The 72,089-nt window shown below is 42.9% G+C and overlaps 3 protein-coding genes and 1 pseudogene across 4 annotated transcripts; 3 read left to right on the top strand and 1 right to left on the bottom strand.

Moving 5' to 3' along the window:
* Nucleotides 1–13,046: 13,046 nt before the first annotated feature.
* Nucleotides 13,047–13,934, bottom strand: LOC307068833 (small ribosomal subunit protein uS2-like; annotated as a pseudogene). The gene has a single exon. The product of its transcript is annotated as a small ribosomal subunit protein uS2-like (transcript).
* A 1,022-nt stretch (nucleotides 13,935–14,956) lies between these two features.
* On the top strand, nucleotides 14,957–65,353 carry LOC307069754 (nuclear RNA export factor 3-like; the record flags this gene model as incomplete). Its single annotated transcript, XM_079728080.1, is given in 19 exon segments — nucleotides 14,957–15,175; nucleotides 17,185–17,238; nucleotides 19,212–19,269; nucleotides 32,510–32,684; nucleotides 32,903–33,056; nucleotides 33,679–33,762; nucleotides 33,870–33,974; nucleotides 34,099–34,179; nucleotides 34,721–34,828; nucleotides 34,993–35,102; nucleotides 35,979–36,015; nucleotides 36,381–36,449; nucleotides 36,535–36,590; nucleotides 36,734–36,841; nucleotides 64,258–64,324; nucleotides 64,439–64,514; nucleotides 64,517–64,539; nucleotides 64,635–64,677; nucleotides 65,277–65,353. Coding segments are annotated over 19 exon segments (1,704 nt in total).
* Nucleotides 58,801–64,155, top strand: LOC307069061 (nuclear RNA export factor 2-like; the record flags this gene model as incomplete). The annotated part of the gene is made up of 12 exons (XM_079727198.1): nucleotides 58,801–58,810; nucleotides 58,864–59,039; nucleotides 60,196–60,300; nucleotides 60,417–60,497; nucleotides 60,624–60,693; nucleotides 60,840–60,928; nucleotides 61,045–61,152; nucleotides 61,294–61,445; nucleotides 63,253–63,289; nucleotides 63,630–63,779; nucleotides 63,845–63,900; nucleotides 64,044–64,155. The coding sequence occupies 12 exons, from the start codon at nucleotides 58,801–58,803 to the stop codon at nucleotides 64,153–64,155; spliced, it is 1,146 nt and encodes a 381-aa protein (XP_079583324.1).
* A 255-nt stretch (nucleotides 65,354–65,608) lies between the features above and the next one.
* LOC307069753 (nuclear RNA export factor 2-like) lies at nucleotides 65,609–68,874 on the top strand (the record flags this gene model as incomplete). Its single annotated transcript, XM_079728079.1, has 4 exons — nucleotides 65,609–65,670; nucleotides 65,891–66,058; nucleotides 68,470–68,530; nucleotides 68,666–68,874. The coding sequence occupies 4 exons, from the start codon at nucleotides 65,609–65,611 to the stop codon at nucleotides 68,708–68,710; spliced, it is 336 nt and encodes a 111-aa protein (XP_079584205.1). The 3' UTR covers nucleotides 68,711–68,874.
* Between the last annotated feature and the right edge of the window lie 3,215 nt (nucleotides 68,875–72,089).

The following is a 72,089-nucleotide window of genomic DNA, read 5'->3' as shown; positions in this document are numbered from 1 at the left end:
TAGTTTACATTAACTTCATCTTTTGTTATGGAAAAACTTCAAACATGCAAAAATAGAATAGTATGATGAAAGGCAATGTACTCATCACCCAGTGTACACAACAACTGGAAGTGTACTGGCACAACTCATGGCCGATCTTCTATCATCTATATCCTTACCCACTTCTCACCCTTAGAGATTATTTTTGAAGCAAATCCCAGACATAATATCACTTTGTGCATAAGCATTTCAAAGTGCACATCTACAAGGACTCTTTTTTACTGACAATCATAATACCATTATCACACCTAACAATTAATCATCCATTAGTATCATTTTATGTCCAATCCGTGTTCAAATTCCCAATTCTGTTATAGTTTTTTTTAAGTTTGCCTGGACCAGGGTCCAAATAAAACCTGATGCCTACTGCTGCTTTCAGGATACTCTCTTTGTCTTTGGTTTTGAGAATTTGACTGTAATGTGTCTTGGTGAGTGTATCCTGCTTTAAATTTGTTGAGCTTCCTGGATGTGTGTATTTGTGACTGTTCTTAAATTTTAAAAGTTTTACCCATCATTTCTTCAAATAATCTTTCTTCTTTCTCTCTTTCCCCTTTTTCTTTTTGCTCCTCAGACTGGGTAATTTCAACAGACTTATCTTAAAGTTCCCTGATTTTTTTGCTGCCTGTCTACATCTGATGTTGAACCTTGCTACTGAATTTTTCATTTCAGCTACTGTACTTTTCAGCTCCAGAATTTCTATTGTTTTTTTGTTTGTTTGTTTTTATAATTTCATCCTGTTTATTGATATCCCCTATTTGGCGAAACATCATTCACCTGGTTTATTTTAGTTCTTTTTCCTTTACCATTTTGGTCATATTAAACGCAGTTGATTTAAAGTCTTTTATATATATATATATACACACATATATATATATATACAGACATATATATATATATAAATTTATTTATTTTTGGCTGCATTGGGTCTTCGTTGCTGCACACAGGCTTTCTCTAGTTGGAGCAAGCAGGGGCTACTCTTGATTGAGGTGTGCAGGCTTCTCATTGCGGTGGCTTCTCTTGTGGTGGAGCACGGGCTCTAGGCGCTTGGGCCTCAGTAGTTGTGGCGTGAAGGGTCAGTAGTTGTGGCTCGTGGGCTCTAGAGCTCAGACTCAGTAGTTGTGGTGCACAGGCTTAGTTGCTCCACGGCATGTGGGATCTTCCCGGACCAGGGCTCGCACTTGTGTCCCCTGCACTGGGAGGCAGATTCTTAATCACTGCACCACCAGGGAAGCCCTGATTTACAGTTTTGAGGGACAGTTTCTATTAATTTTTTTCCTGTGAATAAGCTGTACTTTATTTGTGTGCCTCATAACTTTTTGTTATTGAAACTGGACATTTTGAATATTACTATGTGGTGCCTCTGGGACTCATATTCTTCCCTCTCCCCAAGATTTGTTGTTGCTGGCTGTTGTGGTTTGTGGTTGATTGTTTGTTTAGTGATTTTTTAAAACTATTTTTGTTAAGTCTGTATTCTTTATCATGTGTGTCCATTAAAGTCTGTTGCCTAAGCTTAGTGGTCAGCTGATGTTTTGACAGTTACTTTAAATACCTGGAGTCAATAAAAGTTAAAGAAGAAGAAAAAAGAAGAAACACTCTCCCAGTCTTTGCAGATTGGTCCTTGCTGGGGAACTCATTCAGTCTTAGCCAGGCCATTTACAACTCTGCATTAATTTTCACTTCCTACTTGCCTGAGTCTGAAGGACAGCCGAGGTGAAAGCTTTGGGTCTCCTCAGGCTTGTAAAGCACATGCCCACCTTTCCCTTTCATGCCATGTTCTCTCCTTTGGCAGCCATCTCATCTATACTTATATCTTCAATTGCTGTCCATCCACATATGATTCCTGCATTTCCCTCTCTAGCTCAGTCTCTGATCTAAATATCTTGCTGCATTCTTAACATTCCCACTTGGGTGTACAAAGGTACTGAGAAATTAGGATGGCCCATCATGTTCCCTCCAGAAAGGGTCCATTACGTGTTGCTCATCCCAGTTAATATCACTACCTGTCACACAGATAATCAGGTGAAGCATCTGAGAATCACACTAACACCTCCCTCTATACCCCCAACCCAACTCTCAAATCTTTCATGAGTTCATCTGTTTGTTCATTCATGCATATATTCACTCATCTAGTAGAAAGAGGAATATTGCTGGCTCAAGGGAAAATGGGGATAATCACACAATCAGAGTCCTGGAGTAGGTGATCCATTGCAAGGAGAAGGGCTACCATAGGAAGATTTGTCACTGCAGGGAAAGTAGGGAGCATAGGTGCTGAGGCAGGTAAATTGGTATGGGGGACATATAGACAATCTCTTCTGTGATAGCATGTATTTTTCCAAAGAAGCAAGAAGCCAAAAGAGTAGTTGAGAATGTTGGGGAGTGAGAGAGTGTTGAAGGTTTGTGCACAGAATAGATGTTGTGTCCCAGTGGTCTCAGATATTGAGAAAGTATACTGACTATGGAAATGTGGTAAAATTGCCTGCTAGGCCTGAGTTTTTTTCCATATCTTACAATAGCTATCTTTCTGCTTTGTCTCTCACAACTCTCCCCAATTTTCCCACCAGGCTCCCACACTGGTTTTTGTCTTTTTCTGGAACAAGTCATACTCACTCCCACTTCAGAGTGTGCTGTTCCTTAGGCTAATATCAAAGGTTCTTCACACACACAGTCAGCTCATTCTTATCATCCAAGTCTCAGCTGAAAAGTCACATCCATAGCATGACCTTCTCTAGTAACAAAGCATGGCACAGCCCCAGGGATCATCATGTACGGTGTAGTCAAAGTAAGTGATGGTCTTTGAAGTTGTCAAACTGGGTGGCCCTGGAAATCCTTGACTGCCTTCTCCATAAATGTTGTTTTTGATCCCATTTCTCTTTTTTATTTTCTTCATGGCATTCTTCACCCACTGAAATTACATTAGTTATTTTTTTATGTTATGTGTATCCAAAAGAGAATGTAAACCCCATGAGGGGAAGGGCCTTTCCTGTCTTAAGGACTCAGTAAACAAGTGCTGCATGTCTCAGTTGTTATCTACCAGATACACCAAAACAGAAACATAATTAAAGTTGAATGGCAAAACCAATTGACATTGGAATCAGAGATCACAGTATGCAAAATATTTAAAGAAATCTTGGACATTTGCTATCCAGCAGTTCTCAAACTATAGTGAACATCAGAATCTACCAGAGAAATTGTTCAAAATACAGATTCCTGAGCCTCAAACTCCAGGGAAATTTCTAGGGTAAGGTCTTAAAAGTTGCGATTTTAACAAGAGCCCAGGTGACTCTTATAAAAGTGGCCTGTACTTCATGCTTAGACCAACAAATACCTTTTAAAAGGCTGTTTTCCTCATTCTCAGACATAAATCGTAGCAATATTTTCTTAGGTCAGTCTCCCAAGGCAAAAGAAATAAAAGCAAAAATAAACAAATGGGACCTAATCAAACATAAACTTTTGCACAGCAAAGGAAACCATAAACAAAATGAAAAGACAACCTACAGACTGGGAGAAAATATTTGCAAATGATGCAACCAACAAGGGATTAATTTCCAAGATATGCTAACAGCTCATACAACTCAATATCAAAACAAACAGCCCAATCAAAAAATGGGTAGACGACCTAAATAGACATTTCTCTAAAGAAGACATACAGATGGCCAACAGGCACATGAAAAGATGCTCAATATTGCTAATCATTAGAGAAATGCAAATCAAAACTACAACGAGGTATCACCTCACACTGGTTAGAATGGCCATAATCAAAAAGTCTACAAATAATAAATGCTGGAGAGGGTGTGGAGAAAAGGGAACACTCCTACACTGTTGGTAGGAATGTAAATTGGTGCAGCCACTATGGAGGTTCCTTAAAAAACTAAAAATAGAGTTATCATATGATCCAGCAATTCCACTCTTGGATATATATCCGGAAAAGACGAAAACTCTAATTCAAAAAGATACGTGCACCCGAATGTTCATAGCAGCACTATTTACAACAGTCAAGACATGGAAGCAACCTAAATGTCCATCAACAGATGAATGGATAAAGAAGATGTGATATATATATATATATATATATATATATATATATATACACACACACATATATATGTATATATATGTGTATATATATATATAATGGAATATTACTCAGCCATAAAACGAATGAAATAATGCCATTTGCAGCAACATGGATGGACCTAGAGATTATCATACTAAGTGGAGTAAGTCAGACAGAGAAAGACATATATTGTCTGATATCACTTACATGTGGAATCTAAAAAATAGTACAAATGAACTTATTTACAAAACAGAAACAGACTCACAGACATAGAAGACAAACTTTTGGATACCAAAGGGGAAAGCGGGGGAAGGGATAAATTGGGAGTATAGGATTAACAGATGCAAACTACCATATATAAAATAGGTAAACAACAAGGATGTACTGTATAGCACAGGGAACTATATTCAATATCTTGTAATAAACTATAATGGAAAAGAATCTGAAAAAGAATATATATATATATATATATGTACATATATAATGGAATCACTTTGCTGTACACCTGAAACTAACACAATATTGTAAATCAACTATACTTCAATTTTAAAAATGGTATTTTCCTAGGGGAAATTGCTTCTATACCATTAGTCTGTTACCTATTATGCAGAGTTCTATGATATCTTCAGTTTGACTGCTGGTGTAATTACTGGGAAGCACAGTGTTCATCTAGAACCTCAGATTGCTTTTTCGGATGGGATTTCATTTAACTCTTGGTAAACTATCAGGGTCCACTGCACCCAATTTTTGTTTCTGAGCTTTTCTTTGAGCATTTCTAAGTATTTTAAAGGATTGCTATTTTATGTTTTCTATCCTTTCTTAGAAATCTTCCTAAGAATGAGGAGAATATTATCTCTTATTTTTAAATAGAGATAATAATAATAGAGATGGTGTGTGCATTCTACCTTGCACACATCACGTGGGACAATTGGGCCCTTTTGTAAAATTAACATGTGGGATCTTATTGATCTTATTTTTTCTATATCTTGAGACATTTTGCTATTCATCATCCTAAGAATTATTTTATTATTAGCTAATTATTCCCAGGTATACTAAAAAGACTAAAAAAATTGAGATAATGCAAGAATGATGGACTAGCTTACATTAAGAATGACACAATACTGAAACAAGTCATATCACATCACCATTTAGTTTTTTACTGCATTGTCCAAAGTATTACACTATCTCTCAAGAAGGTATAAAAGAAGTCAAAAGACTCCATTTTTGCATTTATTTAATCCAGCTTTCACTGAACACAGGTGAGATTTTTTTTCCATTTTCTTCCCATACAGACAGAAATTGAGAGAGGAATTCATTTTATGGTTATTAGACAGATCAGAAGATGAAAGTACAGTGACAGCAATATCAAACTGTGAGTCTTCAAACGACAGTATCTTAGATGAACTTTCTCAAACTCAAAAATCAACCAGTGAATAATGTACTTCTAAGGACCAAAATGATAAATGGTGTTCTCAATCAGTTTGACACTAGTCATACAATATGTTATGACAAGAACTAGAAATGCCGTGTTTTGCTCAAAGGATATGGGGAAACTTTCTGTCATCTTTATGATATTGTATATTTAATATATGTCCAACATTTAATCAGTAATTTTCTAAGTAGACAAATGCTGAAATCAAGTAATTAGAAGGAAATAGAGCATGTATAAGTGGAAAAAAGTCATTGGATTCATCATTCTAATTGGTGTTCATCAATCTAAAAATGAAAATGTTTTGCAACTATGGAGCAAGACAATGGCTGTCTTCCCTTAAATGAAATTATGAGCTGTCAAAGTTTTGAAAAATTTTGTTTTGATGATTTAAGTACAAGATGAACCAGAAGTATGATAAGACAGAATTTATTGGGGATGTAAGTGAGATAGAAGTGAAGAATCGGTATCTACAAGATGTATATATTCCAGATTCAGGCATGAGAGTTGATAAGTTACATTCACAGGATGATGGCTATTTTGTGTATACCTATCTTCAAAGCCAGGAAAGTGAGGAATAAAATTTGGGTTTGATATGTTTAAATTCTTGTTAAATGTTCTGATTTAGTTGTCCTCTGTTATCCCTTTTCTTTCACTCTTGTAAATTATTCATAAATTGACTTAATACACAAAACATCAAATGAGTATTTTGTATCCAGAAGGTGATGATGATTTTGTCTTGGTATTCTTCTTTTTTTAATATATTTACTTATTTGGCTGCTCCAGGTTTTAGTTGTGGCATGCGGGGTCTAGTTCCCTGACTAGGGACCAAACCTGGGCCTCCTGCATTGGGAGCACAGAGTCTTAATCGCTGGACCACCAGGGAAGTCCCTTGTCCTGGTATTCTGAGTGGTAATATTCCTGAGTGTCTCGGAGAACTCAATATTTTTATCTTGTTTAATCAATGCGGCTGGTGGGAGTGACCTCTCCAGAGTGCCTTTATGATGGGAACCCCTGACTCTCATTTCAGTGTTCTACTTAGCCAAGTCAATAACACACTGTGTGCTTCCTTATCAGCTTCTGTGCCTCAAGATCAAAGTTCACAAACTTTTCTGATGTTAAATCTAGAAGTCAAAATAAGACAACTGGAGAGCTTATGAAATAGGGGGGGGGGGAGATTTTCTTCTCCTATCCTAGACTTGACTGGAGATCCTTCAATTAAATGGAAAAGATATAATGACATTCCTTTTTTAAAATTTATTTTATTTATTTATTTTTATTTTTTTTGTCTGTGTTGGGTCTTTGTTTCTGCGCACAGCTTTCTCTAGTTGCCGCGAGCTGGGGCTACTCTTCATTGCGGTGCGCAGGTTTCTCATTGCAGTGGCTTCTCTTGTTGCAGAGCACAGGCTCTAGGCGCACGGGCTTCAGTAGTTGTGGCACTCGGGCTCAGCAGTTGTGGCTCACGGGCTCTAGAGCGCAGGCTCAGTAGCTGTGGCAAACGGGCTTAGTTGCTCCGTGATATGTGGGATCTTCCCGGACCAGGGATCGAACCCATATACGCTGCATTGGCAGGCGGATTCTTAACCACTGCACCACCAGGGAAGTCCCTATAATAACATTCTTTCTCCAGGACTCCATCAGGCAGCCAATTCTGACATAACAAATTGGCACAGAAACTCATGTGGGCAGGTAATGAATTTGTATGCATATCCCTTTATTGTTATATTTTCAAGTATTCCCTCTAGTAGTCAAGCTTTTCAGTTCATGTCCAGGACACCTCTTCTAAGAAGGGAAGAGTCAAAGTGGGAAGCAAATTGGCATCTCCTGAAGTGCCCCACTAGGTGCCCAACACTGGTGGTTTAAAAATGAGGAAGGCTGAGGGTCAGAGCAGTTAAATATCATTCCCAAGCCCCACAATTAGTAAAAGGCTGAGGAGATCTTCTCACCAAGGGTTGTCTGACTCTAGTGACCATAGTCTCGCCACTCTCCCACTTGGACTTCTCTTTTAGATGGTAGCCTTGCAAGGATGAGGAATGCTTGAGTTTATGCTTTTTTAGGTAGGGGAATCCGTGCTGAGTGGTACAGGTTACCAGGGGATTTGTACTAATATTTATCTTCCTCCAGTTGAAGATTTCTGATAGATACACAGGATTAGAGCTCATGTAAGAAGTCTGGAATGAAATGTGAATGGGAGCCTGCGTACCTTGATCCCATTAGGTGCCTAATACATGCATGGTGACCATGTTCTACTTTACTCTTTCTGAGTCTCATTACTCTCTCTGCAAACTGAAGTTGCTGGACTAGGTAACTGCTAAGGTCCCTTTCTGCTCTGTTTTCATAAGGGCTAAAGATGACCAGTTAGTAGTTTTTTTTTTTTTTATTAGTTTCTGCTTTATAACAAAGTGAATCAGTCATACATATACATCTGTTCCCACATCCCTTCCCTCATGCATCTCCCTCCCTCCCACCCTCCCCATCCCACCCCTCCAGGCGGTCACAAAGCACCGAGTTGATCTCCCTGTGCTCTGCGGCTGCTTCCCACTATCTATCTACCTTAAGTTTGGTAGTGTATATATGTCCATGCCTCTCTTTCGCTTTGTCACAGCTTACCCTTCCCCCTCCCCATATCCTCAAGTCCATATTCACAATAGCCCGGAGCTGGAAACAACCTAAGTGTCCATCATCGGATGAATGGATAAAGAAGATGTGGCACATATATACAATGGAATATTACTCAGCCATAAAAAGAAACGAAACTGAACTATTTGTAATGAGGTGGATAGACCTAGAGTCTGTCATACAGAGTGAAGTAAGTCAGAAAGAGAAAGACAAATACCGTATGCTAACACATATATATGGAATTAAAAAAAAATTGTCATGAAGAACCTAGGGGTAAAACGGGAATAAAGACACAGTTAGTAGTTTTTTGATGCTGCAAAGTGAGTCAGAGTTCCTCATCAACTGCCCCATCCCTCCTTGTAGGCTGCACTTCAGCCATATCAGACTGTCTCCTGGATGTGTACCCCAAGCACATTGGGTACATTTCCTCTTCCATGCCGTGTGCATAGCCAGGAATGTCCATATATGTATTCCACTTCCTCTCACAATCCTACTCTTCCTGTACGATTTAGCTCAAAGCCCATCTCCTTCTCTGATGATTTTGACTGGCATTGCCTGGCACACAATATTTTCTCAAGAAGGGCATGACAAAAGAATGAGGCCATTAACCAGTGAAGGTTTAATATTCTTAATGCATAAAAAACAATAAATATCAGAAAAGGTGGTTAATTGTATCAGTAATTAGGCAAATGGAGGTGAAAACAACAGAAAGCAATATTTCAGAGTCATCAGTTGCAGAAGACTTATTTTACAATTCTCTAAATACCAAAGTTCTGGTTTGTTTTTGGTTTTATTTTTTTGTTAGGAGTATGATGTATAAATTGAGAATTTTCACCCCCTGCTGGTGGCAGTTTAAAAAGGTGCAAACATTTGGGGGAACAAATTTATAATTTCAAGTAGAGCTTATTCATATCCTAAGACTCAGACATTTCATGCTTAGGCACATAACAGCTGGAAACTCATGCATACATACATACATATATTCATAAAACACTATACCACTTAAGGAATAGTGCAAGTATTTCGTAACAATTTTCAAGGCCACGTAGCTTGGTAAGAGGCATTACAGGGATTCTAACCCTGATTTTTCTCACTCTACACTAGCACGCTGACTCCCCCGCAGTCAGTCACCTTCTAGGGCTCAGTGTCGGGTTCGTGTAAACTTATTCGATGTGAAAACTCTGCTAGAATCTTGCAGTTGTAAAGGACAGGGCCACTAAGTAGGCAGTTGTATGGACAAGTTTAGGGCTGAACAGAGAGAGAGAGGTGTGAAATAGGAGTTTGAATACAGGTTGCCAGTGCCTGGCACATAGAGGTTGCTCATAAATATGTAGTGAAAGGATGAATGAAATGTCAGTTTTGGAACGATCAGCCTCTGGCAGTGATCATACATCTTTACGACCTTTTCCTAATTGTATATGAGATAGAGGCTTGTTTCATACTTCCAGTTTTATAACCTGCTTTATAAAAATTATTTTTTAAAATCTTTATACTTTTGACAACGTGAAATATGGACTTTGGGTGATAAAGTGTGTATAGATATAGGTTTATTGATTGTGACAAATGTAGCACTCTGAGGTGGGATATTGACAGTGGGGGGGGAATTGTGTGGGTTTGTGGGAGCAAGGGGTACATGGGAACTCTATGTACTTTCTGCTCAATTTTTCCTTGAACCTAAAACTGCTCTACAAAATAAAGCCTATTTAAACAAACAAAAATCTTTATTGCTTTGGTTTTCTTTCCTTGCTAAAAATTATTATATGCTTGGGGAAAATTTAGAAAGTAGAGGTCTTCACCAGCTAGTGAGGAGAACTGAAATTGCAACTTGAACCTCACAGTTGAGGAAAACAGATTAGGTGGGGAGGAGGGAGGACCAGGGGTTCCCTTAAACCTACTTGATGGACTTTTCTAGATGTGAAATGTGGCACAAGACCCTGTGCTTCCACTGCTATTACCTGTGCAGTCTCTGAGCCTCATGACAGACGGATCCTGTCTGATGAGTAAAATTTGGGATGATGCTATATATAGTTTCTAATTTGCTTCCTCCCCAGCCCCTTCACTATTAATTATGGACATATTTTCAGAAAAGTAAATCTCTCTGTACAACAAAAAATTTGCAAATAAATTTAAGACCAAATTCAAACCTCCTGTTTTAAAATGTTATTTTTATTATAATTACGTAAGTAGTAAATCTTGGATGTAAGGTAAATTTCAACAACACGGATGTGTATATAACATCTATATTTCGCCACAACCCTGGAAATATCCATTACTGTAACTTGGTGTGTGTATAATTTATATATATTATATGTTATTTGAAGAGCTTTATAGAAAGACCTTTTTGTAGGAGAACGTCCTCCACACCCAGACACCTGAAAATACTGAATTCAGTGTTTGTACACTGTCCTGGCAATGCAGAAGAGTCATAAAAACTAAAGGCTGAGCATTTCTTATCTTCATCAACTTTTAGACCTTGAACCCTCTATTTTCTTTACAAGGCCTTTCCTTTTCAACATTAATACGAACTGGCTTATGTTTCTCCTTCCAATGAATAGCTAAACAAATATACCCAAAATCCTTCCCTACAAATCAATATTCCTAAGCCACATCCTCCCCTCTCTCCTCTCATTTTCATAAACAACAAACTTCTCAAAGCAGGGGGAACTGTATTCACGGTCTCCACTTTCTAACCTCCCTGTCATTCCTCAACCCACCCCTGTCTATTGCCTCTCCATTCAGCTGAAGCTGCTCTCAACAAGGTCACCAATAGCATCATTGTTATAAAACCCAAAGGAGTTCCTTTCAGCCCTTATCTATATAAATGAGCCCATGTTTCGGATGAAAACAATACATGCTCCTTGTTTTTGGTTGTTGTTAAAAACAAATCACAAACTTACAGAAAATTTGCTGATATAAAACAAAGAATCCCCTGTCCCACCCCCTTCCCTGGACCATATGAGAGCAAGTTGCCAACACGATGCCCCATAGCTCCCAAATACTTTAGAGTGTATGTCTTACAGACGAGACCATTCTCCTGTATAACCAGAAGACAACCATCAAAATCAGGAAATTATCATTAATAAAATTTATCACAAGCTAATCCTCAGACCCTGTTCAAGTTTTGCCAGTTGTCTTAACGATGTCCTTCATAGCAAAAGGATCCAGGACAGAATCTTGTACTGTGGTGTCTCTTTAGTTTTCCACAGTCTAGAAAAGTTCCTCCGTTTTGTCTTGACTTTCATGACCTCGACATTTTTGAAGACTGTGGGCCGGTTATTTCGTACCCTTTTCTCCCTCCCTTCCCCTTCCATTGCCCGCTGCCCTGAGACTTTCAGAGCTACAGTTCTAGATCTGACCACCAGGGGAGTATCTATCAACATTGACTACATTTTACAAAGGAAAAGCCATGATTCTGTTTTTTTTTCCTACTCTTATTACAGTGACTCACCAAACTGTTTGCTAATTCCTTTCTATTTTCCAGGTCTGTTTTGTGTATGACCTCTCTGGCATGTGACTGATTTGAACCAACACTTCACCTAAGAAATTATATAAATGGCAAATCGGTACATGAAAAGGTGATCAACATTATTCGTCAATATGGAAATGTAAATTAAAATTACAGTGAGATATCACTACACCCCTATGAGAATGGCCAAAATTAAAAATGCTGACCATACTAAGCACTGACGATATTGTGGAGGATCAAACCCTCATACACTGCTGATGGGAATGAAAAATGGTATAACCACTTCAGAACCAGTTTGGTAATTTCTTACAACATTAATCTTACATCTACCCTATGCTCCAGCCATTGAACCCCTAAGTATTTACCCTACAGAAAGAAAGCATGTGTCCCTGTAAAGACTTAAACCCAAATGTTCATACCAGTTTTATTTAAAAGAGCTTCATGTTGGAAACAACCTCATATCCCTCACCAGGTTAATGGATAATACAAACTGTGATATATCTGTATAATAGAATACTACTCAGCAATAAAAAGAAACTATCTATACAGGCAACAAATGGATAAATCTAGAAATAGGCTGAATGAAAGAAGCTAGGGAAAAAGTACATTCTATACAATTCTATTTACATAAAATCACAAACAATGAAATTAATTAATAGTGACAGAAGTTCAGTGGTTGCCTGGGAACAGGAAAGGTCCAGGGGAGGAAGTTGGAGGCCAGAGGCAGGTGAGTGGGAGATTACAAAGGGGCACGAGGAAGTTCATTATCTCCACTGTAGTGTTGGTTTCATGATGTAGACATATACAAAACCTTATTAAAGCATACACTTCAAATGTGTGCAATGTATTGTATGTCAATCATAGGTCAATAAAGCATTTAAAATATATTTTTCTAAGTCTTTGATGCAATTAGAATAACCAGGAGAACAATACCCATCAATATGCTCTTATCATATTAATAGGTCAACACCATGTCTCACCAAATTCGTTTACACCACATATTACCAAAATACAAATCATCTTTTGCAATGAGGTATGTTGAAATATTTAGTGAAAGTTGATGCACATGTCCTTCTGAAGTACAGACTAAAAATATTATTTCTTGGAAAATAATCATAAAGATATTTTAGAATATCTGGTTATTTTAGGGGACATGGCTGAATATTATTATAATAGGGAAGCTCTAGAGTAATTATTATTTTTCAAAATACTAAATCCTCATAACTGACATTTTATACTAACAGTTGGAAACTTTTGGGCATTTAAACATTTCGTTACGCAATGGATAAAAATGTGGTGAGTAGGGAAGACTCCACGGTACAATCACAGATTGCTAGGAAAAACAACGTAGCATATTTCTTTTGTTTTTTCTTTGTTTTTTTAAGAAACTGTTTATTTTCCATCAACCTATTTCCATTTTGAGTTTATGGAAGAACAGTTTAAGACCACTCAGTGGTTGTTCCTACCCACTCAATGGCCTGAGCAGTGGGAGCTGCAGACCAGTCTTCAGTGGCAGGCTGAGCAGTCCAGTCTTCAGTGGGGAACTGCTGAATAGGCACAGAGGGCACCTGCACACCTTCAGACCAGTCCACCACCTCAGGCTGAGTAGCAGTGAACTCAGGAGCTGGAGCAGTCCATTCACCCTGAAATTCCTCCTTGGCCACAGCCTTCTCAGCTGCCGCCTGCTCTTCCTTTTCAATCTCTTCAGGATCTCTGTAGAAGTAGAGATCAGGCATGACCTCCCATGGGTGTTCATGGGAGATGGTGCCACACATGTGCAGAACTTCCCGGGCAAGCATCCACCACATCAGACCCACTGAGTGAGCTCCCTTGTTGTTGCATGGGATGGCAATTTCCACATATCACAGAGGAGAGTCTGCGTTACACAGAGCAATGGTAGGCAGGTTAGCGTAAGAGGCCCCAGTGAGAGGCTGGTGGTCAGCCCTGGGATCAGTAACCACTAGAAGTCTCGGCTCCCAGAACGCTGCCTGGATCTGGTTAGTGAAGGTTCCAGGAGTGAAGCAGCCAGGAATAGGAGTGGCTCCAGCAGCAGCAGCAAACTTCAGGCCAGCTCACTGGCCAGTATTCCTGGAGGATATGAAACTGACATCAGCTGGGTTTTCAATGGCAACAATGGCACGAGCTTCCAACAGAAGCTTCTCCCAGGTTCCCTTCAGATTTATGATGTAGATGCCATCACTTTTCCTTTTGTAGATGTACTGTTCCATTTGGAAGTCAAGGTTGGTGCCACCTAAGTGGGTTTCTGCTGCAAGGAATTTCAGGACATCCTTCTCCTTCATTTGCAGAACTTCAAGGGCTCCAGACATTGTGAAAGTTTCCCTTTAAGTTCCGGTGGGAATACAGAACAATGCCGTATGGACCCCTGTCTGGCTGGCACGGAAAAGGCAATTGCATATTTCAATACCCATCTGAGACATACATGAGAATCACTGACTATTATTTACACAGTTAGAAAATATATATGTAAACTTATTGCATATGCATATTAAACATCAAGCAGCTCCCTCAAGCTATAGAATTCATTGCTTTTGCACAAATAAGGCATTTCTAAGATGGGCCTCAGGACTACTACAAAGCAAGTAGCTGCTGATGGAATGACATTCCACCTGCTAAACCTCTTTCCCATGATGAGATCAAAGTAGCTTCTCTACTTTTAGGCTAGAATCTCACAGGAGCTATTTCGTAACATGCTTTTGTCCAGATCTATGAACTCACTAGAGCCAGGCGTCATATTCCACCAGGAAGTGAAGTGTTGTGGTTTCCTGAGGACTGCTGACCTTGAATCTGGAGTAGAAGCTCCAGCAGCCATCAGGACACATGCTCAGAACCTGCCCCCTTCAGACACCTGATATGACCAAGGCCACCGGCATGAGAAGCTGCACAGGGAGAGACAGATCCAGCAATTACCATTCTTTACTGGTAACTGTGTGCCCTGCACCATGCTAGGCACTGGGTTAGTGACATAGACAGTGAAACAACTGGGCAGTGATCCTAACTACCAGATGTTACAATGGGTTTCTCACCAGGGCCTTCTTCTTTTCCTTTCCTCATCTCTCCCCCAACAACGAAGTTGATAATAAATAAGAAGTGGCCAAACATTCATGATCCCACAATAACCACAGGACTATAGGCCTACTCATGTGTTATCACTGAATGCTCACAGCGATCCTGTGGGGAAAGCATTCTTATCCCCATTTTACAGAGGGGAAAGCTGAGGCTTAGAGTCGTTAACTGTGTCACCTCCCGCGCCCCTGCCTTTAGAAGGAAAGTGGCTCCAGGACACCCCTGGAGCAGGACACTGCACCCACTGGGGCCGGGCGGGACCCCAATGGCTTTACCTACGAGACAGCGGAGGCACCGAGCCCCAAAGCGGGAAACAGGCGACATGGAAGCGGATCCCTTTGTCTCCCCACACCCTAGGGCGGTCCAGCCGCCACCGCCGGGACGCACACCCTCAGCTGAGTCCCAAACACCTGAAGGCGGGACCTGTGCTACTTGTCAGGTCACGTCAGTCATGCAGAAAAGTCGTCACGGTCGCTTTATTGACGTCAGGTTTCCATGGCAACCGCGAGGCGCAGACTAATCCCCCACACCGGAAATGCCTCTTGCACACTCCTCCACTCCCTGGATTTCGGTGAAAGCAGAGGACCTTAGTTAGCTCTGGCTACCACCAGAGAAAGCATACTAATTAGAGGCACTAGACTGGGATCCGGAAAATTGGCGAACTCTGCCCAGGCTGATGGAAAAAAAAGTCCCTGTTGTCAGGAATATGTTTGCTTTAAAGAGACAAGGGCGGAGTTATTCTCAGTATACAGAGACCCAGGGAAGTATCCTAGGATTCTTGGAGATGAGCTAGCCCTCAGAGGGCTAACAGAAGTTCGTCATCTGTGGTAGAACATTAACAGAATGTCTATAATCGTGGGATTGAATGATCTAGGAAGTCGGAAAAAAGTCATTTATTTATTTATATATTTATTAAGTAATTTAAAGAAACATTCAGAGGTGCTTCAGGGAGGCAGGCCTAGAAAAATATAATCATTTAATAGGCAGAAAGAAACCTAGTCAATTCCCCATACAATTGGCTTCTGTTGGGGAAATTCTTATTCTCCATTTCCTGATATTTTCTTCCATGAGGAGGGACATCCATGACCAAAATACTTCTAGCCTCTCTGTAATTCACTTCTCTATTGTGGGAATCACTTATCTGATGAGTGACTTTGGAAGGAGGAACACACAGCCCAGAACCTTTCCCTTCAAAATTCTTGAAGCAAGCTGCCTTTATAGAACACATGTTTACTCTGCTCTCAGGGGTGGGTCTAACAATAGATCCACAGCTCTTCTCCCCTTTTCTGAGTCTTGCTGGCTCCCCAACTTTTCCCATGATCCATTACAAAATGCTTGTGTCTTTAAGGGGTCCCCCAAACACACCCTTTATCCACATCTGGGCTCTAACTCAAGAACTATGACAAAAGAATAAAAAGAACAAAACATCAATTCTATTACTTATAAAGGTGATATTGGAGAAAATGACTTAGATTTGCAGGCAATTGGGCCTCTTTTTTAATGAACCCCAGAATCATACTGACTTGACCAACTAAAAGTGCTTCATGAGACAGTCATAAAGGCCAAAGACTACAATGCAGAGCTATTTACTGCTGGTGAAGAAGCTCTGTCTATATGTGCTCAAGGAAAGTAACTTCCTTGCCAAAGGTTATCCCTGTAGCAGGAGAGTGTTTCAGGAAACAATCTGAGAATCACTTTTCAAAGTGAGTAAACACCCCTTGTTCTATTACTCACCAAGCAACGTTCTCAGGGTATGGTGTTCCATGTGGTTCATGGAGCCAATTGTAGCAACAACCTCTCAGTTCCTTAACACAGGAGATTGCATTGGAGACTCCCCTTGTGGAAGGGGATTGGAATTAGGTTCTAAATTCCAAAAGTAGGGTGAAAATCATATGTCATGAAAATTTCCTGTGGAAATCCCTTCAAGAAGGAATAGAAATGTTCAGAAATCGATACTCACATATAAAGCTATATGCAATCTATAGCCGAAACTATAATGAAGTCCTACCAAGGCTTCAGGAATCAGTGAATCCCTATCCTTTCCAATGATTACAGACCACAGAAAAAAAGTACACCCCAAATGCATGTTTTGGATATCCATTTCTACTTAATAAAGTCCCCCAAATAATAGTCATTTATTATCTCTCAGGATTCAGTATGTTGACTCAGCTCAGTTGAGTGTTTTTTCTGCTCCACATGGTCTCTGTCACTTTAGGTCACAGTCATCTGGAGGCTTAATTCAGCTAGGACATCCAAGAAGGTGTACTCACATGGATGATTGGTGCTGACTGGGGGGCTCAACTGGGGCTGTTAAACTTAGATTCACAGTCTCCTACCCCAGCGTGTCCAGATTTAGCAAATAAAAATAAAAGACACCAAGTTAAATTTCAATTTCAGATAAACAAAATCACATTGCATTTGACATACTTATGCTAAAAATTATCCCTTAGTTCTCTGGAATTCAAATTTAATTGGGTGTCCTGATTTCATCAGGCAACCCAACACAAAGAAAGCTTTGTGGAGGAGAACCAAGGTGCTGGTGGTGAGGTATGGCTGTCTTGTCTTCACGATGTATGTGACGAAAAAGCATGGGCTCCTACCAGAAACAGGTGGCAAAGAGGCTTCTCCCCAAGCCCACTGCCATAACTATGGATATAACCAGCAGCCTGGGCACCTTTAGTTGCTGGTGACAGATCTGTACAAAATGTATCAGGACACATACTGCTGGGGTGGTCATCTCTGTTCTTCCTGTGTTTACCTTCCCTGCAGCAGGGAGCCAGGCTTGATGCCCCTTCCCCTTGCCTCCAGGGAAGTTTGTGACAGGGTTTGGAGCAGGAGCTGTCTGACACCTGTGTTTCTTCCATCTTTTGTAAAACCTTAAAATTACAGTAAGGATTGGGCTGTTTCTACCTGCTAGAGTGGAAGGCTTCTGAGAGCCTGGAGAGGGAGAAGAAGGGAGATTTCTCCCACACTGGGATGAGGTCAGAGATCTACATGTCCCTCCAGGAGCAGGGACGTCCCTAGCACTGCTCCATATCAATGCTTGTGGTGGTTCTGTGGATGGTTCATCAAGTCTGGGCAACCAGCAGTAAGAGAGAGTTTCTCCTTTGAATCAAGGAGTCAGGGGGCCTGAAGACATTGAGTCATCTGTGTTGATGGTTCAACCCTGAACAGTGTGGACAGATGGGTCATGATGGCAGGGGTCTCACCCGGCTGCCTCAGGAAGACAAGATCCCACAAGTGGGACTTCTTTGTCAAAGAGTATGGACATTGAATATTTTTAATATTTACTGTTTAGTTGACCTTTATAATCTTATTAGTATTTAACACAAACAACCACAAGACAAGAGCACCTGTTTTTGCAGATATGAGTTCATGATGGGTTTTACGTTTTTATTATTTGCTAATCTGATATCCTGGTACTAGAACGTTAGATCATTTTAATCTTTCTTTGTTATATTTTCCTATAAATGGCATATTTCACATTTGTGCCTCAGAATATATCCTGAAATAATTCCAGAATTTGAAAAGAAAATCTGATCAGTGACTTTATGTTTATGCTGCATCCTCTTTAAGTGGAAAATGTGGGGCTACAATAACTCCATTCACTGCTGGTGGAGGACAGATTGGTACAACTTCTTTGCAAAGACATTAGCAATATCTATGAGAGAAGAAACAGTGAGGTCCCCATCAGCTGCTGCACTCTTGGACACTGGCTACAGAACTTCTTGGGCACCTGTGTCCCAGGAAATATGTGAAAGAATGGTCAGGGCAGCATGGAATCATATCAAAGCAGCCCCACAGTCACCTTACTAGAGAAATCTAAAAAAACCCCACTATTTTCAGATTTTAAAAAGGTTGCTAAAGGGAACTAGCTCTATGATAGTACTTATATATTTATAGCTGAAACATGCACACAATTATATACCTTACATTATTCTCACAACAACTCTGGGAGGATGGCATCATTATTCCCATTGACAGATGACAGACTCATTCACTAATGGAAGATCAATCTTCCAGAGGCATCTTTTAAGGAACAGGAATGGGATCTACCTCCTACCCTCCCCAAAGGGCAGCCAACAGTCTCCTTGACAGATGATGACCTTCTAGAACTTAAAACTTGTAGTTTTACATGTTTCTAAACTGTGCCCACTGAGGTAATACTCGCTCCCCATCCCCTCTCTTTGAAGAAGCTGATGGTGCAGATGAAATCCTAGTGCATGGTCCTGTAGAGGGTAATGGGTCTGATGTCAAAGTCAAGGGTTTGTGATTCATGCCTCCCCTTTATCTGCACTCTCTTCATCTAAGGGCTCAGTGGGAAACTGTTTTTCCAATATCAATCTAAAGGGTAAAATAAAGGGACATAAAATAATGGGGAATTAAAGAGAATGGTTTGATGATCTTCTTACCTCACCCTGGATTCCTCAGCAAAGCCATCCTGCAACACAGAAATGGCCCCAAACCTCCTTTATTACGGAAGTGTGAATATGTGTTATTTCTGACTGCCATGTTTCCAGGTGATTTCTATGGCAGATATGTCTCAGGGTCTCTCACAAGGCTGCAGTCAAGGCAAAGGTAATGGCTACAGCTACCTGAAGGCTAAACAGGGGGAGGCTTAGATAACAGTCATCACTTTCTAGGAGGGAGGAGAAAAGTGGGCCATGTCTCACATTTCTTGAAGTCCTACAATGTGCCATATACTCTGTGGAGGGTTCCCCATTTACTCCTCCCTATAGTCCTGTAAGGAAAGCATCATGGGTGCCCTTTTACAGATGAAAAATGGCAGGCTAACAGAGGCTAAGCAAGCATTCCTGAATGACACACCACATAATGGGCAGGGATTGCATTCCAGGTTTTGTCTCCATCACAATTTTCTATTCATCCTCAGTGAAGCCAATATGGCCTCCCACCAAGAATCTGAAAATTGGTTCTTGAGAATAGGGGAAGCAAGTAGACATTACAATGGTTTTTGGCCCTCCAAAGGTCCACAGTACATAAACAGATATAAACTATATCTATGGTATTAAAATTTCACATTCTATGCAGTAAAGTGTTGGCAAAGAAAAACTGTCTAAAGAGCCTCCTTGAGGGAGTAATAATGAAAGTAAGTTGAGATACATTGTGTATACCCAGCGATCTCTTATGTAGGTGACAGGGCTTAAGGACTGGTCATTTTACACTCCCCTATGGGCACTCACTCAAACACCCCTCTTGGGGATGATGATGACGATGACAGAAATGAAATCCTGTCCCTGGGGCCAAGACACCTGTGAATGGGGACCAAGTGAATTGACTGGTTTTAAGGTGGTAGACAAGGTCTCAGTCAGAACAGGTGCTTCCTCTAGCATAGGTGGTCTGAAGAGTAGGATATTAATGTTGACAAAACTATTTTATGCAAGTGGAACTCTAAATTGTATATCCTTTAATCTTTACATTTATTTGAGTAAACTATTATTAAATCCACTCTTTACATCAGAGTATAGGAAGTTTGGAGAAGTTAGATAAAAGGGGGAAACTGCTTTGTTAATGCCTGCTTAGTAGTGTAACCTGGACTTCACTAAAGCTTCTCCTATTGTGTATTGAAGTCACCAGGACATGTCCTAATCCTAATTTCTTTCAGTGCTCATATTTCATGCTGCCTAGGCTATCAATTTTTTAAATATAATGAGCCATATTACTTTTAAATTATAATATTAAAATTTAAAAGACTGTATTACAAAATAATCATTAAAACTTGCTTGACAAGGCTGGAGTAAATACTTGAAAATTATATGAAGTGAATTCTCATGATACTGAAGCATTCCCAGGAACAAATATAAACAGATAATCTAATGATGTTGTGGTAGGCAGCCCCTAAAACAGTCTCTAATAATCTTCGCCTCCTGGCATTCACTTCCTTATATAATTTGGCCTATTGTGTGTGGGCTGGAGTTAGTGACTTCCTTTAATGGCTAGAATATATGAGAAGAGATGGGGTTCAATTTTGAGACAAGGTTACAAAGAGGCTGTGTCTTCCTTGGTGGTCTCATGCTCATTCTGAGAGAAGCCAGCTGCCATGTTGTGAGCTACCCAAGTAACAAGGAACCCAGGTCTCTGGACAGAAGTAGTGAGGCCCTGAGACCTGCCAGTAACCAGCTACCTTTGCCTTGATTGCAGCCTTGTGAGAGACCCTGAGCCAGAGCCTTCCACTTTAGCTTCTCCCTGATTCTTGATCCAAATAAATGGTGTAGTATTATATATTTGTTATTTTAAACATCTAAATTTTTGAGTAATTTATTTTTCACCAATAGGTAACTAATATAAATTAAACAGAATTCATTCAAAGAGCAATATACATGTCTTAGAAACATTTAAAAACACAGTTAATGAAATAAAAATGAAAACATAAAGAGATACTATTTTTGATGCAATAAAGCAAGTTGCAAAATATGAATAAGGTGATTCCAATATTGAAAAAATATATGTATGAATAAATATTTTTGTGTATCTGTGATTATGATAATAATTCACCTATAGAGAAACACATCTGGAGAACATGCACCCGCCTGTTGATAATAGACACCTTTGGATCAGGAGACAGGAGTCAGGCAGGAGGGAGATTCAGGGTAATTTAATTTTATACATGTACAGTTCTATATCGCTTGAAATTCTATAAACAGAAAAATTTATTGATAAAAATTTGAAAACACAAAATACTTTCACAGATAAAGTAGTTATGGTTTTATTGTTTTGGAAATGTATTCAAAGAATACTGATTTATACAGAAAAGAATCTGATTACAATTTTTGACAATGGATCTGTACACGTAAGTGTGTGTCAGTGTGGGTTTCTCTGGCTGAAACTTGATAATATCTGTGTGCTTCCATGTCTCAAGTTCTATCAGCTTATATATTCATGGGCTGTGGATCCTTGTTATTTGGATTCAAAATCCTTGATGGGTCCCTTTTTAAGTTTGTGAGCTTACGCAAAGTACTTAACCTCTTAGTTTCTTGTCTATTTCATCGATACAATAGGGATGAAAATGTCACATAATAGTTTTATGAATAAATGTTGCCTGGGCCAAAACAAATGTTACCTAATTTTGGTATTGTGATATGTTTAAAGGCCACTAGTATTTTTGCAAGCATAATAATATAGTTGATTTATATCAGTTTCAGGTGTACAGCATAGTGATTCAACATTTTTATAGATTATACTCCATTTAAAGTTATTATAAAATAATGGCTATGTTTCCCTGTGCTGTACAATATACCCTCGTAGCTTTTTTATTGTATACATAGTATTTTGTACCTCTTAACTCCCTACCCCTATCTTGCCCCTCCTCCCTTCCCTCTGCCCACTTAGTGAGCAAAATTGGGCACCACTGTGCTATAAGGTAATGGTTACCCACTGGTAACCACTAGTTTGTTGTCTGTATATGTGAGTCTGTTTCTTTTTTGTTAAATTCACTAGTTCATTTTATATTTTAGATTCCACACATAAGTGATATCATACAGTATTTGTCTTTGTCTAATTTACGATGATAAGCATAATATGTTCCGAGTCCATCTATGTTGTTGCAAATGGCAAAATTTTATTATTTTTTATGGCTGAATGACATTCCATTATATATATACCACATCTTCAATAACCATTCAGCTGTTGATGGACACTTAGGTTGCTTCCATATCTTGACTATTATAAATAAGGCTGCTATGAACATTGGGGTGCACGTATCTTTTCCAATAAGTGTTTTTGTTTTCTTTGGAGATAGACCCAGGAGTGGAATTGCTAGATCATATGGGAGTTCTATTTTTAGTTATTTGAGGAGCCTCCATACTGCTTTCCATAGTGTCTGCACTAATTTACGTTCCCAAAAACAGTGTACAAGTGTTCCCTTTTCTTTACATCCTTGCCATTTGTTATTTGTAGAATTTTTGATGATAGCCATTCTGACAAGTGTGAGGTGATATCTCATTGTGGTTTTGATGTTCATTTCTCTGATGATTAGCAACGTTGAGCATCTTTCCATGACCTGTTGGCTATCTGTATGTCTTCTCTGGAAACAAGTCTATTCAGGTCTTCTGCCCATTTTGTAATCAGTTTGTTTGGTTTTTTGCTATTGAGTTGTATGAGCTGTTTATGTTTTGGATATTAACCCTTTATTGGTCATATCATTTGCAAATATTTTTCTCCCACTCAGTAGGTTATCTTTTTGTCAAACTGGGTTTTGATGCACCACCAAATTAATCAAATTCAAGGGTTTTGCTCAAAGTATCCATGAGTATGAATGAAAGCATCTTAATTCTGACCTCAATTACTATAGTTTGTTACCTATTAGCAAACACGTTGTAATGCAGATTTTAATTGTAATGATTTAAAAGGAAACTCTCTAATTTTGAGAATATAAATTATTTTTGAGAAACGTGTATTTCTACTTGGTTTTGCCAATGATATTCTTACAGCTGTTAATTCATTTCATTGAGAAATGATATATACCTTTTCTGTTAAAAGAAATATCTGGGTGATATGGTTTTTGTGTGTGTGTGTGGGGGGGTCTATAGGTATAATTTGCTACAAATTGTAACAATTTAAAATTATTATAAATTGGAGGAATAGTCTCCCGTGATCTGAAACTATTATACAGTTCAGCAAAGAAATCACTAGTCATTGAAAAACTAGTGAACATAGTAGTTTGCAACATACATCTTTATTGTTTCACTTTTATAAAACTAATTAACATAAACAAAAATACCAATCAGCATTCATGTAGGAATTATACTTGATCATCACTGTCTGTTTATGGATACAAACATTGCACCAAAATCAATGAAAGCCTTTTGTGAGAATCAATTGGCTATACGAATTTATAATAAAGAAGATTTTATATTGCATTATTTGTAAGTAGAATGCTGCATATCTTTTTATCAGTGAATTTATAATACATATATGAGTGTGTGTGTGTGTATGTGCATGCACGTATTTTTTCAGAGAACATATTGTTAAGCTAAACACACCACTGTGTACCTAAATGCTATAATTTCAAATAATCTAGCCTAAATTTCCTGCCACTTACCTATTCTAGGCCTCAAATTTACTCCATTAAAGATTATCCCATTAGCTTAAAATGTTGAGCCCTTTCAAAAGGCAACTATTTCTCAACAGGGTATTGATGGAAGCTCAATTATATATACTTTTTTAAACATCTTTATTGGAGTATAATTACTTCACAATGGTGTGTTAGTTTCTGCTTTATAACAAAGTGAATCAGTTATACATATACATATATCCCCATATCTCTTCCCTCTTGCGTCTCCCTCCCTCCCACCCTCCCTATTCCACCCCTCCAGGTGGTCAGAAAGCACCGAGCTGATCTCCCTGTGCTATGCGGCTGCTTCCCACTAGCTATGCAGCTCAATATCAAAAAAACAAACAACCCAATCCAAAAATGGGCAGATGACCTAAATAGACACTTCTCCAAAGAAGATATACAGACTGCCAACAAACACATGAAAGAATGCTCAACATCATTAATCATTAGAGAAATGTAAATCAAAACTACAACAAGATATCACCTCACACCGGTCAGAATGGCCATCATCAAAAAATCTACACAGTAAATGCTGGAGAGGGTGTGGAGGAAAGGGAACCCTCTTGCACTGTTGGTGGGAATGTAAATTGATACAGCCACTATGGAGAACAGTATGGAGGTTCCTTAAAAAACTAAAACTAGAACTACCATACGACCCAGCAATCCCACTACTGGGCATATACCCTGAGAAAACCATAATTCAAAAAGAGTCACGCAACAAAATGTTCATTGCAGCTCTATTTACAACAGCCAGGACATGGAGGCAACATAAGTGTCCATCAACAGATGAATGGATAAAGAAGATGTGGCACATATATACAATGGAATATTAGCCATAAAAAGAAACGAAACTGAGTTATTTGTAGTGAGGTGGATGGACCTAGAGTCTGTCAAACAGAGTGAAGTAAGTCAGAAAGAGAAAAACAAATACCATATGCTATCACATATATATGGAATCTAAAAAAAAAAAAGGTCATGAAGAACCTAGGGGCAAGACGGGAATAAAGAGGCAGACCTACTAGAGAATGGACTTGAGGATACGGGGAGGGGGAAGGGTAAGCTGGGACAAAGTGAGAGAGTGACATGGGTGATATGGTTTTAAAGCAGTGGAAATAAAAACAAAACTTGTCTCAAATCGTCACAGTAAACTGAAACTAGCTTTTATATTGTTTTCAGTTGTCAGCAAGGAAAACCATAAAGTTAACTATGTATGTCAGTGTTTGGTAGTGTTGCTGTTATTTGCAATTTCCCTCCATCCTTAAATGTATTTTCTACATTGTGTAAACTGAGTGTGAATTCCTGTTATGGTTGTAAACAAAGTCCATAAAATTATATCCAATAAATAAAGAAAGGCCTGGTGAATCAGTAGGAAGAGTAAAGGCCGGGTTCAGAAGACATGAGTTCCAGTCTGGAATCAGCCAATGAGTAGGAGCATGACATGGGGCAGTGTGGGACATGAAGGTCCCAAACCTCAGGTTCCCCATCCCGGGAGTGAGGATTCTCCCCCTCATAGGGTCCTTGTCAGGAATTATTGAACTCACAAGAAAGGGAAGGTCACAAAAGTGCCTTAGTCTCAGCCAGGCCTGAAATCTGAGGCTCGGTTTCCTTATCAGTAAAGAATGAATCACAATATGGAGTTTGTAGTTATGTCAAAAGGATTAAGTGTTATGTGTATATGAAAAGATAAGCCAGTGTCCTATTATGCACATAATTAATGAGAATATAAAAATGATGATAACTCATCAGGGGTTAATGGAACGTTTTACTTCCTTCCTTAATTTTTCTTTTACTATTGCCAAATTCATTTAAATATTTTGAAATATATTTAAGAGTATTCCACTCAGCAAATTATTCAAAAACTTTCAAACCTGGAATTTTACCTCTGGAAGGTTCATTTGGTCTTTGCTATGCAAAACTATGCCTGCTAAAAATCACAGACTCTCGTTGTAGTACTCATGGGCTCTTGTAGAGGAAGGAGCATCAATCCACAGCCTCCTCAGCTTCTCTGAACTACACGCTCCGATTGCTGTCTGTGGAAGAACTCTGCATTTCCGTTGCTGAACTGACCTGTGTCCCCAGCATCCCTCTCAAAAGTGGCAGAGAGAATCTGAGGCAACTCTTCAGACAAGATATTTGAAAATTTCAGCATCTTAAATCCACTGTGTGATGCTACAGCCTATGAAACATTGTGAGCTCACATTCTTTGGTCCCCTTTCGCACGAAACATATGTCTGGAGATGGTAAAGGTGGTGGAGTTACTAGATGCCCAGTGGTAATCACACCAGTAGGGTATGTCTGAGACTTCTCACGTGAAGTGAAGTTTAAGCTGAGATCTGAGCCTAAGGAGGCTTTAGCCAGCAGAAGAGGAGAGGGTGGAGACTAGCCAGATATAACAGGAAGGAAATACCCTGTAATCTGGTTTATCCATTTGGAAAATCCAGAGTGGCAATCCCTTACCCAGAAGTTTGTCACGCTGGGAAAAACTTTGTGAAACCTAACAGGACAGTTGTAGAAAGTACCTGAACCCCTTCTGCCCTCCTTGCTCCCACCTCAGGCCTTTACTCACCACCAGCCCTCTAAGAGGAGTCCTATATTATTATTCTGATTTCTAACTGTGAAACCATAGAGAAGAAGAAAATCGTTAGGTAAAGCAATTTGAGCATGATTTTATTTTACATGTTCTTCCACCACTCGCAATGCAAGGTAACTTTTAATAGATTTTTCTTTCCCTTTCCCAAATAACATTTTTCACTGGAGAAAACTCAGAAATTGGAGGTCTGTGCCACCTGGTGAGCATATCTGGAATGGCAGCTTGGATGTCACATAACAGGAAGCCTTGGCAGGAAGAAGGGAGAAAGGTGCCCATCGGACGGAAATATCTGGAAGATTTTGTGGCGAATGAAGCATTAAGGGTGAGTTAGAGCCCAGGTACATTAAGTCTGGTGGCAAGAATTTTCTTCAGCCCCTTCCTCCCAATAGTGACTGGAAACATTTATATGTATAATTGAGAGACAAGGGTAATGTGAAAAAATATATAGATTTATATATAAACACAGTTAAGTCACATACATAATTATTTTGCAATAAAATTCCCAGCTAGGAATATACTATAATGTTATAAAAATTTGCATCATTTATTCTTCTGATTTCAAATTAATATCTTTCTTTCCAAAACTAATGAAATGCAGGAATGTGTATATGCTAGAGAAAATATTTTTCTATTTTTTTTCATCTTTTTACATAGCAAGATGTATATTTTCGGTAATTTAGTTTATATTTCCCGGATGTATTTCTCTGTGTACAGTACTATATAAGTAAGTTTACATGAACATACTTACTCTTCCAAAATTTGCTCACAATATGTATACATACTATGTATACATATGTTATATGTGTATGCTTATGTGTATATGCATACGTAAATATATGTACACATACATACATGCATATATAATTGTTTTTGTTTAATCTTTATATGTTTGTGATTCATAGTTCTTATTTAAATTTTTTAATAGACTTTGAATGATGCTCTTTTACTAATCAGATTTATTTATATAATATAATATTAAACATTTGGCTATAAAATATGTTCCAAACACTTTCCCAATAATTCGCATTCCTTTATATGTGACATTTCTGTTTGGGAGACATGGGGTTTTTCTAACTTTCCTTCAATTTCTCTAATTAAGTTTGTGACAGAGTTAAAAGCTTTTCTTGGGTCACTTATATCGTTTTGGTTGTCCTAGTGTCAATGCCACGCTGATAGGGTACTCAAACAGCCCTCTCCCCCATGTCTTGGTCTTGAAGGGGAAGTAGATGAAATCTACTCCCTTGAGCCTAGAGGCCTGGATATGGGGCTACAGTGATTGAACTGTCCTGGGGAATTTGTGTGGGGCTCAAGTTGAAGCAGAGGAAATTAACCTCTATGGAGGGAAGGAAATGATCATTTATGGAATTATTTTAGGCCAGAGGCACTTTACATGGTGTCTCCTATAAGCAAACATGTATTCAAATATTTTCCCCAATATTCACCAATGTAGAATTTGGTCTAAAGCTCTTTTCTATTTTGCCCTGAAGCCATCAAGACTTTGAATCTAGAATTCCCAGTGGACTAGTATTTGATGCAACCCTACGTATTACTCATTTTTTTTGTCATAGCTGTGTTATTTTTAAATTTAAAAAATCTATGAAAATTAAAGCAATTTCTGTACTGTCAAAAGAAAAACAATTAAAAGTTTGAAAAGCTGGGAGACAACATTTCAAATAGTATTACAGATTTTGTGCTCATGTGTAAGAACAAACAGGATTTCTATTAATCATCAGAGAAAGGGACAAAAGATAACCAGAAATAATTCAATTCATCTAAAAATAAAAATGCTTCTTCAGTAAAGATCTGGAAAGATGCCAAACCATTAACTGAAGAAGCGAAAATCGAAAGATGTCATAATAAATGAAAAAAATCAATTTGCATAAAATTGCTTATGAAATCGAAAATTTTAATCTATTTGTTTATTTATTTTTACACCTTGCAGCATGCGGAATCTTAGTTCCCCAACCAGGGATCAAACCTGTGTCCCCTGCATTGGGAGCGCAGAGTCTTAACCACTGGACCACCAGGGAAGTCCCTGTAATGGCAAAATTTAAAAAGAATATGTACAGAACTGCCTAACTACACAAATGTTTTAAGTTAGGTATTCACATCACCTAAAGAGAAACACATCTGGAAAATGTGCACCAATCCTTTTACATTGGATATCTTGGGTATCTGTGAGTCATGGTGAGGGGATCACGTAGATGGAAGGTGCAAAATGATTTTATTTTCTAAGTATACATTTTTAACGTTTAAGATTCTGTGATTAGGCTAATCTGTCGAGAGGAACACTTGAAAGGATCTAATAATCGACTGACAAAAAAAGTTCACGGATATTTACCATGTTATCAAAGAGTTCACATGATACTGTTTCATAAAAAGTCAGAATTTTCAATTTTTTTTTTTTGGTAGGCGGGCTTCTCACTGCTGTGGCCTCTCCCGTTGTGGAGCACAGGCTCCGGACACACAGGCTCAGTGGCCATGGCTCACGGGCCTAGCAGCTCCACGGCATGTGGGATCTTCCCGGACTGGGACACGAACCTGTGTCCCCTGCATTGGCAGGCAGACTCTCAACCACTGCGCCACCAGGGAAGCCCAGAATTTTCAACTTTTGACTTGACAGTGTATCTGTGTATTCATATGCATTTCTGTCTTACATTTCCCTCACCTCAGATGTTCACACTTTCATGTACAGATTTTTCTTCACCTCTCTCAGGCATTGGATTTCAGGGCATAGAGATCTAGGAAGGGAAGGAGGGCAAGTGGTGGAAAATTCCAGAAGGTATTGGAAAATTCCACAAAGTTCTGGCTCATAAACTGGAGACCAGGCTCCTCCCTCCTTCCCTCTTTGCAAATCCCTGTGATTTGAGAGTTTCAGAGCTACAGTTGTGGTTCTAGCCACTAGGTGATATCTGCCTACATTGACTACATTTTTTTTAAAAAAGGAAAGGTTACGGGTTTTTGTTTGTTTCTTTGTTGTTTCTTTTAACTGTCCTTACAGTGACCCACCAAACTCTGTTTGATATTTCCTTTATATTTTCAAGTGTCTTTTGTTGTTGTTGTTTTGGTATTATCTCTCTGGAATGGGTTAGAGTTAATTCTAGCCATTTGATTATTTTTAGAATATTCAGTCACTTTGTGTAAACTTCAGAAAATCCCCTATATTTCACCAAAAATTTAGTAAAGCTATGCATGGAGAAGTCATCTTCCATTGCATGGAGCGCAATTCCAGTCTCTGTTTCCCCAGATAGCATCTGAATGACACTAGACAAGCTCCAGCACCTCAGTAAGCCTCAGCAACCTTGGAAAGTTGGTGATTCTGATATCAGAGTCCCCTTGTGAGGAATTCATGAAAGAATAGAGGCAATGTAGCAAGTACAGAGCCTGGCCTACAGCTGGCACACAGAGTTCTCTGGGTTTGCTGAACGAAGGAACACAATGTAGTGTAGCTGAACCAGAGTCTGGCATACAGAGCTCCCTGTGTTTGTAACCAGAAGTACCAAGGTCCCCTAAGCCTCCTGATTCCAGATGCCCTCCTCTGCAAGGGTGGTACAGTTGGAAAGAGTTCCCTGGGTGTTAGGCTGGTAGCAAACTCAGGGGGCAGTAATTACAGGAAGTGAAGTCTCCTCTGGCCCCCAGGGCTGTCCTCCTCTATGCCCTAGGGGAAGGGACTTCCTGTTAGGACTCCATCTTGTTTGTGTGGCTCTGACAAAGTGGTTTGGGGCTTGCACTCTCCTTCTTCGGCAGCCCTTCCTGATATTCTCCAAACCTCCAGCTCCAGATCCACAGATTCTCTTCACGAGCAGCCTGTGAGGAGGGTGGTGACAGACCACTGCCTTCAGGCCACCCCATGGGTGAGTTGGTCAGCATGAGACCTTGTCCTCAGATCCCCACAGGGCAGGAGGGGTTCTGGGTTCCCTCCCTAACCCCAACCCACAGGACCCGCAACCAGCTGACCCCCCTTTAGAGAAGGCATGCAGAGGGCTCAGGCTCACTATTTCCCACTCTCTTGAGGAAATGGGCCAAGTGGGCTCTGACACACCCATCCTGATTCCATGTGGAAAACCTCCCCTCTTATGGAAATGGCCATGGCTGAGATGAATTATTTCCCCTGGCTAAGGAAAAGGCAAAAGTCATGTGATCTTCTCAGGTCTAGGGTTTGGAGACTAGGGAGGGTCACCTAGGTGGGGTGTGGGATTGTGTAAACTAATATTCCTTGGATTTATATGAGGTGGGGGAGGGACAGAAAACCCACCATTACCACTGAGTATTACATTAACTAGTCAGGGTAAATTGTATTAGTCCATAGAAGCTTACTGAGGCTTGCTTTGTTGCCCAGCATATGATCTATTCTGGAATGTTCGATGAGTAGTTCTTATGTGCATTGTTCTATGTCAATTAAATACATTCGTTAACTTAAGTAACATTTTGAAACCTTCTCCCTCTAGCTGAGTTTTTGTCTGCCATTTTGTGCATCACTCAGTGAGCTGTGTAAAAATTTCCCACTGTGACTGTGAATTTGTCCATGCTCTATTTCTGTTAGATTTTGCTTTGCATATTTTGGCTCTATTTTAGGACATGCATACAAATTTAGAATTTTATATTAATATCTCCTTATTGCATTGAAACTGTTATCACAAAGAAATCTCCTTCTTTCTCTAGTGATTCTTTTTTCTTTAAACTGTACCTTTACTTTTACTAATAGGGTTATACCAGCTCTCTGTAGGTTACTGTGGAAAAGGTATACATTTTGCCATTATTTTTTTATTTTAAAATTTCCTAGATGATTAAAATTTGCATGTGTCTCTTTTCAGGAGCATTTGATGGAGGGTTTCTTGTCCAGTCTGATAATAGCTGTCTTTATATTTGGAATAATAATCTGAAATTTTTAATGTAAAAGTAGATGTAATTTGGTTTATACATACTATCTTACTGTATATTTATTTTTGTCTCTTCTAAGTTCTTTTTCCTTTCCTTTTCTTTGAAATGATTAACATTTTATAACTATTAAATTGTTACCTCATGTGGCTAGATAAACATTCTTTTGCCATTCTTGTAGTGTTTACCCTTCAGATTACAATGTACATTTTTGCCCTTTCAGTCTAATGTTAATTAATTAGTTCTTTAGAACTCCTCAGACAATTATGGGACCTTGAGACACTTTGATTCCATATACTCCCTCGAAATTTATTGTCATGCATTTTCATTGTCTATATATTTAAATCCCCAGAAGAAATTACTATCATTGTGTTATATAATCAACACTCATTTAAATTTGCCTACATATTCACAAATGTCATTAGTCTTTCTTTCCTTTATCTATGTGCCTCCACCCGGGAAGATACTTCTTCTGCCCAAGAAAGAGTCTATAATATTTCTTTTAGTTTGAGTCTTCTGGTTACAAATTTTCTGAGTTTTTGTTACAGGATGAAGAAATGAATGCCTTTTTTTTAAAGAATGTTTCTCTTTAAAGCATACTTTTTCTCCTGTTACAATAATACTGTTACACTGAGTTGACATCTTGTTACTTTTGGAAACTTCTCGAGAAAGATCTCTTCAAATACCACTTCTCCACTGTTCCCTCCCCTTCTTTCCGGGACTCACATTAACCATGTGTTAGCTATGTTCACTGCATCACCTTTAATTATCTCCCCCTCGCTTTTGGTATTCTCCATGCTATGTCTCTCCAGGCTGCATTCTGGATCTTTTCATCAGACTTATCTTTCATATCTCTAATTCTTTCGTCAGGCAGGGAGATCACCTTTGACCCTTGAACCACCACACCAGGCTAGATTTCAGGGTAGGTTTTATTGTCCCCCTAGAACAGAGCAGAGAAGAGAGAGTTAGAGATGAAAAGTCACTTGTCCCAGGTCACATAACCTGAACCAATCAGAGCAGGGACTAACATCACAGACTAAACCTTGGGTCCAGACCCTTTCCTCTGTGCTTGCTTTCTTCTTGGCTGTGAACACTCCCCACCTATCATTTCCTGAGAATTGGATCCACAGTGAAGTCTCTCAGCCTTTTTTTTTCTTCCTAACTATGATAATTTCCTATTTAGATTTTAAAGTTGGTGGTATTTCTTCATTAGCCATGATATTTACCCAGGAATTTTTCTGGTACTGAGACCATTGATGTGATATTCTCAATTTCAGGGTACAATAAGCAAGTAAACTCCTTACAAAGAAGAGCAAGATGCTGTCGTATTTACAGAAGGAGGTATAACAGCTGGTCTGAACAAGTCAGGCCTGGTATTCATCCTTCATCCCAGCAACAACAAGATGGAGATCAAGCAGAAAGTGATGTTCACAAGGACACTGGAGTAAGATAGTAAGTGACCAGTCAGAATAGCTGAAGTGCACCAGCTAGTGGAACAAAACCATGTAGCTAAATATGTCACTCTTCTCTCTAACCTGGAAGAGTGAGGAATGATGGGATCAGGTTAACGGTTGAGCAATCTTTATTGTAGCTCTGCTATCATTGGGGAAAATGTAGAGAAGACTTCCCAAGACTATACGGACCACTTTCTTCTCTCCACTTCCCCACAGTGCTCCCTATGCCATTCCATCCTGTCATCGGAGAGGCAATTTTCAGGAACAAGACGAAACCCCTGTTAACAAGGAGACAGAGCAAAAGCCTCCAGAGAGAAGAATGGAGAGAAACAGGCAGGATGAGACCTTGGGGAGCTGGTTCAAGATCAGAGTGAGTGTGCTGGCTAAATGGACCTAACATGTAGAAGAAGATGACAGAGAGAGTCATGTTGGGCGCATGTAGAGATGCTGGGACTTTTCTCTCGTGGCAGTGGAGCTGGTAATCTGTCTTGTTATTACTAGGAGTTAACTTCCTAGATCATGTGAGGGCAGGTTCAGAGAAGCAATATAAAGTGAGCAGACTGACTGCAGGGAGCATCGGAGATGCTGTTTAAAAGCAAAGGAGGAAAGTACTGCCAAGGAGATGGAGCAACTCCACACCAGAAGACGCAGTTTGGCTCAAGCTGAGTGTGGGAGGAGGTTGAGTCTCTGGGGTCCTCGTCAGAGGGGCAGGCCAGGTCTGCCTTAGGTAGGATCTCTTAGAACTTTATAAAAGTAAGTACGTGTGAAAGATATGAAGTCGATTATTTCAGGAAAAGTATTTAAATGGAAAGAAAGGATATATAGGAAGTCCATGTCTGGTGTAAAAGTTAGCGATAAAAGATACTGTCCTATCTTAAGAAATTACCTAAATCCTGAAAAAAGGTCCTAAAGCAAGACACAGCTGGATCTTATCTTAACCTTGGATTCCATTGTATCACTTTTCTTTCCCCAATTATTTCTTTGCCTCCTAGATTCCCTTCGGTATTAAATATGATGAGAAGTGGCTGCTGAATTTGATTCACAAGCAATGCAGTGTCCCCTTCACCCCAGTCGAAGTAAGAGAGGACATTGAGGCCGATGAGAGGAAACGGGGTAGATGGCAGGCCCAGATGAGAAATGGCTCTGGTCTCATATTATGCTTCTCTTGTCACTCTCCCTACAGTTTCACTATGAGAAAATGCAGGCCCAGTTCTTCGTTCAGAATGCCAACATTGCCTTCGCACTGAAGAATGTCAATGGCAAGATTTACAATGAGGCTAATGAAAGGGTGTGTGTCAAGGGCATGAGCAGGGCTAGCTGGGAGTAAGAGGGCAGGGCAGGGGCATGGTCTTGCTTGATCCCAGGGCTCAGATTTCCTGGAGCTTACCCAACCCCTCTTGTGTTCTCAACAGATATCTATCTTTGTTGATCCCTGTGATGCACCCCACTCTGTGCTGAAGGAGCTGAGGTCAGAAAAGGTGGAGCAGATAAAGGTAATGCAGACTCAACACAACCTGTGCACTCACAGCCAGACCCACCTATTGCCCCCGATCACCACCTCAGACTCAGAGCCCCTGAACCCCATCCCTAACTCAGCAGCTGCCCGTGAAGGAACGATATGATGCCTCCCAGCAATCTCGTGACATCCAGAGAGTCCACACTGACCCTGGTATGGCGACAGCAGCAATTGTAGAGCAGGTGAGAGCAGAGGGGTCTAGCTGGGAAGGATACTCAGGAATGGTAACTCGGGGAGGGGTTGGTGCTGGAGCTGTACCAGCCAGGAGCCTCTCAGCCCCCGATTCCCTCCTCCTGGCTTCCTGGAGACTTGATGACCCGTGATACTGGAATGGCGCGAAACCCTAGAAATGGCATGGCTGCCTCCCTGCAGATCCATCCATGGAATATGCCCAAGATGAGGACCTTAGACCCAATGTTGGGGCTGGTGGTGATGGTGGGAGAGATTAGGTAGAAGAGGCAGATTGGTCTCAGGTATCCCCTGCTGGGGTCCTCACTCTAACTCTTTCCTCATCATAGCTTTTGGCCTTGGACCTGAGCGATAAGAAACCCTACCAGATGCACGGCCTGTCCAACACTATGCCGAATGCTTCCAACACCAAGAACTGGAACCTCTCCAACACTGAGGTGAGGTGTGGTACCCAGATCCGTCTTTGAAGGGAAAGTGGGAAGGCTCATGTGATGGTGACAGAGGAAGGGAAATGGATTTGTAGGAAAAGGAAGGGACTAGGGGTGCATGGCCATCCTGGCTCTGTTTCTCTGGCCCATGTGGTTCCTCCTCATAATCACAGGTGAAGTCTGCAGGGGAGATGGACAAGGGTGAGCGGCTGGAGCCAGAAGGGATGTGTGCAGAGAGAAACCCCCTGTGCACCACCTTCCCTGATAAGTCAACCAACATAAGGTCAGATGTATCCTCTGTTACCCGCTGGCAGCCTGAGCTACTCCCGAAAGTGCCCGTTTGCAAGGGGCAGCTGACGTGGACCTCAGGGAGGACTATAGACCCTATGCTCTCCTCTCTGCATCACAAAGTGGACAGAGTTTCAACCACAAACCATATGGGCCCCCAGCCCAACGTGTGCATATTTTACATTCTTACCTGCTGTGTCTGAGCCATTCTGGGGCAGGTGAAGAGCTGCAAAAGGGGTGCCATTTCACATTTCTTCTCTCTTCTTCCCTGACCCCCACCACGGGAGAGCTTCTTTCCCTTCCCTTTGTTTTCCCTCTCTCTCTTGTCTCTAGGCCCATATGTCTCTGTCATCTCACCCCTCGTACCTTCACTCCCTTTCTGTCTTCATCCCCTCCATCTCCCTCCCTGAGACCCACCTCACTCACCTCACTGCCCCAGCATGCTGGGCCACCCATGGGGGGAGTCCAGGTCTTGGTCCAGGTCTTGGCAGAGTGCAGGACCCTAAGTGAGGTAGCAGAGCCTCGGGCACACACCCCATTCCCTCTTCTCCCCACAGCCTTCAGCCAGGCCCTGGAGGAAGGAAGGGAGGGGAAGGAAGCCCTGCAGCATGGGTTTGAAATGCTGGTCATGGTGGCACTGGAGAAGGGAGTCCATGCATTCTGCAGGGAGCTACCCAGGGGAAGGAGAGGAAGGGAGGGAGGGAGGCGGGGAGGGAGGCAGGGCATGATCTCCCTCTGTGGCAGTCGATGGGGGACGTGTTCAGGGCCCTGGAAGGCTGTGACACTGGGGTGTGGGTGTACTTGCTCCTATGAGGAAGAGGGTCACCTCCACAGTTTCACTGACTTTTCTGTTTTGTCTTGATTTTGGCAGCTCCATCCTGGAATTGTTCCCCAAGTTACTAACCTTGGTAAGTGCATTCCTTGTTCACGGACTCCTCGACCTGGCACTGACAGCACCCACAAACTACTCTGCACCCCATTAGGTCTTGCCAGAGTTACAGTTTTGAAACTGACCCTTAAAAGTCCTGGGCGGAGGGGGATGGTACAGCCGCTGTGGGAACCTGACAAAGGCTCTGGATCTTCTTCAGCCATGTTCTTCACAGGCTTTGGGGAACCCACGGTGATGATCCAAACTGTAGTCCTGCCCATGGAATTTCCAGGGCCCTTTCACCCCTGACCTCTGACCCTCACCCTCTCTTGGGCCCATCCTTTTCCCTGATCATCCAACACCACCTCCTGGTCTGCACTGCTGACATCCTCTTCTCTTCCCCAGGATGGCCAGGAGACATCCCCACTGGCTAAGTGTGGTATTGAAGCCTTCAAGCGCTTACCAACCTGCAAGGTGAGGATGGAGGATCAAGCCGGGTTTTAAGTGGAGCATGAGAAGGGGGTGTCAGCCCTGGTCCTGAGGACTGTTTTGATTCCAGGGAAGCTACTTTGGATCTGATGAGCTGAAGAGTCTAGTCCTGCAATTCCTGAAGCAGTAAGTACCTCTGGCAAGCTGAGCAAGGGGTGGAGGGCTAGGAGAGGTGAGGCCACCTAAGCACAGGTCTGCTCAGGGGAGTTTTCAAGTCTCATTTGAGGTGCAGACCATGGAGGGAGACTGTCCTCATTGCCCCCCCTTAGGTACTACTTGATCCATGACTACGGAGACCGACACGTTCTCGCAGGGGCTTATCACGAGGAGGCCTGCTTCTCCCTGACCATTCCCTTCCACCCCGAGGACCCAGCCCCGTGAGTATCACAGCACAGGCTCTGCTCCTGGGCCGTGTGGCTCCCCCGCAGACACTGGCCAGCTCCTGCAAACCCCCACCACCCACTGTTGCTCTTTGTCTCCTAGAAGCAGCTTGTGCGAGTACTTCAAGGACAGCAGGAATATGAAGAAGCTCAAGGACCCCCGTGAGTGTGCGATGGGAAGACTGGGTGGGAAAGGGTGGTGATGGTGTGCGTCAGAGGGCCCAGGGCGTGGCAGCCCCTGACCTTCGCTCGCTTGCCCTCCCCTCACAGACCTACGGGTTCAGCTGCTGAAGCACACAAAACGTGTCATTGTGCCCACGCTCTGTGTGTTGCCCAAGACTCAGCATGACTTCAGCTCTTTCGTGGTGGACACGTGGTTCCAGACGGTGAGCGCCTGCTTCCTCCCTCGGGCGGGCCCAGGAAGCCGCTGGTGGGTAGGAGGTGGAGGTGGTGACTGGGCGCCTGGGCTCTTCCCTTTCAGGAAACGATGCTCTGCTTCTCCGTCAGCGGGGTGTTCAAGGAAGGTGAGTGTGTGTAGACCCCCACACCACATGCCCCACTGCTGCCTCCCCCTGGCCAGGCTCACTCCCAGAACCACCCAGCTTCCCTGACCCCTTCCCCTTCCCTTCCCTTCCCTTCCTTTCCCTTTCTTTCTCCTTCTCTTCCCTCCCCTCCCCTCCCCTCCACTCCCCCTCCCTTCCCTTTCCTCCACTCCCCCCTCCCCTTTCTTTCCCCTTCTCTTCCCTTCCCTCCCCTTCCATTCCCTTCCGTTCCCTCCCCTCCCCTCCCCTCCCCTCCCCTCGCCTCTCCTCCCCTCCCCTCTCCTCTCCTCCCCTCCCCTCCCCCACTATGTTCTCCAGCCCTCAGGCTTCCCACAGACAACCCAGGTCTGAGCTGTGTCCATGTCTGTCTGCCCTTCACACCCTGGGCGTTGGGGACACAGGCTGTGGAGTTTGGTGCCTCTCATCCCAGATCCTTACTGTGAGAACTGGGGCCGCTATTGAACCTCTCAGTTTCCTCATTTGCACAATGGGGTAGAAGTATCCACCTCTTGGGCGGCTGTGAAGAATGCATCCCGTGAACTTGTGTAGTGGTTGTCAGCGGCCATGCCACTGGGCGCAGACTGCTCCTATAGCCGCGCTCCCCATTCCCGACACCCTGGCCCCCGTGAACAGCTGCCCTCTCAGCATGAGTGTCCAGTCATACCCTGACTGGGCAACACCATGTGAGCGTGTAGAGCACGTGCGGCTCTAAGGGGTACCGTTGTTTGTTTGCTGTTGAAGTGGAAGGAAGTTGTCAGGGCTGTGTGCGTGCCTTCACCCGGACCTTCATCACTACCCTTACCAGATACTGCAGGTGAGAGCCCTGTCGTGGGTGGGAATGCCCATCCCCGCCTGGGCTCAGGGGCGTGGGAATGTGGTGGCACAGACCTTAGGTTTACTCAGTATTGTGGAAAGCCAGCAGGGAGATCCCAGGAGCAGTCTAGCCTAGTGGTTAAGAAGAGTATGGGCTCTGGAATCGGCCCTTTCGTTCACTCCTTCCCCAACACTCACTTGCTGTGTGATCTTGGTCAAGTCACATGACCTCTGTGTGACTCAGTGTCTTCTTCCAAGAATGGGGATCAGACTGTCCACCCCTTGCACTGTGGTAAAGGGTAAATGCGAAATTGCCCATGGGTTGGGGATAAACCTATAAATCGAGTGAAGGTGGTAGACAGTCTCTCCAAAGGTGGGCTCTGTGGGGAGGGGCAGAGGTACCAGTCAAGGGACCTGGGAGACAGACACAGGAGGGACATGGAAGGAATCTGGTTGCTGAGTGCCACTGGGAGCAGAGTCAGTATTGGGGGTGTGGGTGTCCATCCATCAGTTGTCTGAGGGCCCATTTTTCCTTCAGTCTGTGCATCATGAATGACGAGCTGTTTGTGAGGGATGCCAACCCCAGTGAGACCCAGAGTGTGTTCTGCATCCCAGTGCCTACACCCACCTCCAGCTCCAGGCACACCCTCTCCCAGCTGCAGCAGGACATCATGCAGGCATCCTCCATGCCATCTGAGATGAACCTCTAGTGGTCTCAGAAGTGAGTGCTGGGTTTGCATGGGGACAGGAGGGAGCTGGGACGAGTAGAGGAGGGATTAATGGGAATTTTCAGGTAATTATTTTAAATCTATTTTTTTCTTACAAACGTTTACTTGTGAAAAAGTCCCTAATTTCATACTAATACATTTCCATGTACTATAAAATACAGGTTTCCTATCTTATATACTGTTTTGAAACTTCTTTTATTATTAGTACCAGCATAGTTTCTTCTCAGTATATGTGAAGCTACATTACTCTTTCTAAGATCAATATATCAAACAATTGAATTCCTGGAAGCCATAAGCTATTATTGATAGCCATTTACCTTTTCGCCTCTTTTTCAGCGTTACATGCAGTGGCATCTGCTCATTCTGGTACATACATGTTGGTAAACTTGAAGGCTTGCTCTTGTAGCATAGATTTAGCAGTGAAGTTGTGTGGTCAAGTGTCTCCAGTTTGGTCCTAAGGGAGGTCATCTATCCTCCCCCAATACAGGTGCTTTCAGTACAATGACTAGACTATACCAGAACTAAACATTTCTTTACTCATCAAAAAGTGAATTCTGAGAATTCAGAGATAAGACGAAATAGACCTCTAGGGTTTCAGGAAGGTGAAGGTGGACAGAAGTCAGGTGCCCTGGGGTTGACACTCACGGCTGCTGGCTCTGCTGACATCCCAATTCTTTCTCTTTACTTTCTTCAGTCCAAGGGCAAAATTCCAGATGAGACCCTCATCCACTGACCTGGGATCTTGAGAACAAAACTCTGCAAATGAGCCTTTAGATGTCATTTTCATCCTCATCATATTTGTTACCTCTCTTCTCTTAACTGAAGCCATATCCATGACTAAGCTTGCAGTCCAGCTAATCAGGAAGCCAAAGTTTACCATGTAGGCCTGCCCATTGTTCCATATTTTTCCCACGCATGATCCTTGTTTATCTTTATATTAAAGTGTAACATTGCACATTGTATGTTGTGTGTCTTGGATTGCTCTTCCCCTGACCCAACCATGAGTTAGTGGGGCCAGGACCAAAAGGTCCCATCTCCCACATCATCCCTGGCAGTCTCTAGCATTTATATCTGACCTACACAGTGCTTGAAAATTATACAGTAATGACACCATTCCTGGACTACCCTAAAATCCAAGCTTTGCCTCCTGATAAACTTCTCTCCACTACTTCAGTACTGACAAGTTGTGACCGTTCTGATGTTCACTTCTATAAACAAATATAACGTATTTAGCAAGTAAAGTACCATATTTACTCCAATAATTATGGATTTGTTAATCATTTAACAGGTCTAAAACTTTGTTAACATTTTTATTAGGTTCTTAGGTCCTGTACCTAAGACTGTTTTCCCCACAAATCCTGTGTTGTTTTTTTTTTTACTTTTTAAATTTGAAATAATGTTGATTTATCAAAAGTTGCAAAAAAATGTGTAGAGAGGTCATGTATACCCATCACTCACCTCCTCCTAATGATAACACCTTGTATTACTTTAGTACAGTATCGAAACTAAGAAATGGACATTCGTAGAATCCACTGAGCTTACCACAATTTTGCCATTTTACATGCACTCATTTGTGTGTTAGAACACTTGTGTATAATACTTATATACATAATTTCATGCACTTTTACCAGCTATGTAGGTGTTCTAACTATCACCACAAACAAGATCAAATACTGTTTCATCACCACACGTTTCCCTCATGTTAGCCTTTATAGCCACACCCACGTTCTTCCTGATCCCACATTCCTGAACTCTGTCAAACAGTATTATAATTTCCTAAATGTCATAGAAATGGAATCGTATAGTACATTACCTTTAGCAATGGATTTCTTTCACTCAGCATAACTCTCCTGAGATCCATCCAAGTTGTAAAGTGTGTCTATCGTCTGTTCCTTTTTATTGCTGAATAGGATTCCATGTTGTGAATGTACCACACTTTGTTTAGCCATTCCCCCATTGAAAGACATCTGGGCTATTTCCACTTTTTAAGTATTGTGAGTAAAACTGTGATGAACTTCATGTAAAGGTTTTTGTGTAAACATAAATTTTCATTTCTCTGGGTAAATTGCCCAGAGTGCAACTGCTGTATTGTATGGTAATTGCATGTTTGGAAAAACCTGCCAAATTGTTTTCCAGACGGCCTGTACCATTTTGCATTCCCTTTGGCAATGTTTGAGTGACTCAGTTTATCCAGTGTCGCCTGCATTTGGTTTTGTCACTGTTTTTTTCAGCCATTGGATAGGTGGGTTTAACATTTCATTGTGCTTTTAATTTGCATTTGCATGATGGCTAAAGATGTTGAATAGCTTTTCCTAAGCCTATTTGCCCTCTGGTCATGTCTTTCGTCCATTTAATAATTGGATTAAGAGGCAAGAAGTTACCTCTAGAGAGCTGCCCTGGCTCTGGCTAACAGGCAGAGTAAGAGAATGTGAGGCCCCTGGAGACTCACTTTTCTTGACAGGGAGGGCAGAAGTGGGGCTGAAGCTATTAAATATTCCTCAAATTAGGACTGAACTTGGATATGGAACAGGATTAAGAGGTGGAGGCATCTCTGGGTCCATCTGTGGAGATCTGGATAGGTCAGAAAAAGAAGGGGGATATGGGGGAGAGGAAGAATAGTGGAAGGAGGGAGATACGGGGGGATGCCTTCTAAATGATGCTGGATTCATCACTCTCAGCCTGCTCAATGGAGTGCACAAAACTATTCTCCTAGACATGTGGTTTTCAACTCTGGATATCCATTAGGATCCCCTCTAATGCTCAGATTCAACCAACTGAATCAGAGCCTCTAGGTATAAACCCAGTCATCAGTATCTTCAAGGTTCACCTCAGTTGACTCTAATGAGCTGTCAAAATTGAAAACCTTATCTGATGGTGTATTAGTTTGCTATGGCTGCCATAACAAGATACCACAGGCTGAGTAGCTTAAAAAACAGAAATTTATTTCTACCATTTTAAAGGATGGAAGTCCAAGATCCAGGTGTCCACAGGTTTGGTTTCTTCTGAGACTCTCTCCTTGTCTTGCAAATGGCCCCCTTCTTACTCCTTCTTCACATGGTTGTCCCTCTGTGCATACACACCCTGGTATCTCTTTATGTGTCCTAAACTCCTCTTATAAGGAAACCAATCATATTGGATTAGTGTCTACCCTAACGGGCTCATTTTAATTTAATCACCTCTTTAAAGGCCCTATCTTCAAACACAGTCACATTCTGAGGTACTGGTGGTTAAAGCTTCAACATATGAATTTGAGTAGGACACAGTTCAGTCCACAACAGGTGGTATGAGAAATACCTTGGTCTGGACTTCCCTGGTGGTGCAGTGGTTGAGAGTCTGCCTGCCGATGCAGGGGATAAAGGTTCGTGCCCAGGTTTGGGAAGATCCCACATGCCGTGGAGCGGCTGGGCCCGTGAGCCATGGCCACTGAGCCTGCACGTCTGGAGCCTGTGCTCCGCAACGGGAGAGGCCACAACAGTGAGAGGCCCGCATACCGCAAAAAAAAAAAAAAAAAGAAAGAAAAAAAAGAAATACCTTGGCCTGAGAAATTCTTCTCCCTTTTAGGTACCTTCCTGGAACTACTATACAACACTTCTGCCATCACCTCATTAGGTAGAAGTTGGTCATGTGACCATTCTTGCCTGCAAAGGAGGCTATAAATATGTTCTTTTCCTGGAAATATTACTGTACCAAATAAATGTGCGATTCTTTTTTTAAGAAAGAAGGAGAATTGGTATAGAACACATGCTACACTTTCATACCCAAGGCAGCTAGAAGCACTACCTCAATTATCATGTCCTTTCTACCCAGTTTTCCAACCACAGATTTCATGGGTTCAAACAAAACTGCTGCTTCAGAGACACCTGAGCTCCCTCTCCCATCCCCCCAAATCCCATGTCCCAGACCATACCTGAGTCCTCACAACTTAGCGTGCTTAATCTACGTCATTCACTCACTCATTCACTCATTCAACAAATATTTATTGTTTACCAATGATATGTGAAGCACTGTGATAGGCACTGGAGATAAATCAGAGAACCTGAAAGACAGGGTCATGGTTCTCATGGAGCTCACATTCTACAGGGGTTGATTCACTCAAGATTTAAAAGTCATTAAGAAAATAATATGGGAAAATGTGACAGAGAATGACTAGGGTGGGGAAGGCAAGGAAGGATTTTCTGAAGGCGTAACTTAGATTTAATATTCAAATAAAAAGAAGTACACAGTCAGCAGTGGGAAGATATCGGAGCTGAGCCCTCGAGGCAGAGGGAAGAGCAAGACGAACAGCCCTAAGATATGGGCAAGCTTGGCAGTTTTAGGGAACAGCTTGTATGCCAGTGTGTATTGGGAGGACAGCGTTAGAAAATGAGGTGAGAATGGTAGGAGGGGCCCAATAACAGAAGATCCTGTGGGCCATGGTAAGGACTCTGGCTTTTGATCTTATTATGATGGAGCCATTGGGTGCTTTATGAAAGGAAGGGAAATTATTATTATAATCTACTTTATTAAAGCTCATTCTAAATGTTCCTTGGAGGACAGACTGAACTAGAGCAACTGTAAGATCAAGAGACAAGATTAGGAGGCTACGACACACATGACAGTGAGAGATTACAGTCTCGTAGACCACAGTCGTAGCAATGGAAGGGGTGAGATGGGGTTTGAAATGACATGTATCTTGGAAGTACTGAACTTGTTGATGAAGTCCACGTTTGTGGTAAGGGATAGAGAGGAAGTAAGTGTGTCTCTTGGAATGTGGATTTTGGCAGCTGGGTTAGGGCGGTTTTCTTTGATGGGGAGATGAAAGGAGGACCAGCTTCGGTGCAATGCCAGGAAACTGACAGTTCTGTTTTGACCATGTCGTTTGTGGAGCCTATGAAAAATCTGGGTGGGGAGGATGTGGTTGGATGTATAAGTCAGGATATCCTGAGAATATTTTTGGTTGTGGCAAAAAAAAAAGAAAAACCCAAAACAAAACAAAAAAACAAGCATGCAAGCAAACAAACGAAAAACCCAACTGTACAGTTCAATCTGAAAATACAGGTTGATTTCACATATGAGCATGACGCAGGTCTAGATTCTGGAAGGGATACAACGACATATTAAAAACCAACTTCACTGAGCTATAATTTATGTTCAACATAATGCATCCATCTTTTTTTTTTTTTTTTTCTGTGCTGCGCGGCTTGCGGGATCTTAGTTCGCAAACCGGGGATTGAACCTTGGCCCAATGCAGTGAGAGTGCCGAGTCGTAACCACTGGACTTAGCTATAAGGCTAAGGCTCTGGCCTGCCAGGGGCTACTAAGTGTCAGAGAAGAAAGATGTATGTCTGGAATATAACTATCATTCACCCACCTATTCATTCATTCATGCACCTAGCGCATGTCAAGCTCTGTGCTAAGAAGGGAATATAGGACCATGAAAAATTTCAGACAATGTCTCTGTCTTCCTGAAGATTAGGAGTCGAAATAGAGAACTGCAAGTGGCTCTGGTTGTTAAATAGTAAGGGAGGTATTTGGTGAGATAAATGGGCCCCCAAAAGGTCTAACCCCAGTGTACAGACACAACTCTTCCCCTTCTGCATGTCTCATGGACAATGCTGTGGCATGATCTAGAATATAGAGCTGTTAGCATACAATGAGCCTGAACATTCTGTGCATAAATGGCTGAGGAAACAGCTTTCCAAACCTTCCACCCAACAAACAGCCCTGATTATGTGCAGAAGTAGACCTCAATTTCATTTAATTCTCACAGTTGGAGTTGTATGACTAATTATTTTGTCTCTGTGGCTAATTAATAAGCTGAGGTTAAGAAGGGTCAAGTATCTTGGAAGAAAACAGCAGATCTATTGATAATAGGAAAGTGTTATATTTTAAGCTGTGAGCTCTTAACTAGTATGGAATACTAGTTCCCATCCTTTAGGTCCAGGCTGAGGTAGTAGCAATGCATATTTCTCAGTCAAATGCCTGGGATTCATTGGCCATTAGAGAATTTTAGGAAGTGGAGAAGCTATAGGAAAATGAAAGCCTAACATACCATCCTCCTGCCTGCTCCGCATCATTGCTCCTGCCTCTGCTCTCTTGTTTTCTATGATAACGTCACCTTAACATTAGGTTTTGTTATTGACTGAACTGTGTTCTCCCAAAATTCATATCCTGAAGCCCTAATTACCAGTGCCTCAGAATGTGTCTGGATTTGGAGATAGGGCCTTTAAAAGGTGATTAAGTTAATTTAAGACTGTTAGGGGATATTTTAATCCCATCTGACTGGTGTGCTTATAAGAAGAGGAGTTTAGGACACACAGAGAGACAGCAGAAGTGTGTATACACAGAGGGACAACCATGTGAAAAAGAAGCAAGAAGATGGCCATCTTCAAGCCAAGGAGAGAGGCCTTAGAAGAAATCACCCTGCTCACACCTTGATCTTGTACTTCCAGCCTCCAGAACTGTGAGAAACAAATTTCTATTGTTAAGTCACTTAGTCTGTGGTATTTTTGTGTGGCAGTCTGAAGAGTCTAATACAGGCATTATGAATGTGTTTCAGTAGGTCATGAAGCAGGTGGAGTAGACTGTCAGAAAGGATGAAAATAAAGTGATGGTAAAAAATACCAATAATCAGTAAAACTGAAAGAGACGTGATTAATTTGTATTACTATCAGGCAAAATAGACATCAAGCAATTGCAACAAAGAAGGTTGCTATCAAACCATAAAAGAAAATGTATTAAGATTACAAATTCTGAACTTACATTCACCTAATAACATATCTTCAAAAACAGATATAGCAGTAAGTAACAAAGTTACAAGTAACAGAAAGTAAAATCCACTTTTGTGTGTACCATAAGGAAATATACTTGCTTATATAACTGAGAGCCCAGAGGTAGAGGCGACTTTAGATTAGTTGATCCAGTGACTCAAAGATATAAAGACTCAGGCCCAACCTTGAACCAATGACGGTGGCTAGGGACATAGGATTATTGCGTGAGATCTAGAGTAACTCTGGTTTCACCCTTGGAACTAGCAGTCAAATTACCCCCAAACATGTGACTGTATGAGGGAGAAAATGCACTAATGAAAATTTGAGACCGGTTAGGAAGATGAGGAATGTATATTGTGTAGGTAAACAAAAATGTCACCTTCAGGCACCATTGGAAAGCACAATTTTTAATATGAGCATAATACCCACAGTACTCAAGCTCAAATGGTGTTCAACAACTATGTCTTTCCAGGTAACAAATACTTCTATTCAGGAAATACCTACATTGAATTAGTGAATGGGTAGTTACAAAGCACTAGAGCTCTCACCCCTGCAGTAAGTTTAGGAAGAACCACAAAGGCATCCATGGTAGCGTACTTGAATCTCATATTCTTTCTCAAATTTTTGGCAAAGCTTTTTCTTTGCTATCGTGCCTTGATATTATTGTGTCAGGATAGTTTGACTAGAAGGGAATGGATTCTTTATAGTTACAATTTTATCAAGTATTACCATTGTGTAAACATACAACACAGAGTTCATAAAGACATGAAAGATGGGAAGCAAGAAAATTGTCAACATTTATGATCAGCAACAATTTTCTTTAAAGAGCACCATTAAATTTCAATATGGAATATCTTTAAAAGCTTCAAGCTTTTAGAAGAATTTCAGTCTCATGAAAATGTAATAAAATTAAAGAACATGTTCTGTTAAGGTACATATTTGTAAATATGTAAAAAGGAATATTCCTCTGAGAACACTAGCCCAAGAACCTCCGCAGTCCTGCCGCCTGGCATACCAGGACCCAGCCCATACACCAACAGGCTGGCACCAGCTCTGGGACACATTGGGCCCCTCAACCAGCTGCTCCTGGATCTGGCCCCACTCACCAGTGGGATGACACCAGCTTTGGCACACCTAACACCCCATACCCAGCCATGTCAGGAACTGGCCCCACACACCAGCAAACTGACACTAGTTTCAGGACTCCAAGGACCTGCAGCCAGAGACCCAGGAACCTGGCTCTGCCCAGCAGCTAGCCAGCTCTTGCTCCAGGACTCCCTGGGCCACAGCCCCACCCACCAGCAGGCCAACACCAGTTCCAAGACACCTTGAACCACTCAGCCAGCTGACCTGGGATCCAGCCCCACCCAACAGTGGTCCAACACCAGCTTTTGGACACCCCCAAACCCAGCAGCCAGCCATGTGGAACTGACCCTGCCCACCAGCAGGCTGACACTAGATACAGGACCTCTAGCCCCACCACCACTCACTGCAGAGCGTAGCACCACCCACCAGTGGGCCAGCGCTAACCCCGGGACTTCCTGGGGCACTGTAGCCAGCAGCCTCATGAACCAGCCTCACTCGCCAGTGGCCACCAGCCTCTGCACAAGGCAGAGCCTGGCAACCCACTGGACTAGGGGCCAGCCACACCTACCACACCACCCACAGTAGTGTGCCAGTCACAACAGAAGGACACATGCAGGCCTAACAGGGGGCACCCTTAGAGCATATAGCTCTGGTGACCAGAGGGGAGAGCTCGGCTGGGACATACAGGAGGTCTCCTACAAAAAGCCACTTCTCTGCAGTTGGGAAATGGAGCCAACCTACCAGATACAGAGAACTAAAATAGAAAATTGGACAAAATGAGGCAACAGAGGAATCTATTCCAAACAAAGGAACACGATAAAACCCCAGAAGAACAAAGTGAAGTGGAGATAGGCGATCTACCTGATAAAGAGTTCAAGGTAATGATCATAAAGATGTTCAAAGAACTCAGGAGAAGATTGGATGAACAGAGTGAGAAGTTTTTAACAAAGATTTCGAAAATATGAAGAAGAACCACACAGAGAAGAATACAATAACTGAAATGAAAAATACACTACACGGAATCAACAGTAAATGAAATGATGCAGAGGAATGGACGAGCAAGCTGGAAGACGGAGTAGTAGAAATAACTGAAGCAGAATAGAAGAAAGAAAAAAGAGAAAAAGAAATAGGGCAGTTTAAGGGACCTCTGGGACAACAGCAAGTGTACTAACATTTGCATTATAGGGGTCTGAGAAGGAGAAGAGAAAGAGAAAGAGAAAGGGGCAGAGAACATATTTGAAGACATGATAGCTGAAAACATCCCTAACCTGGGAAAGGAAAGAGATATCCAGGTTTAGTAAGCACAGAGAGTCGCAAACAGGGACAAGCCAAAGGAGACCACACCAAGACACACTGTAGTTAAAATGGAAAAAATTAAAGATAAAGAGAGAATATTAAAAGCAGCAAGGGAAAAGCAACAAATAACATACAAGGGAACTCCCATAAGGCTATCAGAACACCTGGAATGAATCCAACTGGATCACGATGTATGATCCTTTTTAATGTAGCATTGGATTCTGTTTGCTAATATGTGGTTGAGGATATTTGCATGTATATTCTTCACAGACGTTGGCCTGTAATTATCTTTTTTGGTAGTGTCTTTGTCTGCTTTTCGTATCAGGGTGATGGTGGCTTCATAGAATGAATTTGGGACTGTTCCCTCCTCTTCAATCTTTTGGGAGAGTTTGAGAAGTATAGGTATAAGTTCTATGTATGTTTGGTAGAATTCACTGGTGAAGCTGTCTGGTACTGGACTTTTGTTTGCAGGGAGTTTTTGTTTTGTTTTAATTACAGATTCTATTTCACATCTAGTGATAGGTCTGTTCAAATTATCTGTTTCTTCTTGACTCAAATTTGGCAGGCTGTATATTTCTAGAAACTTGTCCATTTCTTCTTGGTTGGCTAATTTGTTGGCATATAACTGTTCATAGTATTCTGTTATGTTTTTTGGTTTGTGTATTTTTTTTGTATTTTTCTGGTATTAGTTGTTGCTTCTGTTTCATTTCTTATTTTGTTTATTTGGGCCCTTTCTCTTTTTTTCTTGGTGAGCCTGGCTAAAAGTTTGTCCATTTTGTTTGTCTTTTCAAAAATCTAGCCCTTGGTTTTATTGATCTTTTCTATTTTTATCTCTATTTTATTTCTTTCCCTCTGATCTTTCACAAAGAACTGACTTTGGGAATTTTTTCGTTCTTCTTTTTCGAATTCTTTTTCTCTTTTTGTTTATTTGAGATTTTTCTTGTTCCTTGAGGATGGCCTGAATCGCTATGTACCTCCCTCTGAGAACTGCTTTTGCTGCTTCACATAGATTTTGGAAGGTTGTGTTTTCATTGTCATTTGTCTTGAAGTATTTCCTGATTTCTTCTTTGATTTCATCATTGACCCACTGGTTTTTTGGTAGCATGTTGTTCAGTCTCCATGTATTCATTCTTTTCCCATTTTTCTTTCTGTGGTTGACTTCTAGTTTCATAACGTTGTGGTAATAAATGATGCTTGAAGTCATTTCTATCCTCTTAAATGTGTTGGTTTGTTTTCTGTCCTAGTATGTGGCCTTGCCTAGAGAACGTGCCTTGCACACTTGAAAAGAATGTGTATTCTGTTTATTTGGGGGATGTAGTGTCCTGCAGGTAAAAATTAAGTCCAAGTGGTCTATTGTGTCATTTAGGGCCTCTGTTGCCGTATTGATTTTCTGTCTGGAAGAGGTGTCCATTGATGTCAGTGAGGTGTTAAAGTCTCCTAGTATTAGAGTATTCCTGTTAATTTCTCCCTTTATGTCTGCAAGTATTTGTTTTATATATTTAGGTGCTCCTCTATTGGGTGTGTATATGCTAACAAGTGTAATATCCTCTTCTTTATTGATCCCTTTATCATTACATAATATCCTTCTTTGTCTTTATGGACTTTGTTTTAAGTCTATTTTGTCTGATATGTGTATTGCTAACCCCGACTTCTTGTTGTTTCCATTTGCATGAAATAGCTTTCCATCTCCTCACTTTCAATCTGTCCGTGTCTTGTGCCCTGTAATGAGTCTCTTATAGGCAGCATATTGTAGGTTCTTTTTTTTTTTTTATCCATTCAGCCACTCTGTCTTTTGATGGGAACATTTAATCCACTGATATTTAAAGTAATTATTGATAAGTATGTACTTACTGCCATTTTAAACCTTGTTTTCCAGTTGACTATGTAGTTCTCTATATCTTTCACTTTTGCCTTTTTAATTATGCTATGTCTTGGTTTCACTCTATTTGGGTTCTCCTTGGGTGGGACCCTCTGTGCTTCCTGTACCTGGATATCAGTTTTCTTCTTTAGGCTTGGGAAATTTTCAGCCATAATTTCTTCAAAAACATTTTCTATCCCCCTTTCTCTCTCCTCTTCTCCTGGTACCCCTATTATGCATATGACTGTGCCCATTATGCATATTACGCATGCTTTATATTATCCTATAAATCTCATATGTTTTCTTCATTTTAAAAAATTTGCCTTTCTGTCTGCTGTTTTGATTTGGTGACTTCCATTATTCAGTCTTCCAGATCACTTATTTATTCTTCTGCTTTGGTTAGTCTGCTATTTATTGCTTTTAGTTTGTTTTTTATCTTGGCAATTGAGTTGTCTAGTTTTGATTGATTTCTCTTTATAATTTCTAGTTCCTTGTTGCAGTGATCTGCATTCCTACCAATAATCTTTCTTAATTTCTTTAGCCTTTTTCTTACCTCCTTTCTGAATCTGGGGTCTAGTAGACTGGTGAGGTCTCTTTCATTATTTGTCCCTTCAGGGGATTTCTCTTGTTCTTTTCATTGGGAATAGTTCCTCTGTTTTTCATTCTACTTAACTTTCTTTGTCTCTGAATTTAAGACAGGCTTCTATCTACTGTGTTCTTGAAGGGGTGTTTTTAGGTTGGAAGATCCCTGTGTAGACGGCATGAGTTCAATATTTTTGGTGCAAGGGCTGGTTATGGTGTGGGTGCTTGCCACATATTTCCTTAAAGTGTGCTGGCCCTTGTTCCCTTGATATGGGGTGTGTTTGAAGTTGAGTTGACCAGAGCCTGCACTGCTTGTTGGCTGGGGCCTCCTCTTTGCTCTATGGCTGTCACAGCCCTGTTGGGGCTGAGGTCTGATTCCCAGCTGTTGGAGTAGAAGCCCTGAGGGTCAGGTTCAGTGAGGTTCCACTGCCCCTGAACACATGCCCTGATCCAAGAGGTGACCACTGAAGCTAATGAGGTCCGGGTGGTCACCGCAAACCTATATGCCTGCCCTGCAGGCATCCATGTTTCTGCCCAGAAGCAGCCCAAGGTTGCATCCCATTCTCTGTTGTGTTCACCGCAGACCTAGTGCTGGGCTGTGGTGTGGAGTAGGCTGGTGCTGGGGGCCGGGGACCTGTGGCTGCAGGAATGGAGGTGGTTGTGCCGCTGCCTGGAACCTGGGCTGACTTTGTGTCAGACCTCTCCTAGGACATGTCAGCTCTAGATTTGGCTCCAAGCTATGGTGTAGAGTGTGCGGGGCCAGTATGCTCCCGCCGTGAAATGAACGGCTGCATACTCCTGCCCAGAGATTTCCGTGGCGCCCTCTGGTGCACATGCTGGCAAAGCCCACCATGGCCAGACCTGCCCCACTGTGTGCACACTGACAATGGGCACTGTGGCAGGACCTGCCCCCACTATGTGCGGGCTGACAATGGGCTCCTTGGTTTGGCCCAGACCATATCCCAGGCCCTCCGGGCTGTCTCCAAACATCTAGATCAAGTCCTCTCCCTGGACCTCTCTACCTAAGATTCAATGCTCAGCTGCTGTGTGCATCTGTGGCCCCACCACCGTGTGTGTGCTTTGGATTGGGAAGTGCAGCAAGGCAGCAGCCGCCAGTGCCAGTCTCTCTCTGCTCTGATTGTTAGCAAGCCAGCATGCATGCACTCCTTGTGAGTAGAATTTAGGCTTTTCCAGCCCCTCCATCTATCCCAGCGGCTTTTCCAGCAGGCAAGGGGGCTCCCCAGGGCAAGGGTCTGCCTATTGGTACCTTTCCTCCTTTACAGATCTCCCCCAGCGGTGCCAGGACCGTCCTCATGCCTTTAAAATTTTTTCTGTCCTTCCTGGATATGTAGAGATATTCCTTGCAGCTTTGGTTGTGTAGGAGATCTTCTGCCAGTTTCCAGTTGCTTTTCTGTGAGAATTGCCTCACATATAGGGTTATTTTTAATGTGTTTGTGGGGAGAGGTGAGCTCCACATACTTCTACTGCACCATCTTGATACTCCGCCCTATTTGGGAGACTTTGAATTGCATCAACGTGTCCCATATAAAAACAGAAACACTAGAGTAAATCAGAATTTCAGAATCCAGTGATAGTTAACCATTGCAAGTGCCTGTCAGTTTTTAGAGAGCACAGGATATGCCATTTTTTTCCAGATTTTGTGGGGGAAAAAGAGGTAGAGCATCATGTACATTTTAGATGATATTAGGACCCAAACAGGATACATGAAGTAGATAATTAAAACATCATCTGGTGATGTTACGGAAATGCAGCGTTCATTGATATAACTTAGTCTTCAAAGTCTTCTTTTCTTCTAAAGGAAACTGGCAAATGTCACTCATTTACATCATATGGGAACATATCCACCAGCAGTAGATGGCAGTGTGATATCGTAACAAGAAAACAATGTGACTGTTTACGTAAAAACCCATCTTACAATACTTTCAAAGACTATAGTTAGAAGTATTTGGGGGGTGTGGCAAAAAAATAGTTACAATGAGTGGATAACAAGAGCCAAGCTAGGACCACTTCAATTCTCCCTGTCTAATAATTTTTAAAGCCTTGAAACACACTTATTTCATTTTTAAATGGTCTTCACGTGGAAGGGATTTTCAAACTGTACCAGAGAATCATACCATCACAAATGACAGTTTATGAGCAAAAACCGTGAAAGGAATCCCTGCCTTCTCGGCCCTTTCCATCCTTTGGCCTCAAAAGAAGTTTTCACTGTGGATGTAATTTTCTGTTTCCACGCTGTGGTAGTCCCCAAGAATGAGCTCATCACCTAGAGCTGTTAAAATTTACACTGTGCTGGGGGAAGGGAGCACACTGAGTACTCTGACAGGGAGCATTATCTACAATTGTTTCTCTTCTTTCCCATTGCTTGACACTGACAGTAAAGTCACTTCTAGTTAATTAATGAGCTTCTTAAAGGAACAAAGAAAAACATGTTTCGATTACCATTTCTATAAAGGTACAGCAATATCTGATAAGTTCTCTTGGATAATGTTACCAGATTAAGTCAATTTTCCTCTCTGAAAGTAAATTCACATAGGATTTCTACTTGAGTTGTACATATTTGTGTTTGAACCAAAAGCATTTGAGTATTTGTGTTTAATTTAGCAGCATCACAAATGTCTGCTATTCTCCTTTCCCATTTCTCTGTGTTAAACAAAGCCACTAGCACTGACCTCCAAAACGTCCACCCCAAAACAGAAATATAAAAGAAGTAAAAGTTGTTCCCAGTAAACCTTGCCAAACAACATTCAAGAAGAATAGCTTATCAGCCTGCCTCACCTAAACAGACACAGCACCTGATACATGCAGTGCCTGAACTGCCTAGCTCATATAAGCTGTGTTCATACAGGTGTTTATCCATAGCCTTAGCGTCCCTTCCCCAATGTATGTGAGAAAGAGCCGACAGGCACCCACTGGTGTAACTAAATATATTTTTTAATCCTAAAATAACTTCTGGTAATCATTTCAGGGAAAGAATAAATGATACGACCATTAGTCCTGACAGGAGAATATCTGACTCTTCCCAAGAAAAGTTATAATTAGAACTCCAGGGTTTGCCTTTTGGTGAAAGAAGTTGACCTCAATCACCATTAGTGGATTTGTCCATTACAGAAGCTACAGTTGGGACAGACATCAGGTCATGATGGCAGATTCCATCCAGTGATTGTATACAGATGCTTCCTAAATCCATCTTGAGTTTTCATAACAGGCTCTATTGTAAAAACGTGGCTCCAGTTTTCATACCCTGCATTTACATTTGTCCCATAAATAATTTTCCAAAATTATCTAAGTAACACCAATGTGCCCAAACAGAGTCACTCCAAAAAATCACTACTTCCTTCAATAGGCTTACAACTACAGTCTGTTATCTTTACTAGTATATTCAAATTTAACCATGGTGCAAAATTTGGTCTGTTGTATTTTCTTCAGGTTATTTATGTAGCCATGCCATGTTGCAGGGTGCCAGCAAAATAATCGCACTGCTTGTATACCATTAAGTTTGCCTAAGCCAGCAAATGGGCAAGATCACATCAAACCTCTTTTGGATATACAGACACATGTTCAGTTTTCCACACAAATCAGCAAAAGAGGTGTTTGTAAAACTGCAATTAAAAAAAAAGCTATATTGTATATTCTCCTTTCCCTTTCTCTGTCCTTTCTAGGAAGATGCAAACAAAATATAAGTGCAGCAATATTTAATTCAGATTCTGCTCTCTTTTAACTTTTGGAATTCCATAAAGAGCAATAATGTCTTCAATATTTCTCTTTACAGTGTTTAAAAATAAAAGAAGGAAACGTTTTCAATGACCATCTAGCATTTTATACCACATTTTATATACGTATATACTTCACATATTAAGGATACGTTTATATTTATACGTTAAAATAAATCCGAGAGCCTTAACTGGCTTCAGGTTTGATTAGTTCTAATTACTGGTAGTACTGGAAATTATTTAAATGCCACTTTAAAGAGGTCCTCTATGATCTCAACTTTTCAGTAACTGCAGATGGCTTTCCAGTTCGTCTGAATAAGGAAGACTGAATTATTCTTAATTTTCTTTGGAGACTCTTGTGGGTGATCAAAACACAAAGTCTGGAGCCAGAGTGCCTGGGAGTAAACCCTGGTTTGGCACCTATAGGTTCAGTTACCTCTTAGGCAAGTGACTTAACACATCTGTGCTTCCACTTTCTCATCTGTGAAAACTGGAATAATAATCATAGTACCTAGTTGATAGAATTGCCACTATTAAAGGAGTTGACGTTTTAAAGTGCCTGACACATAGTAATCATTATATATATATTTTTCAAATTAACAGCTAAAATTCACTTACTGTGTTTGCTTTAATTTCTCTTAGACTTGCATGAAATTATGGCAACAAAGCTTACCTGTACCCACTGCTTAGGTTTTTGAAGTAGTCCCTAAAATATGGCAATTGTTATGGATTTAGGGAGGACCTAGTCCATTGCTATGTGTTAATTTATGCATTAAATTTCACGTGTTTTTAGGAAAAATAATTAGCACACGAAAGAAGCACATTAGCATATTAAAAAGGGGTTGGGGCAGGTGAAGCCAGCTTGTGTTCTGAGGAAGATCATCCGGAGGCACCACCATCAACGGGAAGCCCAGGAATGTGGGCAATCTCAGATCTCCAGCTCTCGTGAAGAGAACGGCCTCCTGAAACATGCAGCCGGGAGAACCCTACTGTCACTATCCTACACTCAGGAGGCTGACCCAGCTTTTGAGCCCCATGGGCTCCTAAGGCTATGGTCATGTGGATGCGGCCATCAAGTGGCAGGCCCAGACAGTTATGTGGCAGGCCCAGACCTACTGGAAATGTCAGCACCATGAGCCCTTAAACCCTGAGCTCGTGTAGTCTCTCTGGACCTATTGCCACTATGATTATGTGGTAGATCCAGCTTTTCAAGTTGCTAGAGCATGGCAGACTCCTAAAACCTCCCCATCATGTGGATTCATCCTGACATGTAGCCCTCACTAGCTAGTGGCATGTGGAAGCCTCAGCTCTCCAAGTCACAAAGGTGACGTGCTTCTGAGAGTCGTATGGATGCTATGGTCGGTCACATATCCCCCTTGGTCACATATCAAGCTCAGCCATCTCTATCTCGTGAAGATTGTTGCCTACCAGAATCTTCAGATCCCTGAGTCAACAGGGATGTGGCCGCTACCATCACATGGCAGGCAAAGCGCCTGCCGTCATGTGAACACCGCACCTTCCCTTCGGCTGTTGGTAGTGTATATTTATTCTACGGTCATGGGACATGCTGTGGTCTCCTGAGGCTCAGTTCTCTTGGTCACAGTTCACGATTGAGGGCTCCTGAATCCTGAGGTCACATGCATCCTTCTACTCTGTGGCCTCTGCTAGCCAAGCCCCTGGAAGTCAGGTAGGGCCCCACAGCGGCGTGTTACGTTACGGAGATCCCGCAGTCATGTGACACCGTAAGGTCACGATTGAGGGAGGCGCCGTTTCAGTGTGCAGAGAGTCTGCCGAATGGTGGGTAGCTCGGCTTAGCCTTCTGAGGAGTCAGGCCAAGAGGTGAAGAAGACCTTTAGAATTAAGGTACTTGTCCTGGCTGAGGGGGAACTTTGATGAGGCTCTGGCTCTGATGCCAACCTTTCCACCGACTTTCATATTCTGCCATGGTAGGCGGTGTGCAGTTGTCGGGCAGGAGGGGCACCCGCAGGTACTAGAGGTTCACTCAGAATTGGCGGGACAGCGGGCGGCAGGCGTTCATGGGCTGCTCTCGGCAGCTAGGCTCGGGAAACTGGGTGGACCCCTCCCTTCCCCCTTCCTTCCCAACCCCCACATTAAAGCCCTACTCTTGCTTATCTCTCTTCCATATCCGTATTCACTGCCTGCCATGTGATGGCATCCTCTGTGCTCCTCTGACCACGTTTGTTATTAGGAACAGCAGAGAACTCTGAGATGTCAGTTCGTATCGATGATTTCAAATCTGATCTGAATTTCTGTCTCTTAATTTGTTGTGTGGAGAGAGGCAAGGAGAGAGACTTTTTTTAATTTGATAGTTTTCCAGTAAAAGTGTGAAAGTAGCCAGCACGTTAAGGTTCAGAATTTGTTTTCTGTATATGCTTTGCCGACCAGTAGTTTTTCAAAGTGTGTGTGGGGTGGGATGCCATAATCTTTTTCTGCTTGGACTCTCTAAACGGCTTAAATTAGTCCAGCCAGACACTATTGGCTTCTGATTTTCCTCTTGGTTTTCTAACCATTCCTTGTTACATTCCTTGAAAGCTCTCCCCTTTCCTTCATGTGGGAAAAAACAGTGAATTTATTTAGGAAAACCATATTAAGTAAAATTATAGATGATACATTTCATAAAAATCATGTAGATGGTACTTAATGAGTAAAATGCAGCAAGTAAAAGATGGTGTTTACATTTGTGAGGGATTTAAATATTGTTTGAGAGATGGTTAAAGGGGTGATTTTTAAAATTATATAATAGCCATTTCTTTTCTCTCATTTCAGCACTTTCAGGTTTGTTCTACAACACACTATGTCTGAGAGACAGCAACAACAAAAATGTTTTATTCATTGAAGAAATATGGGACATACAAAAATGAAGGTAAAAAGGATTTCTATATGTCATATTTTTAAGATAATATGCCACTTGAATCTCAAAGAGTAGGGTAGTGTCTTAGCTTGTTCAGGCTGCTGTAGTAGAACACCATGGACCGGGTGGCTTATAAATTACAAAAATTTATTTTTCACGGTTCTGGAGTCTGTGAAGTCCAAAATCATGGCACCAGCAGATTGAGTGTCTGGTGAGAGCCTGCTTCCTGGTTCGTAAAGGGCTGTCTTCACGCTGTATCCTCACGTGGCAGAAAGGGCAAGGGAGCTCTCTGGGTCCTCTTCTATAAAGGCACTAATCCCATTCATGAGGGCATCTCCCTCATGACCTAATCACCTACCAAAGACTCGACCTGCAAATACTGTCATCTTGGAGATTAGGTTGGTACATAAACATTCAGTCTGTAGCAGGTAGTTTCCTCAAGCTATATGGAAATGGAACATTTTCCCACAGTCCACTGGAAGTACTAGTGTTCCTCAGAAAACATTTTGGAAAATCCTGTTCAATCTAAATCTCTTCTGCCGCATTAATACCTTGTACCTTTGTTTACTAAGTAGAATGTATGCTTACTAATAATTATAATCTGTTCTTCTCATTAAGGAGCTACTTATTGCTAACTCATTTTATCACTGAAAAGAAATGGTCTTGTACTAACTGTAGAAATACTAAATGACAGCGTCCCTGGTGGTGCAGTGGTTGAGAGTCTGCCTGCCGATGCAGTGGACGTGGGTTTGTGCCCCGGTACGGGAAGATCCCACATGCCGCGGAGTGGCTGGGCCCGTGAGCCATGACCGCTGAGCCTGCACGTCCGGAGCCTGGGCTCCACAACGGGAGAGGCCACAACAGTGAGAGGCCCTCATACCGCAAAAATAAATAAGTAAATAATTAAAATAAAAATTAAAAAAGAAGAATTGAAATCTCGCAGAATGTGTTCCCTGGGCACGATGGAATCAAATTAGAAACCAGTAATAGAAAGCAAACAGGAGAATCCCTAAACACGTGGAAATGGTGGTTGACACATCATTCCAGGTTATCATTCACACCCTTGTTATAGAATAGCTGAAGTGAGGAAGAGTTGCCTGCTGAGCTGAAAGGCATTTCAGGCTGGCCCAAGTGAGGGCTCACTCTGGCTCTTTCAAATAGCGTATTGTTCAGGGCAAGGCTGGAGGAAGGGAGACAGTTAGGGAGCTTGTTACCACAGTGCCACCTGACATTAAAGCTCCTAGTGCACTGGCAAAGGAAGTCCAGCCAGCTTGCTGGTTGTTAGTGCAATCGGTTTGGTGGCACAGTGGATTTGGGAAGCACGAGAGAGGTATTGGTGTGGTTGCTGGAAAGTCCTGAGAGAAGGCAAGATTCGGGTGCCTTCCTGGTATATATATGACTGCTGTCCAGTCTAACCCATGGACGCATACACCGCAGTTCTTCATCAGTCCTGCTCCACTGTTTTAAAAGTTTCACCACAGTTGTCCTCTCCTCCCTCCTCCTTCTCCTCCCTCTTTCTCCTCCTTGTCCTCCTCTTCCTCATCCTGCTCCTCCTCAGTTCTTCCCCTGATAGTGCCATCTGTCGGATAAGGCTGTCCTCTCTGGACAGGCAGAAGAGTGTCCTTTCTGAGGTTTGTGGGATTGGTCCCTTAGGCCAGGTTGGCACTTTGCCTGCCCTACCATGCTGTTAGCCTAAGACATGGTACGTGGTAAGTGGACCACAGATGTGTCTGCAAACTTGTATTTTTGTTCCTCTTTTCAGAATACAGTGATGGTGGTAGACCACCTCAAGGAAGAAAGAAAGGTTGGAGTTCTTTCCCAGGTAATTCTGGCGAGAGGAGCCCTCATTACGAACACGATGGGTGTGAGCCTCAGCCCTCACACATCCAGGAGGATGCTGGAAACGTGGTGAAGAGGGATGTCCAGGAGGATCCCGAAGTAAGACAGTAAGTGGCCAGGCAGCAGGGTTTGTACACAGCAGCCCCTGGGACTATGCACCTCTCTCAGTCGCCGTAGACTTGTTTTTCTTCTCTCACTGCAAAACTGAAGCATGCTAGAAGTGAAATAATGGTTGAGCAATGCTAATTGTAGTGCTGGTGTCAAAGAGACGAGGGTGTACAGAAGACTTCGTTAGCACTTATGGCCCCTCACCCTCCTTCTCTCCACATCCCCCCTGAAGCTCTCCCTGTACCATCTGAGGCAACAAGAAGAGAGTGAGATGGCACAGTGAAGGCCACAGGCATAAGACTATGTGGAGAAAGAGAAAACCTCTGGAGAGAGAAATGGGGAAGAACACACATGTTGGAACCCAAGGTAGCTGGTTCAGGGTCACAGTGAGTATCCTGAAAAATGTATGGAATGTGCAGGAGAGAAAAGCCAGGGGGAGTTGTGTTGGGCTCATGTAGACATGCTGGTTTATTTCACTGGGGAGAGTTTGTAATCTGTCCCTTTAATTACCAGGAGTTAACAGTCTTGTTCATCTAAGGGCAGATTCAGAAAAGCAATGTAAAGGGAACAGGCTGACCATGAGGAGAACAGAGGAGCCTGTCTCAAAGCAAAGATGGAAACTACTGCCAAGGATATGGAGCAACTCCACATTGGAGGTCTCAGTTTGGCAAGGTGAGTGTGCGAGATGTAGGGTCGAGCCTCTGGAGACCTCGTCTGAGGGGCAAGCAATGTCTGCACTGGGTAGGATCTCCTGGAAATTTATAATAGGAAGATCATCTCTGTCACCTTCATTATGTGGAAGAGAGTTTGACTGGAGAGAAAGAGTATTTAGGAAATCCATATTAGGCACACCCATAAGAAATCATGCCAGTGGTCCCTTCTTTAGAAGCCCTTTCAAGCTCAGTAGAAAGCTAGAAGAGAACCGGAAAAGTTTCGTCCTCCAGCCTAAATTCCCTGCTGTCTGTCCTCTCTCTCATCCCTTCTTTTCATGCTTAGATTCCTTGTGGGATAAAGTATGGCAAGACTGCATGTAAGAGAGGATGCCAAAGCCAGACGCGTGGGCACAGGGAAGGGGGAGAGAGAGAGACCTGGTTCAGCAGGGTCTTTTGGCTTCTGATACTATTGCTGTTGCATTCAATCCCTGTAGTTCCACTTTTTGCAAAATGGGGCTCAGTTCTTTGTCCAGGAAGCTAGCACTGCCTGTGCATTGATGGATGTCAGCTACAAGATTTGTGACGAGGAGAGACGAAAGGTGTGTGTCGAGGGCGTTACGTGTACCTCATCCTGAGGAAGGAGGACAGGCCAGGGGCTGGTTGTCTTCTTTGGAACTAGAGTTCCTGGTGCTTACCCCACCTCTTCTTCCTGCAGATGCCTGTCTCTGTCAGCCCCTCCGCTGTTCCCTACTCTGTTCGGTATAAGTTGAAGCCAGAAGTAATGGAGCAGCTAAAGGTAATGCAGACTCAAGGCGTGTGCATGCCAGCACTCAGACCCACCTTTCCTTCCTCCAGTGCCCCGTCCCCCTCACCTGCCACCACCACAACCTCAGAGCGGCTCTCTCCATCTCTCTCTCCGCAGCTGACATTCAGCAAACGATTTGATGTCTCCCAGCAAGCTCTTGACCTCCAGAGGCTCCGCTTTGACCCAAGTATGGCTGACAGCAGTAATTCTAGGGCGGGCGAGGGCAGAGGGGTCTTCCTGGAGGGAGACGTAGGGATGGTAACGTGGGGAGGGGCTGGTGCTGGCCCCAGACCCCACTCAGCCACCTGATTCCCTCCTCTCTCCTTCCTGAAGACTTGGTGTGCCGTGATGTTGAGATAATTCTGAATCCAAGAAGCTGCATGGCTGCCACCCTGCAGATCATCGAAAAGAATTTCCCTGAGGTGAGGCTGTAGGCCCAGTGCTGGTATTAGGGTAGGGGATGGAAGAGCTGGGGTGGAGGGCAGATTTGTCTCCAAGGTCCTAGATAGTAACCTTCACTCTACCTCTTGCCCCAAAGCTGTTGTCCTTGAACTTGAGCAGCAACAAACTGTACCAGCTGGATGGCCTGTCTGACATTATACAGGTGGCCTCCACGGTCAAGACCCTGAACCTCTTCAAAAATCACGTGAGAAGAGGGAGCCAGGTCAAAGTTGGGTTGAGAGTAGAGGGGGTGTGTTAGTGGCCATCAGAGTGATGACAAGAGGCAGGTGAAGGTATCTGTGGGGGAGGGAGTGGTCTGGGTGTGCAGGGATCCGGATGTCCCTCTTTCCCTGGGATTCCTTTTCTCACTTCCCCCCATATTTCTCAGCTGAAGTCCGTGTGGGAGTTTAGCAAGATGCAACGGCTGAAGCTTGAAGAGCTGTGGCTGCAAGGGAACCCATTGTGTGACACATTCCCAGACCAGTCCACCTATGTAAGGTCAGTGTGAACACCCTGTCACCCTTCTTGGTGACCTTCACCCATGGGAGCCTAGACTATCTGTGACAGTGCCCCTATGCCACAGGTGGCAGCCCTGGTCTTCTGGGAGGATCACAGGCCCCACTTTCTGCTCTCTCTGTGCCTATCACCGGTGAGGAGTTTCCTTCCCCTGACCTGCTCACCTCTGCAGGCGCTCTGGGGTCTGTTTCCAGCTCTCTGCACCCAGCTATATTGCACCAAGGCCTCCCAAGAGTGTGCCCCAGGAAGCAGGGCTTCTCCTCCTCACCAGAACCAGGAGCGACCAGCCTTGATCCAGATGCTGGCGCCCTGGACTGAGAAGGGTCCTCCAGTCCCGGGCCTCTTGCTGAGCGAAGCCTTCCTTCTTCGTGCTGAGATGGGGTGTGCCTCCCCCGTTCTGAGAGGGGCCCTCTTCCCCTGCCTCCAAAGGGGTCCCCCCTCCTCTCCCAGGTTGACATGGGGGCTTTCCTGCGCCATGCTGAGGGCTGAGGCCGTGGGTGGCTGCTGTCATGACATCCATTCTGCTGGCCCAGTGCCAGGAGCTGGATCCTCCTTGGGGTCCAGCTTGGGTAAAAGCAGGGCTCTTTGAGTCAAGGGGCCAGACGTGGGCTCCCGCCAGTGATCAGAGGGCTTCCTGAGGCAGGAGTGGAAGGCAGAAGGCAGAGGCGGTAGAGGAGACAGCAGGACAGGCCTCTGAGGGGCACTTGCCATCCCTCCCTGCACACGTCACAGCATCCCGCCTGGTCCTTCACAGGAGCCCTGGGCAGCCTGAGACAGGTATGATTCCTCAGATGAAGAACCAACTCAGACAGGTGCAGGGGTCATCGGGAGAGAAGTCGGTGATCATCACAGGGGGCCACGGATCCTCAGCCCCATGCTGAGCTGGGACCTGACCCTTTCCTCCTTCTGGGGAAGATCTGCCCCCATGGCAGCTCGTTTTCCCATGCCCAAGTCTGGCTGAGCTCACACAGGTGACAAAGTTTCAGCCAGTATCCAGTGGGCCCCCAGCCCAATATGTGCATAGTTTCCATTCCTACCTGGTGTGCCTGGGCGATTCTGGGGCAGATGAAGAGCCGCAACGGGTGTGCCGTTTCCCCTTTCTTCTCTCTTCTTCCCTGATCCCCACCACGGGAGAGCTTCTTTCCCTTCCCTTTGTTTTCTCTCTCTCCCTTGTCTCTGTGCCCCTAGGTCTCTCTCATCTCTCCCCTCCTACCTTCACTCCCTTTCTGTCCTCATCCCCTCCATCTCCCTCCCTGAGCCCCACCTCACTCACCTCCGTGGCCCAGCATCCTGGGCCATCCCGTGGGGGTGTCCGGGTCTTGCCAGAGTGCTGGACTCCCGGTGAGGTGGCAGAGCCCCGGGATCCCACTCCATGCCCTCTTCTCCCCACAGCCTTCAGTGGGGCCCTGGAGGAAGGAAGGGAGGAGAAGGAAGCCCCTCAGAATGGGTTTGAAATGCTGGTCCCTGTGGCACTGGAGAAGGGAGTCTGCGTAGTCTGGGTGGGAGCTACCAAGGCGAAGGAGAGGGAGGGAGTGAAGGAATATTAAAGTGAAGGTACTGAGAGAGATGAGGAGACAGTGCTTTTCAGACAGTAAGATGACAGATGCTCAGTGCTCAACAGGGAAGTGGCCCGAAAACCCTTAAAATCAGAAGCAGAGGTGTGCAAATGGGGCTGCTGGTTGGGCCAGAACACACTGATATCTGTTTTTGGTATTAGCGTTTTAACTCACAGGAAGCATTGCAAACTTGAACTATCAACCACCTCTTCACTATTTTTGGTTTTGGACAGGGCCATCAGAGAATGTTTTCCGAAGTTGTTATGCCTGGTAAGTGCCTACGAAAATCATTGTCTCTTACGAATGTTGGTGACCTCTGCAACTGCCCTCAAGCCCTTTGGTTCTTGCCTAGAGTACATGTTGGCATCAGACCCTTAACCATTTTGGGGCACATGGACTCCTGAAAATGACATGGATATAGTTTCTGGAAAAATACCCATAAATACACACACACACACACACACACACACACACAAATTGCATAAAACATTAGAGACTTCCAAGACCTCATGATGAAGACATCTACTGTAAGCTTTCCCATGGAATTTCCAGCACCCTTTCACACCTGACCTCTGACCCTCACCCTCCTTGACCAAACTTTTTTCCCGGTCATCAAGGGCCACTCCCCTGGTCTCCACTCCTGTTTTCCTCTTCCTTTCTCCAGGATGGCCAGGAGTTACCCTCACCAATTATCATTGACGTTGACACTCCCTACATAACAAAGCCCTGCAAGGTGACGAAGAGGATCAAACAACATTTGGTGAGTTGCAGGAGAGCCACAGATCCCTTATCAGCCACACAATCTCAAATGCCTTTTGATTCCAGGAATGCTATATAGGCTCTGTGACACTGAAGAGTCTAGTCCTGCAATTCCTGCAGCAGTAAGTACCCTTGGGAATCTGAGCAAGGGGAGGAGGGCTAGGAGAGTTGAGGAGACCTAAGCACAGGTCTGCTCATCGGAGTTCTCAAGTCTCATTTGAGGTCCAGACCACAGAGATCGACTGTGCTCATTACTCTCCCTCAGGTATTACTTGATCCATGAGTGTGGAGACCGACTGCATATCCATTGTGCTTATCTCGAGGAGGCCTGCTCCTCCCTGACAATTCCCTTCCACTCTGAAGACCCAGCCCCGTGAGTATCACAGGCCAGACTCTGCTCCTGGGTCGTGTGGCTTCCCAGCAGACACAGGCCAGCTCCTGCATACACCCACTACCCATTTTTCCTCTTTGTCTCCTAGAAGCAGCTTGTGCAAGTACTTCAAGGACAGCAGGAATATAAAGAAGCTCAAGGACCCGCGTGAGCGTGTGATGGGAAGACTGGGTGGGAAAGGGCAGTGAAGGGGTCAATCATAGGGCCCAGGGCGTGGCAGCCCCTGACCTTTGTTCGCTTCCCCTCCCTTCACAGACCTGCGGGCCTAGCTGCTGAAGCACACAAAATGTGTCATTGTGCACACCCTCTGTGTGTTGCCCAAGACTCAGCATGACTTCAGCTCCTTCGGGTGCACATGTGGTTCCAGACGGTGAGCGCCTGCCTCCTCCCTCGGGCGGGCCCAGGAAGCCACAGGTGGATAGGAGGTGGAGGTGGTGACTGGGTGCCTGGGCTCTTCCCTTTCAGGAGATGATGCTCTGTTTCTCCGTCAGCGGGGTGTTCAAGGAAGGTGAGTGTGTGTAGACCCCCTCCCCAGATGCCCCACTGCTGCCTTCCCCTGGCCAGGCTCACGCACAGAACCTCCCAGGTTCCCTGAACCCTTCCTTCCCCTTCCCTTCCATTTCCTTCCTTTCCCCTCATTTTCCTTCCCTTCCCATTCCCTTCCCCTCCCCCACTGCGTTCTCCAGGCCTCAGTCTTCCCACAGACAATCCAGGTCTGAGCTGTGTCCATGCCTGTGTGCCCTGCACACCCTGGGCGTTGGGGACACAGGCTGTGGAGTTTGGTGGCTCTCATCCCAGATCCTTCCTCTGAGAACTTGGCTGTTACTTATCCTTGCAGTGTCTGCATTTGAACAATGGGGTAGTAGTATCCACCTCGTGGGCGGCTGTGAAAAATGCATCCCATGAACTTGTGTAGTGGTTGTCAGGGACCCTGTCACTGGGCGCAGACTGCTCCTATAGTTGCCCTCCCCATTCCCGACACCCTGGAACCGTGAACATCTGCCCTCTCAGCATGAGTGTCCAATCACTCCCTGACTGGGCAACACCATGTGAGCGTGTAGAGCACGTGCGGCTCTCCGGGGTACTGTTGTTTGTTTGCTGTTGAAGTGGAAGGAAGTTGTCAGGGCTGTGTGTGTGCCTTCACCCGGACCTTCATCGCTACCCCTGCCCCGTACTGCAGGTGAGAGCCCTGTTTTGGGCGGGAATGCCCATCCCCGCCTGGGCTCAGGGGCGTGGGAATGTTGTGGTGCAGACCTTAGGTTTACTCAGTATTGTGGAAAGCCAGCAGGGAGATCGCAGGAGCAGTCTATCCTAGTGGTTAAGAAGAGCATGGGCTCTGAAATCGGCCTATGGGTTCTCTCCTTAACACAACACTCACTCACTGTGTGATCTTGGTCAAGTCACATGACCTCTGTGTGACTCAGTGTCTTCTTCCGAGAATGGGGATCAGAGCATCCAGCCCTTGGGCTGTGGTAAAGGGTAAATGTGAAATTGCCCGTGGGTTCGGGATAAACCTATTAATTGAGTGAAGGTGGTAGACAGTCTCTCCAAAGGTGGGCTCTGTGGGGAGGGGCAGAGGTAATAGATATGGAACCTGGGAGACAGACACAGCAGGGGTATGGAAGGAATCTAGTTGCTGAGTGGCAGTGGGAGCAGGATCGTTGTTTGGAGTGTGGGGTGGTCCATCTGTCCAGTTGTCTGGGTGTCTGTTTATCCTCCAGTCTATGCATTGTGAAAGACGAACTGCTTGTGAGGGACGCCAGCCCCAGTGAGACTCAGAGTGTGTTCTCCATCCCAATGCCTACACCCTCCTCCCTCTCCCAGGAGCAGCAGGAGATGGTGCAGGCTTTCTCCACCCTGTCTGGGATGAAACTCGAGTGGTCTCAGACGTGAGTGCTGGGTGTGCATGGGAATGAGTTTGGGTTGGAACAGTGGGGGAGTGAATCATGGAAACTCGAAAGCAATTTGGAAAAATAGCTTTTTGAATATTTTGCTTCCAAAAAATAAAAGTGAGCCCATGAGAAAGGTATCATACTAGTATATGTGTAAAGGGTTTTCAAGATAGTATAATGCTCAGTGACATTATCTTGTATATGGAAAATCCAGGACAATCCACATGCACACCAACCAACCAACAAAAAAACAAAACACCCTACTACAACTGATAACCAAGTTCACCAAAGTTACAGGATACAAGACCGATATACAAAACTTATTTGTATTTCCATGTACTTGCAATGAACAACCCGAAAATGAGATTAAGAAAGCAAGCCCAGCTACCATGGCATCAAAATAGTACAACGCTTTGAAACAAATGTAACAAAAGAAGTGCAAATCTCATATTCCAGAGTCTGTAAAACGCTGTTGCAAAAAATAAAGCAGACCTAAGTAAATGGAAAGACACTCCATTTTCATGGGTTGGAAGGCAATATTATTATGATGGCAGTACTACCCAGAGCAAACTAGATTCAATGCAGTCCCTATCAGAATCCTTCTTTGCTACAGTTGACAAGGTTATCCTAAACTTCATATGGAAGTGCACCAAAACAATCTCGAAAGAGAAGAACAAAGTTAGAAGACTCACACGTCCCAATTTCAAAACTTGCTACAAAGCCACAGTAATAAAGACTACGTGGTACTGGCCTGTGGACAGTGTATGAATCAGTGGAATAGAACTGAGAGTCCACAGATAAACCCTCACATTTATGGTCAACTGATCATCAACCAGACAGAGTGCTGAAAATATCTGATGGGAAAATAATATTGTTTTCAAAAAATGGTGCTGGGACAAGTGGGTATGCGCATGCAAACCAAAGAATTTTGACCCCTGACTCACACACCATGTACAAACCTAGCCTGAAAATGGATCAAAGATCTAAAAGTCAGAGCTAAGACTATAAAAATCTGGGAAGGAAACATAGGTGTAAGTCTTCACGAATTAGGCAATCATTTCTTACATATGACAACAAAAGCACAAGCAACCAAAGAAAAAAACTAGATAAATTGTTGACTTCATCAAAATTAAAACCTTTTGAGCATCAAAGCACAGTATGAAAAAGGTGAAAAGCCCACCAACAGAACGGGAGAAAATATTTGCATATCACATATCCGGCAAGAATATGTGAAGAACCCTTGCAACTCAACAATAAAAAGGCAAACACCCCAATTTTTTTAAACTGGGGGAAGGCTCTGAATGGACATTTCTCCAAAGAAGACATATAAATGGCCAGGAAGGAAATGAGAAACTTCTCAACATCGTTAGTCACCAAGGAAATGCAAATTGAAACCACAGTGAGTTACCAGGTCACACCCACTAAGATGGCTTTAATTAGTGAAACGAATGATAACAAGTGTTGGTGAGGATGTGGAGACATTGGAATTCTCATGTGTTATGGGAATATAAAAGGGAGCAGTGGTTTGGGAAAACATTTTGGCACTTCCCCAAAATGTTAAACACGGAGTTACCATAAGACCCAGTAATCCCACTCCTAAGTATCCTACCAGGAGAAATGAAAACGTGTGTACACTCTAAAACTTGTTCAGGAACGTTCATAGCAGCATTATTGATAATAGACGAAAAGTGGAAACAACCCAAATGTCCTGTAGCTGATGAATGGATGAATAAATCTTGGTACATCCATATAGTAGAATATTATTCAGTCATAAAAAAGAATACTGTTCTGATATACGTCATGACATGGATGAACCTTGAAAACATGATGCTAAGTGAAAGAAGCCAGTCACAAAAAGTCAAATATTGTATGAAATGTCCAGAATCGGCAAATCCACAGGGACCAAAAGCAGATTAGTGGTTGCCAGGGTCTGGGGGACGGGGAGGAATAGGGAGTGATCACTAATGTTTAAGGAGCTTCTTTTTGAGGTGGTAAAATTACTCTGGAATTAGTTGTGGTCGTTGCACAATCATGTGAATGTACGAAAAAGCACTGATTTGTATACTTTAAAGTGGTGTGTGCATTATATCTCAATAAAAGATGGTGGGAGACTTGTACTTTAGAATTTTTCATTTGTTATTTTCTTGAACATCTTTCTTGATCAGTATATATTGAATTCCCTTGTTCTTTTGCCCAGCTCTACTTTTCTGTTTTGAATTCTAGTGGGCATGAATGCTAGTGATAGATGGTTTGCTTTTCACTGGGTCTTTCTTCGTCATTACACATAGCGTTCATACTGGTACATGTGTCCCAGCAAGAAAGTGGCATAGATTTAGTGGTGGCATTGCATGGTCAGCGTGACTGTACTGTCATACTAATGGAGATCACCTGTTGTTCTCCCACTGCAGGTGCCTTCAGGACAACGAATGGAACTGCACCAGAGCTGGTCAGGTCTGCAGTATGCTCAAGGTGAGGTCTGGGAATCAAGTGGGGTAAAGATGAACATTCCTGGGCCTTCAGGGAGGCCAAGAAGGTGGAGGCTGGTGTCCTGGGAATGGAACTTGGGGAGTGGGCTATTCTGACATTCTGACTCCTTCTCTCCAGACCGAGGACAAGATCCCAGAGGAGGCCTTCAAAGAAATCCCCTAAAAGGAGCCCTTGGATGTCATCCTTGTCTTCATCCACATCACCTTTTATCTCCAGCCTCAGGCCACGTCCATGCCTGGGGTTGGAGGCCTGGCTGACCAAGAATCCCAAGTTACGTTGTAGGCCAGGTAACATAGCCACTTGAAGGGTCTGCTGTTCTGTGTCTTTTCCCCACTCACGATTGCTGTTTGGTTTCATAATAAAGAGTGCTGTTGCAAGCTGTATGTCGTGTGTCCTCCATTGCTCTTCCCTGCCCCAATCACGAGCCAGTAGGTCCAGGCCTGAACGTCCCTGCCTTCCTCCCCGAGGATGAGGCAACTTCTAACACGAACAAGTGGGGTTTTTATACAATTTTTTTCCATTCATAAAACATGAAGATTCTGCACAAAAATGGGATAGCAATGGGATTTAAAGTGCTTGCGTCAAAACTCCTTTATGTCCCAGCTAGATGGGTTTACATATATCATGCATCAAGTAGGGAAATTTAAAAATACATTTAGACAATTGAAAATGGAAACACAGCATACCAAAACTTGTGTGACAGAGCAAAAGCAATGATCAGAGGAAAATCTATTAGTCGTTAGGTAAACGCAAACCAAAGCCACAATAGGATGCCACTTCACACCTACTACATTGCCTGTAGCTTTTTTTAAAAAAAGAAACATAACAAGAAGAGCTTTGGTGAGGATGTGGAGAAATTGGAACTTCTGTACATTGTTGGTGGGGATACAAGTGGTTTTGCTGCTGTGGAGAACAGTTTGTTGGTTCCTCACAAAATTAAACACAGAAGTACCACATGACCCAGCTACTCCACTCCTAGCTGTATACCCGAAAGAAATGAAAGAGGTGCCAAAACAAATTATTGTACGTGAATGCACACAGCAGCATTACTCATTATATTCAAAAGGTTGAAACAACCCATCTGTCCATCAAGGGATGAGTGGGTAAACAAATTGTAGTATATACACACATTGGGATATGTATTTTTGCAAAGATTGAAATCCTTGTCATACGTGCTCGCAGAAGTTGTCCTTCTATTTCATCAGTGGTCAGATAGTGACTTGACAGAGATTTCCTGAAGGGCCTGGAGCCAAAAAGGAAAGGAAAACAATATTGTCTAGTCTTTGCAGATTGGCTTCTGATCTGGGACACTCCACCAATGCTTAGCCAGGCTGCCTCCAACTCTGCCTTAGCCTTCACCTCCAGCTTTTGAGGAGCCCAAAGGCCAGCCACATGTGCAAGCTTGGCTTCCTGTCAGACCTTTGCTGAGCCTGTGTCCTACCCTGTACATATGCATTGCATTCTGGAATCTCTGCTATGCCCTTCAAAACTCTTATTCCCCCAAGAATTTTCCTCATCACCCTCACCCTTCCCAGGCTTCGGGGGCTCTCTGCTGCTTGCCTTATCTTCTTTCCCTTGCCCCAGGCAGCTATGGGTACGATATGTTTTTAGATGTTTTTGAGAGACACAACCGAGAAAGCCACTCCATGCCTGGGAGGGGCCGTGGGAAACAAAGCTCATCCTCTGTGCCATACCCTCAGGAGTCCTCCATAGAGGTCAGAAGGCACAATCACAGTTTTGGGGGAGAACAAGATCCATATTATGACCCCTGGAACCAGCAAGAAGCACCGTGAATGTGGCTGCCAGTCTCATGGGAGAAGCAAGAGGGAAGAGATATGGGAACATATGTATATATATATAACTGATTCACTTTGTTCTAAAGCAGAAACTAACACACCATTGTAAAGCAAGCAATTATACTCCATTAAAGATATTTTTGTAAAGAAGGAAACAGATTTGGTTTAAGTGGTAGGTTGCAAAATGCAAGACAGAATATTCCTGACACCACATGATACAATGTGAAAAAAAAAAACCTCAGGGTATAAAACTGTATATTACAGTATGGTTCCTCGGAAGAAGATATTAATGAATGCTTATGTTTTTTTGTTGTTGTTTTTCTTGCGGTACGTGAGCCTTTCACTGTTGTGACCTCTCCCATTGTGGAGCACAGGCTCCAGACGCGCAGGCTCAGTGTCCATGGCTCACGGGCCACGCCGATCCGCAGCATGTGGGATCTTCCCGGGCTGAGGCACGAACCCATGTCCCCCGCACTAGCAGGCGGAATCTCAACCACTGCGCCAACAGGGAAGCCCTATTTTTTTAATGTGTAATAATTAACATTAAGAAGTCAAGCCAAAGGAACGCGTGAGAGTGTCAACTATGTTTATAAATGTGTGATTGGAATGCAAAATAGTTATTCATTCAGATCTACGCTTTGCTTGTATAAAAGGATGTTTGTGTCTGGGTCAGCGTCTTCCCAGGTGCTTAGGGTGAAGCACTATACCTGTTGCCTCTTTACGCAGCATAACAAGGACAATTTATCATTGATAAGCAGATATGAGTATCTCCTCGCTGATTAATAAGCTGCAACACTTTACATCACTCACCCAACTTTTCCTGATGCCCCGTTCCTTACATGTAAAAATCAGGGGTTAGGGATAACCGCCAGCTTAATTAACATATAGAACACGTACCACTCTCCCTAAAGATTCCCAGTTAATCTCCTCTTCTTCCTCTGGCCCCATGCAAACTTTGATCTGATTTTCATTTCTATATATTAGCTTTTCCTGCTCTAGGATTTTGTATAAATGGAATCACACATCCTGTACTCCTTTGTGTCTGGCTTCTTGAACTTAGCACTTTTTTTTCCTTGAGATCCACCCGTGTTCTTGCCTTTTTATTGCTGGGTAATATACCATTGTATTGATTTGTTTACCTTTAATGTTGTTTTAATGAAGTTTCAGGAGGAAGTGAAAGTCCACCCTTGTGTTCAATCAGCCATCTTCCTGGTCAGTGTTCTCTTCTTATACAATGGATATAATTTCAACCTTTACCACTCCTTTATCTCTCTAGGGAAATACTCTCTTTAGGTCTTTTCCAGGCTTTTCTCTTTTTCCTTTTCCCTCAGTGCCAATCACTCCATGTGTTGTGTTTGCTCTGTCCCTTCCACACTTACCCTGGGTTGTGACCGTCTCCTGAAGAGAAGACTTCACTGTCGAGTCAGCCCTGGGCTCCTGGGTGCTTGGCTTTAACCCATACCTGGCTCTGGGCTCGTCAGTGGTTTAGCCTTCCTCCCTGACCCTACCACTGGTGGCCCCTGCCTTACCACTGTGCTTTCTCATTCCCTCCCTCCCTCGCTCCCTCCCTCCCTCGCACCCTCCCTTCTTTCTTTCCTTCCTTGAAGGAGAGCATTCTCCGTTTATTACATGGGAATTCTTATTTCATACATTCGAGCACAGTTATGTATTTATTATGATTGGAATATTCTATGTATTCATTATTGGAATATTATTATTCCAAAACCACAATTATAAGATGTTTA

The sequence above is a fragment of the Hyperoodon ampullatus genome (assembly GCF_949752795.1).
Source record: "Hyperoodon ampullatus genome assembly, chromosome: X".
Classification (NCBI taxonomy): domain Eukaryota; kingdom Metazoa; phylum Chordata; class Mammalia; order Artiodactyla; family Ziphiidae; genus Hyperoodon; species Hyperoodon ampullatus.
The sequence above is the reverse complement of the archived record's forward strand: the minus strand, read 5'-3'. Positions and strand labels throughout refer to the sequence as shown.